The following is a 72,089-nucleotide window of genomic DNA, read 5'->3' on the forward strand; positions in this document are numbered from 1 at the left end:
AGCTTCCATCTCTCATTTTATCCTTCCATCCCTCCCTGTTTCTCTCTCTTTCGCTCTCTATCTCTGTGTGTCTCTCTCTCTCTCTCTCTCTCTCTCTCTCCTTCCATCCCTCCCTGTTTCTCCCTCGCACACACACACACACACACACTCTCTCTCTTCTTCCATCCCTCCCTGTTTCTAACTCTCTCTCTCTCACACACACACACATACACACACACACACACACACACACTCTCCCCCTCTCTCACCATCCCTTGCTGTCCCTTCCTCTCCTTTCTTTCCTTTTGCTGTTTTAACAATGTTCAGCCCAGCGTCTGACAGAGAGAAAGAGCCATCTGACAAAGTGTTTATGTTCCCTAAGAGTGGAGATGAATGGATGGGCATTAGCAAGGCCCGCCACTGTGCCAGGCTGCCTTTGGAGAGGCGCTGGAGGAGCATCTGCCTTCATATTAGGGAGGCTGGCACCAGCCCTGCAGAGAGAACACAGAGCAGGGGAGGGAAAAAAGAGAAAAGGTAGTCAAGGGAGTGAATGCCAGCTCCAAAACCCACGTCCTTGTGCTAGGGGAAAAAAACAAAAAAAAAAACGTCACCCTTGAAAATACCCTCACCACACACGTTCACACACACACACACACACACACACACACACACACACACACACGCACGCACGCGCCATGCTCACACGCACTCGCACACGTACACACACACACACACACACACACACACGCACACACACACACACACACACACACACACACACACACACACACGCACACGCACACGCACACACACACACATCCCTATCCCAATTTAACCCGTATTTAGAGAATGACACCCACTGGTTGCACACGGAAACTGTCGTCATGGAATCACGTGTGGATGTCGAGTATCTTTTTCTCCACCCCCTCACCAGCACCAGCACCACCAGCACCATCAGCAGCACCAGCACCACCTCCCCCTGTGTCTTCCCTTACGCCTTTAATCCAGCTGATGAAATGGAGCCTTCCTCTGCAAATCCACTCCAATTAATTTCAGAGAAATCGCGAACACTTAGTTTAAAGCTGGAGATGAAGCTCCCGGTCTGAAAGGAATTAATGAATCTTGGCTCCCCGAGGTACTTTCATGGTGAAAATAACAACTCATACGTCCAGGCTCTCGGCTTTGCTACCGCCTGAAAATGGAGAGGTTTTCTGGGAGGCTGGGGAGTTGGGTAGTGTCTCAAGGAAGTGACATCATCCAACTAGTGGTCTCACATTTTTTAAATTTATGAGACAACCATGCCATGTATTTCATTCCAAATGAGCATTATGCATCAAAGTGTAGTATACAGTTAATACCTCACTGATAAGCAGAGTGTACTTGTATGCTATGGATATTTTTGGATGCACTTTGATGAAAATGCAGAGCTAGTTGTTGGAATTGAAGACAATGGCCGGGTTTAAGTGCTAAGAACTTATTAGGAGCGTTGTAAGAATGTTCTAAGAACGCTCCTAAGTTCTTAGCTCTTCAGAGATTCTTAACGATTCTGGGAAACCCGGCCAAACGTACAGAGCTTAGACGGAATGTCCACATCTTTTAAGTTTATATGAAAAACTCTTTACATTAATTAAGCCTACATGTCCTGGAAACACTCAATAACATTACAGTACAACTACACCTCATTTTGAAATGTTTATATGTATTTGTAAATATGCAATACAATAGGCTACTGCATTTTGACTGATAGATGTACCGTAAATGCTTTCTGTATATTTTATATGCCTACAGTAGCTATGAATAACAATACATGATGCTAAAGAAATAAACGTCCATGCTGGATGTGGGATTGTTTTCGCCGCCCACGTTTCAGGGATATTGGAAATGGGCTTCAATGGCCTCTTGGCCAGACCGATCTGCAGAGCGAGGTTCTTATGGGTATTCCCCCTGGCTACAAAGTACTAGTAACAAAGTAACTGGAGCAACATTAACACAGGCACACACGATTCACAAACATGGAAACGTGTTAGTGTCTCAGTAGCAGTCACTGCAGCGTGGTGTGTGAGAGGGTCGGTGAAAGCTTTTGTCATTTTGGTGGCAACACCTCGATAAACAATGACTGGGGCCCTGCAAGCACGCTCTGCACAGCTAGAGCCGGTGCAGTTTTGGGGCATGAAATTACATTAGGTTTACACATGCATTCCTGCAGTGGAGGTGTTAAACAATGAAAATTACATTAAATATTCAGCGACGGATTTACTGTTAATCTTTTAAACAATAATGTTAGTCTGCTGAGGCTCACAGAGAGAGAGAGAGAGAGATAGAGAGAGAGGCTGGAAAATAACTGCTAACTTGTGCATTTAAATGGATGATTAATGCAGGAATATGTTGAATGCCTCAAGCACGTATTTAAGCATCAGGTAGAACTTCACCAGTGGTGACTATTATTGGTGTGCTATAGCTACTGTAGGCCTCAGGATAATGGACACGGCTTATTTGTCGTGGTTATTTTTGTGCCTCTTCAGTGATTGATGTTCGTTAGCTGCTAATGCACTTTGTAATAGGTCAGACACGAGGGAACGGAAAATGAGAGAGGAAATGCGTTATGTCTGGTCTTTGAACATTCTCTGTAACTCTCTGTGAGACGTCATCCTTGTGTGAGTGATTTTTTCTTATAAATGAAGAATTAGAAAATACCTGGTCCCCAGTCATGCGAAGAAACAAATGACGTGCATGTGTGGGATGTTTTAAATCCCACAACTTGTTACCAAATGATATTATATGGATTAATGTTTTAGAGTCGTGTATTGGTATTTATACATTTCTACAGTAAGTCCGAACCATTTTATGATTTACCTTAAGGGACTCTTATATAAAAGATTTGAAGTAGTCCCTGTCAGCAATGAGGTTTATGAAAAGGTTGCATGCTTGGACCATAATTATTCTCCGTGTACCTTACCTTACAGATGCGCACTTTCCCTCAGACAGGAATCCAATCTGAAACTCCAGCAGGGAGCCTTCTCTGTTTTACACATGCAATGTTGACTCCATCAAAATGAAGAGTCTACTGGTACACCAAAACCAAATCTCAATAGGCCACTCATTCAGCATGCCACAGATCTATGAGAGGCTCACTGCAGTCTAGAATATAACATCAAGCCATGAAGAAATCTGTCATCAACACGTGCGTGGTCGTCGAAAAAAACTTTTTTTTTTTCTTGTTTTTCTCTTTTTTTTCCTGAAATACAAATCTACTGAGAATGCAAATAAGCCATGTCGGCGATGTGGAGGAGGCTGCAAATAGTCTTCTTTCTCACTATTATTATTTAAACACCAACACGCTCTTATTTTACCCGCGGCGAGAGAGCAGAGGTAAGCTATTTAGGATATAGCCGGACTAAATTGAGACAACTGGGTAGGATCAATAAAAATGGAGAGTGGGGAGAAGACAGAGAGCCACACAAATTACAGACATTGCAAAGCCGTTGTGTACGTGAGACAAACACGAGGAGGGGTGTTCTTTCACAAGGTGGAAGACAGCCATAATGAATTTTGGCAGAGACACGGTTTCACATTTCGGATTCACACATTTCATTCATTTTTTTGTAAGCATCAAGAATGTTTTGGTGAATCCTTTCCTCATTTAGCACTATACCGAGCATTTGTAGCGCACAAAAATGTCACATCCTACATCATTATATCTGCTTTTGAATGTTTCGTGACAGGAAAAGGAGAGAGTTACCTTGGGTAACAATCCCGCAAGGGAGTATCACTTAAACTGAGAATTCAGATATGAAAATGGTAATGCTTTCATATTAATCGTGACCTTTATGGACAAACCTAGCCTTAATAGGCATGTCTGCAGCACCGCAGAGGGTGGGTAATTGGTTTTGCAGAGAACATAAGCACACTGAGAAGCCAGATACACTGTCTACAAGTGTGGTTGCTATGGATGCTCCACAGAGAAGTGAGCTGGTAAAGATCGTAGGTGATCAGGAGGTGTAGCGACCTTAAGAAATCCTTGAGAGGTAAAAAAGGAGAGGCAACATTTGGAAGCAATCAACACAATGAATGAGTGACTGACCAGAATGGATTTCATTTGTTTCAATTCATCAGCTCAGTGGCTCTCAGGAGGGGGAAAAAATTAATCACAAACAACACCCAGGGTTTCTGCCGAGGGGTTTGTCAAAGTTCAAGCATCTCATCCGGCGAATTGCTGCGGTTGTCAGGTTCGAACGGCTCCGACTATTAATACAGCGGTGGCTCAGGGGGTGTTGCACTGAAAGATGCTGGCTTCAACACAATCACTTACAGCCGAGCGTTAAAAGACAACACGGCGCCAAAACACTCTTACAGTAGGCAGCCTGTCCTGGCACTGACACAGAAGCTAAGTGTCATGTTCATCACTATATGCAAGGCACCGGTTTCGATCAGTTGTTTGCTTGTTTTGGCTTTTTTATATATACATATCCCTGAGCTGTGGACGCCTGTCAGGATCTGGCGCTTATGTTGCTGGAATGCATCAAAGTGTACTCTCGAGCTGCAAACAACGCACAAATCCAACATCACTGGATTTGTGCCACCATGGTGATTGCATGTCTCTGAGACAGCATTTGAAATCTAGGACAGTCACACACACACACACACACGGCTTCAAGAAGGGGAAAAGGAACAGAGCTGAAGAAAAATACTTGTCATTCTTCCATCTCCTCACATGTTAGTTCTGAAACCTGGGAAAGATAAGACAGAGAAGGAAGGGCAAGAGGAGAGCCATGGAAACCAAGCAACCAAGCAACCAAGCAACCGCCTTTTCCTGATTTTTCCTGGTTTCCTGATACCTTGAGGATTAGCAGATACTGAGACAATGCTGTCTTAAGTACCACAAATACAGGCGAATATGAAGCTTAGAATGGCTAAGAGGAAAGCAGCAAAGCATGACATGTCAATCTCCCCACAACTGTAGAACATTAGATAAGACAAAGAGCAAAGCTATTTTTGATTCAGTGAGCACAAACAGGTGATAAGAAAAGAAAAAAACCTCCTCGCCAACCTCACTTCTCTGCTAAGGGGTGGACGGCCGCCACAGTGCTTGTTTACCGGTTGGCTTACTCACTTTAATAAATGCTACAGACAGACACCATCTTTTTTTCTGTGACTTCAATGACTTGTCTGTGGCGAGGCAAGCAGGCGAGACACAGAGCAGACACAAGCAGAGAAGCGGGTGCAAAAACATGGACAGCAATGGAGCGAGGAGCCTAGTAATCAACGTCCCATGAAATAGGGTGGCTTTGCTAACTAACTGTCTTCAGCATATTTATGGGGGAGGTTTGCTAGCTGTTATTTTTTTGCAAGTCAGCTCAGCAAAACTGCCTACCAGAGCTAGATACTATAGCCAAAAAAAACCCTATGGAGTACTGCCCCAGTGTCCAAGTATAGCAGATGAGGCAGGTGTGTGTGTGTGTGTGTGTGTGTGTGTGTGTGTGTGTTGGAAGGGTGGGGGGGTGTGCTCTGAAAATCAACACAGAACCTGTGAGAGCACTCTCTGGATTTGGTGCTTGGGAATAAAACCCAGAGTATATTTTATTTATGCTAAGACTCCGCGGGGGGGTCGGGCCAAAGAGATGAGCACTTCTTTCTACCTTTTCAGGCATGCGAAAGCACATTGCATAATGGGAATATGGATTACTATCATAAACAAACCTGTTATGGTTATAGATGCAGAAACTAGAACAGGAACTATAAATAAACAACCTTTCAAAATGACATACTAGGGCTAACTACTTATGAGGCTTCTCATATGGATGAGTGAGGGGGCAGTATCCAGATAAACGTGAATTTGTCAGTGTGTGTGTATGTGTGTGTGTGTGTGTGTGTGTGTTTGTATGTATATGTGTTTGTGTGTGTACAGTATGAGGTTATCCATGGCATCTAACAAATGCAAGTAATGACTAATTGCACGTCGTCATAATTACACAGCTTAAGATTAGTTGTACCAACCATTCCCTAATTATTCTGCTGACGCAGAACCAATCAACTGTGGAAAATGCAGCAGTAATTACAGTGCACGTATGGCGTGGAGTATTAAAAACGCAACGCTTACGGCGTGTTAACGTTCAGGTGCACTGAGCAACAAACACGGAGCAGAGTGGAGCAAGAGCACTCGACACATCGCGTGTGAACACGTTCTGATTAAGGTCAAGGCTGTGTGGTGCATACACTAAGGTCAAGGCCCTCTCGATACGCCACGCCACGCCACCCCACCCCACCTTGTTGAGTGGAGAGAGAGAGAGGGGTGGAGATTCCGCAGCTCCGTCAATTCTAAATATGAAAATTGATGAGGAGAGGGGGCACGCCACTGCATCTCTATAATGGAGTGGAGATGGTTTGATTAACAGTGGCCGGCAATATCCCAGGGGGCCATTAAGCGTGCTGTACATCTGGACTTTATCTAAGGGTCCGCCGGCATTGATAGGGATAAATGATTACATAACGGGGTGTGTGTGGGTGGCGCAGTGGGAGGTGTGGGTGTGTGTGTGTGTGTGTGTGTGTGTGCGGGGGGTGGGGGGGCCGGGGTGGGGCTGTGGGGGGTGGCTGGAAGATGGGAAGGAGCAATTAGAGGTAGAGGTGGGTGGAATGGCTCGTTGCCACATCCTCCATCGCCTTTCAAGCCTTAACGCAAGGTCAGCGCCACCGGGAGTGTCTTTAGAACAATCCCCACAAATTGTTGGAGCCCAGTCTTGATAATCTCCCCGGTCCCCTCTAATGGATCTAAGATATGTTTACCAAGTGCTTGCACCCTCGCAAAGTCATTTTGCAATCTTTCCCCCCCTCCCCCTCCCCCTAACACAATAATAGAACTGGAATTGGCTTTTTGATCAATGACATCAGTGGTTAACTTGATATATTTAATAAGCACAACAACCTTGAGCCATGGTTGCATCTGCATTCTATGGTGTTTGCCAAAGGTAGAAGGCCTAGTGGTGTGTGTGGGTGTGTGGGTGTGTGTGTGTGTGTGTGTGTGTGTGTGAGAGAGAGTGAGAGAGAGTGAGAGAGAGAGAGAGAGAGAGAGAGAGAGAGAGAGAGAGAGTGTGTGTGTGTGTGTGTGTATGTGTGTGTCTGAGCACATGTATATATGTATGTATTGAGCACATGGGTGATTTGCAACAGTTCCTCCGACGCTCCCAAGTCTGGAGATTTCTGTGGCCTCAGCACTCTGCATCATATTCTTGTCAGCGCGCACATATTTAGCTCCTCGCCCGCTCTTGTCGTGCCTAAGCCGCTTGCTGTCGCAGTTATAACTATCCCTCCAAAAATACTCATCTGCCATTACAGCCATCTTCTGCAGCAGCATCAACAGTAATGGCAACAGCATTTGTAACACGCTTTAGTCCAGTGCTAATATATATATATATATATATACTGTATACCGGTCCCTCTAGATGTGATGCCTGCCACATCAGTGCAGATGCTAAAAGCTAATTTGGATTGTTACCGAATTTCATATCCAAAGAAATGTCTGTATGTCTCTAGCTGGTGTGTGTGTGTGTGTGTGTGTGTGTGTGTGTGTGTGTGTGTGTGTGTGTGTGTGTGTGTGTGTGGTGTGTGTGCTGTCCACATGGCAAGAATGTGTGTGAGAGAAAGAAATACATCAAGGCAAAAGAGTTGGAACCAAGAGGACACAAAGACCCTCCTAACCCCACATCCCATCCCACCCCACCCCACCACCATGAAGCCCAGAACAAAGTTGCTGTGAGGGCTATTCTATTTCCCCCCACGGTCCATTCCACAGCATTAATGGTTGAATAGATGGGAGTGGACAAGGCTGGGCCTTCAACAAGGATATGGAGTGGCTGGCAGCAAATGACTGCTGTCTGTTTCCCCGGCCTGTAACAAACGCAGTGTCTGCCGCTGATGCATCCTTCCAATGGACTCATTACCGCCGCGCGTGACAACCCCCCCCCCCCCACCCCCCATGCCCCCCCCCCCACCTCTCTCTCTCTTTCCGAACGGATTGGTCAGAGTCCTCTGCTGCATGTCAAGCAGGGAGTCAAGGAGAAGGACAGGCACTCTAGCGTCCCTCTTCTTTAACAATGATTACACGATACAGGCAGTTACATAAACATAAACATAAACACACACATACATACACACTTTTACATACGATAGAATACACACAGAGAGACATACGCATACAGCAAACACACATATGGAATATATTTACACATGCATACAGCATTTACACCCACACACACATGTATGTTTGTGCGCATTTATAGTACAAACACACGCACACACTCGTGCACAGAAATACACACACGCACACACACACACAGGCTGATGTATAAACGTTTCATTTAGCTGAAAGAAAGCAATCAATACGGCACGTCTGCCCGTGGGAACATACTGTCTGCACAGATTTGCCCAGATTTGCTCCGCCTCAACAGTACCATGTCCAACTCTGATGATAACGCCCTGTGTGGATATGGGTACAAACCACCAGTAGGTGTGGGGTAATTGTCAAAAGGCGGAGGGAGACACATACTAAAGCGCAGGGCTCACTATGGTCAGACAGTTCTCTTGCTTAACACAGCCAGTAACAGAAAGAGCGGGGTGGGGTGTGGGTGTGGGTTGTAGGTTGTGGGTGCGGTGGGAAATTGAACAATATGTTCTATCTAAGTGCTTCTAGAGAAATAACTCTCTGACTTGTTACTCTTTCTGGGCTCCGGCCGTGCCATTTTCTAATTGCATCCCTTTGGAGCGTTTTGAGACAGGATTTTTTTTCATGCCCGTGTCTTTGTCATCTTAATTCCTCATAATCGCAGCAAGCGCCCCGTAATTCACTCAAGTTTTTTCCGTGGCCTCATTGTCTTTCCCACGTGAAAAATGTGTGTCGCTGGAGTTCCCGAGTTCCTAGAGAAAGAGAGGCAAGAGGGTGGTGGTGGTGGTGGTGGTGGTGGTGGGGGGGGGGGGGTACGGGTGATTTTGCGTGTTACAATGAGAAAGCCATTACAATAGTTGGCACAGTGAACCCTCAAAGGCCTTGGCACAAAAAGACTGAGCAAACCAGAGCGAGATAGAAGTGCAAACTCATTAGTGCGGCGGCTCCCTATCGAGTCGTGTTATAGAGCGAGTGTTTCGCTGCGCACTGTACATCAGATAAGTGTTATTTGTAGCACATCAAAGCTGCCATTTTATTCACAGGCACGGCGGCTAAATGTCCTTTTTTTGTACAGTCTTTGTTTGCAGGCCCAGATGGACAGTCGCTACATTCTGGCATACTGTACATCTTCCTTTTTTTTCCTCCAAAATGTGAACTTATACTGAACTTGCATCGTGAGAGCACGACACGCTTGCTTACTTTTCTATTTCAGTAAGTGCATGAAATTACACATTATTATGCATGACTTCACCGGATGTTTACGGACCATTCTGTGCTGTTGGCAAACCGGGCTATCTCTGTCTCTCCTCTCTAGCTGCAATCTACCTGTCCAAAAAAAAAAAAAAAAGAGCAGCTCAGATGCCGGCGTTCTTCTGAAATAGAGTTCCATCACAGTCCCAGCATACAGAGAGAATAAAAAGCTATTTTGAAGCGAGTGTCGTGTCGTGTCGTGCAGACATGTAGCATGCTTGAAAGAGCCTTGGCCCCTTCATCTCTAGGTGGCCTCTTTACACACTGATTTGATTGCTTTAAAGAGCTCACCACCGGCAGTAATGCTGACAGTGTTTTGATAACATAAGAAATATAAACTTGAGGAGCTGTACACATAGAACGACTGGGTACCACAAAGTAAGCCATGCTCCTTTGGCTTCAACATTTCTCTTTTTTTTGACATTCTTTGTAGTGCAAATTATGCCCCTTGTACACAAATTTTCCTTTGACTTATCGCTGTGGAACAGATTGTTCATTGACTCTCACCCACTGTGCTTTTCAAGTCCAAGTTTACCACTCCATTCGAACCATGCCGAGGCTGTCTAATCGACTGGTGACAAATTACTTGCGTGGTGAGTCCGTTTGCCTATCTTCATAGGTTGGATTCACAATTATTGGTCCTGTTCTCAAATTCAGACTGAATGTTATGTTTTTTAAATCCTCTCACACCTCCTCTCCTTCTCTCCATCTCTCTCTCTCTCTCTCTCTCTCTTTCTCTCTCTCTCTCTTTCTCTCACTCTCTCTCTCTCTCTATCCTTCTCTCTTGTATGTTAATCCTCCTTGCAAAAGCTGGCTCTGGCTGTTTGTTGAGTTGACATGTTTAAAAAGAAAGAAAGAAAGAAAGAAAGGAAGGAAGAAAAGAAAAAAACGGGTTACTGTTGTGAGCAAGATGTCACCCTTTAAACACTGTGTGCCACAGACTCCGCAGTGCTCTGGGCAGATCATCTCTTGCATCATCCCAGCCTATCTGTGAGAGATGACGCTAGATTGAAGCTCTGTTGCCATCTGGTGGTCCTCCTCGCCACGCCGGGCGTGAAGCACGGAAAGGTAATTTCACAAGCCGATGCAGAGAGGTGTTTTTGCACGGGTAATTTTTCTCCACAGGAAAGTGAGTTTGTGATTAGCATGGTAATGACATTCACAAAAGGCCCATCTTGCACTCTTGAGCATGCATACATTAAACATGCAGTGCCTCTCTCATCTCTCCTTCCTTCCAACACACTCTGTCTCTCTATCTCTCCCTCCTTCTCTCTTCCTCTTCCTCTCCCCCCCTCCCTCTCTTTCTCTCTCTCTCTCTCTTTTTTTCTCACTTACTCTCTCTCTCCCCTTCTTCTTATTCATGACTGACAGCTCGTGTCTCATGATATAGACTACCGCACGGGCTCCAAGCACAACAAACAAGCGAGTAGGGCCGCGCCGGCGTGATGAATGCCGTCTGCGCTCAAATACCCACGATGCACATCTCCAAGGTGCCGGTGCTGCGTCGTACCATGCGGCGGCAGCGGCGACGGCATCGCCGCGAGCCCGGGGCTCCTCGTCCCCCCCCCAGCCATGACACACACCACATGCTCAGGGCTCCGAGCCCAACCGCGTGCGTGAGAGACGCTGGCTCCGACTCAGGGCCAGGAGGATGGGAGTCATTCATCGTCCCCTTAATGTACACCCTTCGCCGAGGCACACTCGTCAGATGTATGATATACATGCATACATGATATACGCTGACAACCGCTCGAAGCTATGGAGGTAATTGAAGAAAGGCCATTAATTTTGCCAGGGGTGCATCGCCGGGTATCTTTGAGTGACAATTTATAGTGCCACACGGGGGCCGCCCTGCCTGGAAATTTTTCAATACTCGGTAAATGGTAAACAAAATTATCATAATTGAATGCCATATTGTATTGTCGCATCATACTTATGGGTTTAACTGCACCTTGTGTGTGTGTGTGTGTGTGTGTGTGTGTGTGTGTGTGTGTGTGTGTGTGTGTGTGTGTGTGAGAGAGATTGGAGCCAGTGCTTGTCATCCCACCCAGTTGTCTTTAGAAAAAGCACAGCAGAGATTACGTAACACAATTATGTACAAACATTAATAGCAGTCAATTGTTTTGGCAACTAGCCAATAGTAATGAGTTTACATAACCAGGGAATTTCAGAAAAAAAATGAAGCGAAAGGAAAATCAATTTGGCCCCAGTACCTATAAGTATTATAGGTTGTGTATGGCTTATCAGATAGGCAATGACTCTGCTGAGGAAGGATGGGTATTGTGCATCTTTTTACCACGGGCATTGCCAGTATCTATCATCATCGTGAAGACAAATGTTTTCGAAGGGAAACTGAAGGGAAATTGGTTTCTCAACATTGTTGTGCTTGTGAATGGCCCTTACAGTAATGCAGTGTGTATTGCGGTTTCAAACCAAACTGACTGACAAATGTTATAGAGGAAAAGCATCAGGCAGCCTGCCACAGATGGTGCACCACACACACACCACAGGAGTGGTCTGTGTCGCCACCAAGTGGTAGATGTGGTGAACAGCAGGCACGCTCATTATTACACAGAAGTGTCTGGTGAAGGTGTCCAGCTGGAAAGAGCCAGAAAAATAGACATACGGGATGTGCACGAGCTTGCAAATACAGAAGGAGAACATTTGGGCATGCAATCTGTGTTTACAATCTGTGTTTACAGAAATGTGGACACACACACACACACACACACACACACACACACACACACACACAAGCACGGCAGGTGTGTGGCGAGAGCCATGCATGCATGATGCACAATGCTGAAAATTACATCCACAATCTCGACTTCGCCATGGGCTGTAAATTTCAAATGGAATCAAGTCTCCTGTGTCAAGGTTTTATAACTCAGATTAATGGGAATAAAATAATGCGCCCTATGCCTGATTGATTCCCGTGAGTGGATTTGACGTAAAAATGTCATGCGGATGCAGTGATTGTAAAAGATCCAATGATAATAATAGACGGGTTGGGCCACACCAAAGATGATGACTGCTGGTCATTTCATCAGGGCAAAAGCTCAATGCAGAGAGACAAAGGGTGCAAGAAAGAAAGAAAGAAAGAAAGAGTAAGACAGTAAAGACAGGAAACAGAAAGATGGAAAAGAGGGGGTTCATGAACTATAACGCAAGTGGCTACAGCATTCATATCACATGAAGTGCCCATAGGGGCTCAGGTTCGAGTTCAACTCCCACCCCATTTCTCTCCCACTAGCTTCCTGTCACTCTTCAATGTCTCGTCTGATGAAAGGCATAAAAGCTGCCCACACACAGTCACACACAAAACACACATACAGTATATGTATTCATATTTCTGTACACAAAAAAAGAAGGGCAGAGAAGCAGACAGAAACGTTGTGAGGACGAGGGACTGGAAGTTCCAGAACATTCTAAAACAGAGTGGTAAGCAGGCTGTTCTAGCACTGTGCCGAGTCTGTTAACAAGCATTCAGAACATGAAAGCTGACCAACATCAATAGAACATCTCACCATGGTAACCAACAGTGCACAGAACATAATGGTGTTATTTTTTTTTCTGTCTCACCATCGGGGGCCAGGTACTGGCCTTGCAGCCCACACAGACAGATAATGTTCAAATTATGTCTGTGCAATGAATCCCCAATGAATCATCTCCAGGTTACATGACTTGAATCACAGGGCAACTGAAGAAAATTTGATGGCACTTCATAACAATCGATGCTCGCTATTGATTTAGGCACACATGATAAGAGTTGTTTGTTTATTTTATTATTTTCTAGGCTTTTGTAAGCAGCCTAGAAAGCACCGGCTTCTTTCAAACATTGCATAAACAGAAATCCACTGAATATTTCATAAATGGCCTACACCATGGAATACAGTACATGTGCAAGTACAAGACAGGAATTCACTGAACATGGTATAGCAGCAATAATCAAAGAAAACAGTAGCATTTTCAGATGAAAGGGGGGGAAAAACCGCAAAATGAGGCAATATTCCCTGAAAAAAGCTCACTGCCACATGCAAGGAACAGAGCATCAGAGATGAGCAACAGTATGTGAAACAATGACACAGGAGTGGGAGTCAAATGCGAAAGATGAAAACCCAGTGTAAGCTCACAGGGGTTAGTGTTGGATCATGGCAGAGAGACACAGCCTCATTCGACGCAAGTTTGATCTTTCTCCTGAGCGAGCCACAAGTAATTCCCAGAAAGGTCATGTGACGTGGAGGGTTACATGTGGATGTCCAATCAGGACACCGAATTGCACGCCGGTTGCGCGCTTACACAACGGTGTAGTCGTACGAGACACGTGGAGCAAGAACAATGTTTTGCCTCATTAAAACGGGCCTATTGCTTTGCCATCACCCGACATGGTTGGTGTCAGTTAAGATCTGGGAATATAGGATCACTTAGGACAGCTCCAGCATGACATTTATGTGAGAGGGCACGATATGCTATGGTGTGGTGTAGGGAGTGAGTGGTGTGAGAGCCCGAATCAATGCATGTTAAGTGCCATCCTGTCTACTTGTCACTTGGCTGTGACAAAATGCTATATGGTCAATATAAAGCTCATCATAGCTTTTGTTCGGGGGGGAAAAAAAAAAAAACCTCCCGAGGAGAGGAGAAGAGAGGAGAGAAGAGGAGAGGAGAGGAGAGGAGAAGAGAGGAGAGAAGAGGAGGGAAGAAGAGAGGAGAGGAGAGGAGAGGAGAGAGCCCTGGATGAACCGCTGCGAAAGGGCCTTGCCTAATGCGATTCTCCACGGCCTGAGAGTCTTTCACAGACTATGCGCACCGATACAATTACGCTCTGGAGCAGCACCGGCAGAGGTGTTGATGGCTCAATCCCCAGAAGGAGACAGAGGGGAGACGGGCGAGCGTTACCGCGGAAACCTCCTCCTGAGCTCCTCCTGGCAGGTCTCAGAGGAGCCGGAGAACAAAACGCGCTGATGGGCTTTCAATAGAGGTGACCGGAAAAGAGATGGCGGCCGGTCCCCAATGGCTTCACAGGGAAATGGCAGCACAAGGAAGATATTATTACCAAGATAAACTAGCCTGCTAAAATGGCTCGTTTTATATATATATATATTTCCAACTGTTATGCTTTACGTCTTCATAATATGGTTTTGCAGCATGAATGTTAAGCGAAATCTGGGCACCATTGCCGGTTTAAGAAGGAGTTTTATTAATCCTTCCCTCGAGATAAAGATAAATTGTGGCACAAGTGTTATGTCTTGTAGGCTTTGTATGGGCATCAAATTACAGCAGTATCGCACTAAGTGTTTCATTTGCATCGGTATACTTAATTACTTCAGAGTACATAAACTGCACACCACGACAGATTAATGACTTTGTTGGAGACATTTAAAACATCATCACCTTCCAAAAATCTTTTGGTAGTGGTTCAACAGGCTAAGCGATATACATTAGTTCCAATCAAACAGAAGCACTGGGGAGGTTCCAGTAACTACATTTGGATGAGTGATTCAGCATCTAATGGGTCTCCGTACAAAACTTTAGGATACCATGAGGAAGTAGCCTGAATCCTTTTGGGCAAGTCAGACTTAAAAACAAACTCTTGACAAATTGAAGATATCCATGCTCCAGGATTTATGGTCACATATATGTAATCAGGCCTCTGGCTCGGCTTGAGGAGAGGAATCTCACTGCTTGCCTGTCCGTTGATTACATATGGAGGCAAGGCTGTCAATGCAGATATAGGACTGTGTATGGCTAGAGACTTGAGCGGACAACTATAAATTCACATTGATTTCAATTGCACTGATTTCAACAGCGGTTGCCCAAGGGCTGCCTGGTGGACTGAGAAGTGTGTGCTAAATTGAGGTTAATATATCTCGTACGTGAGAAATGAAATTTATCTTTTCACAGTTGACAGACATTTTTTTTAGCCTGTCATTATGTCTACAGAGATCAAAATAGGATATATTGCACTGCCAGGCTATCCTGCAAGGAATGTACTGTATCTCTGTCACAGAAAACCCCAGAGACCTCCATTTTAATTGCTGTATATATTTCCATATACTGTAGAGCTCCGAGAACATACACTTATAACATTCCCAGAAATAAAATGTCTCCCACATATCGTGATGTTTGTCTGAAGATTAAATTGGAATCCAAGAGAACAAGAATGTCAAGAATCGCATTTCCATAGCGACAGCATGTGGTGGTAGATTCATGCCCTCTGATTGAGTAGTGAGGTTAAAGGGTTCTTGAGCCAAAGTGGCCTGAGCAGGTGAAGTGCCAACGGAATTCCTCTTATTATAAACCTAAATAAATAACACTCCAAATGATTGCTGCGGTAACAATTCCTCAAAATGATACGTGTAGGCTACAAAAAAGACATGAAACGTGGAGACAATTAAGTTTAAATGGATTATATAAAATCCACCTCTAATAGTCACTTGAACTGAAATCTACACAGCATTTTTTTTTCACGGTAGAATTTGAGGACCTCATCGACCTCTCTGCTTGGACATGTTTCTTTGGATAAAATAAATAACATTTGCTTTTGCCTTGGTTCAGGAAATTGATCATTAGACGATTCTCTATGGATTATTTAATTGATAATCCCAACATCTACAGTAGCTAGATGTTGAGTACAATGTATTCCATTATGTGGAAAATCAGATATAGTGGGTAAACATTGCCAAAACACAACTACTGCTGCTTTGGTCGACTTACCTCACCCATCCTGATTATGTTGGCTCATGTGATGGCTGGATCCAGATTTCTCCTGCGGTCAACAGCTGCTCCTCCTCCATCTATCTGGTAACCCAACCAGCAGTCTAGAATGGGCCAATTAAGACAACATTATGCATGGGAAAGAAATGATTAATTCTTAATATATCTATTGTGCACAGTAATATTTGTAATATTTTATATAATCCACTCTTTTTTTCACCAAATACGATATATAATTCATCATTCATAGAACCAAACATGGAGCTCAACATTGAACCTGACTCCCAAATGACATCAAATATGCTCCAACTATGAACCTATGTGAAGACTGTTAATGATGTGTTTTATGACAGTTGATATACTGTATGTATTTGAATTTCTCTTCTCTTTGAATTTCTCTCTCTTGCGTTTTTGGAATAGTAAGCATTCTGAATGCTTGTTAAATGTTTCCAATCTTGCTAGAGGTGACAACTCCATACATTAAACATTTCTGGTAAGCATTATCTACCTCTATTAAACGTGGCACCTTGTTGGCAGGTGTCTGGCAGATTACACAGTACTTGAATAGACACATAGGATGGGACTGATTTAATTAGATATTATCTGTGATGCTATTTTCTGCGCATCCTTTCCCTGTATAATTTCAGCCTCGAGCTATCAGTTGTCAACACTTGGCAACACCTCAATCCATTGCTACCCCAGCTATGAGAAACGGAGTGTCTGAAAACTGTCTGCCTCTGCACTGATATTATATTATTGCCATAGCATGCCACAGCAGCTGTGGATGCAGCCCAAGTTCAGGTCATGTACTGTAACAGACATGTTGTGCCCGGAGGACACAGGCTTGCACCCTGTTTGCCCTGCATTCATGTTGACATGTCCTTGAGCTGGACATTAGAAGCCAGCTGCTTTCAACATTCTGGTTGGAGTTTCACAAAGCTGCCTGCAGTGCAGTGCTCCAGTGTGTGGAAGCTGAGATATGAAACATTAGTTACAGAGCATTCATGGGAGAAGCAAAGGTGATTCAGACACATGGGGTGCCTCTCATTTGGTATTTTACACATCCTCCCTTCCTTCCTCGATCCTCGTCCTAACTGATCTAGATAAAGAATGATGGGGCGGCAACAATGGGATACCCCTCGAGGATCTAGGAGAGATGTTGGGAGGCACCCAAGCTGTCACTATGGACGAACAATATTATGAGTTATCCATACACATTATGTATGCATGAACAGTTATTTCATTCAATGTATCATAAGAATGCTTGTGTGGGGGGAAGTTGTAACACTAACTTAATAGAGCATCACTAATTTTAAACTTTTGTGTTATACAATAAGAAATTCTGATGAGTGCATATATTTGATTTGTTTTAGATGAATGCAACACAAAATATTAAATTGTATTAAATCAGACTCCAACAATTAAGCTTCATGTCTTTAAATACATTGTTTATGACCATAAAAATACGTTTGCCTAGTTAAAATAAAAAAAAATGTGAAGGTAGGATGCTAAGGTCTATGTGGGGGAGAGTGTCTTCCTCATGCAGACAGTCACCTTTATGATACTCTTTGCTCCAGGCCACAACAGGCCGTTCAAGGACATGGCTTCTCTTTTATGCTTGAACAGTCCTTAAAGGGGACAGACAGTACAAGCCATTGAGATATTACATAGAACTAGGGAAAGGGAGGGAGTTCCGGCTCCATTCAGCTCAAGGCTCAAGCTATGCTTGCTAATTCAGCCAAATGTATACTCAGTGGGCAGCTGCCATCTTAAAAAAAATGCATCCACATGTGGTCACTTCCACTCTTGTTTTCACAAACAAACCAATTGCCAAGTATGCCAAGTAGGCTCTTTAGCCAGCTCATATATTTCTGGAGGAACGTCAGCAGTGTTGTATAGTGGCTTTTGTTTTAGTGCTTGTTTACATGGACCTGGCTGGGTTTGGCACCTGGTGATTGAGCATATTAAGATGCTGAAGGATTTATGCGCGTGTCAAAGTTGAATAAAGAGTTGCACTGTTTGGGCATAAACAAGACATTCAGTGTCCAAGTGAACACAAAAGGAACAGAATTTAACAGAAGGTGCCATTTACAGTAATACACAACTGATGCTCCAACGGAAATATATGAGCTGGCTGAAAAACCTTTCTGGCATACTGGCAATCAGACACCGGTGAGGTGCCACATCACCCATGGCCAATGGTGTTGTCCAGTCCATGACGATTGGCTGATCCTGGAAGTTGTCAGATGATCCACCAATCCACACAAGGTGGGTTTCCATGGAGAATTTGTTTTAGCATTCCGATTAAATTATTCAATTGAAAAATGTGTGGCATCTGTTTACATGGAGTATGTTCTATTCCGATTGATCGGAATAGCTGTTGTTGCCTACTTTCCTTTCAGAAGATACAGCGAACGGTTAGATTGTCTGTGTACATGGCTGTTCAATCGGAACACGAGCAGAATACACCACCTCTTTCATTACAGTGCATGAAAATGCACTGTACTGTTCTTCCTAGGCTTCTTCTTATTATTATGACCGCCGCTAGCGTAGCTAGCGAAGCGGTCATATAGTTGTTGTCAAAGTTTTTTTTTTTTTTTTTTTTTTTTCTTTTTTCCCGTCATTTTTCGTCAACGATTCCCGGGACACCGCAACACCGGAGCGCATGAAACTTGGTGGGCATGTAGCCCCAGTAGAGTTCTATGGAAAATTTTCGTTTCGTCCCCGGGGGTCACTCCACCCCCGCGCTGCCCCCGCCCGAAGCCCAAAAATGACAGTTTTTCCTACATAACTACCTGAACCGTGGCACCGAGGATGACAAAATGTTTATGGTATGTTGTTCTCTAGAGCTTGCATCAACTTAGCTTATAACCAGTCATTTGTGATTTGCCCCCCCATCGTAAAAATTGAAAATGCAATGTAATATTGCTTTAATTGCCCCTATCTTCAGATGAGATGTTATGAACTGCACCAAATTTCATGTGTATGATTAACCTGACACCCTCTGGGAGTATGCCAAGTTTTGTGGAATTTCATCCATGGGGGGCTATAAAATAAATGGATTTATGTGTACATTCAGGACTGTATACCCATCGGCCAGTAGATGGTGGTATTATCTGGAGTCTAAATCCCCCCCTGGGGATTTCAAAAACTGTTCCAAACATCTCAATCTCTGCTAGTTTTTGTCCTAGAAACATATAAGTGACACCATTAGAAACCTTTAATCAACTAGTTTCCAAATATGTTTTAAAAGAGAATGGTTGCTCTGGGTGCAACAAACATGCAGGAACACACACACACACACACACACATAAATACACACACACACACACGCATACCTACACACACACGCACCACTACATACACACATGTACATAAAACATTATACAAACACATGCACAAACACGCCCACACGCATGCACACATACACCCTTACACACACACACACACACACCTACACACACACACACACACACATGCACACACACATCTTTGAGTACATTTTGTGAGACCACCGGAGCTGAGAAGTGAGTGTGTGTGTGATGTACTATAGTGTGTGGGTGCGTTTCTGTGTGCCCATCTGTGTGTTTGCATGTGTGTATATGTGTGTATGTGCATGTTCTGTGTGTGTTCTCTTTCTTTCTCTCTCTCTCTCTCTCTCTCTCTCTCTCTCTCTCTCTCTCTCTCTCTCTCTCTCTCTCTCTCTGTGTCTGTGTTATCTGTGTGTATTCTGTGTGTGTTCTCTCTTTCTCTCTGGGTGTGCCTGTGTGTGTGTGTTTGTGTGTGTGTGTGTGTGTGTGTGTGTGTGTGTGTGTGTGTGTGTGTGTGTGTGTGTGTGTGTGTGTGTGTGCGAGTGTGTGTGTGTGTGTGTGTGTGTGTGTGTGTGCGAGTGTGTGTGTGTGAGTGTGTGCCTGTGTATGTGTGTTTGTGTGTGTGTGTGTGTGTGTGTGTGTGTGTGTGCGAGTGTGTGTGTGTGAGTGTGTGCCTGTGTATGTGTGTTTGTGTGTGTGTGTGTGTGTGTGTGTGTGTGTGTGTGTGTGCACACGCGCGCATGTGAGTGTGTGTGTGTGTGTGTGTGTGTGTTATCTGATATTGGAGTGACAGTGACGGCAGAGAACACAGTGAACATATACTCAGAGACACATTAAACACACACACAAGCAGACACACACTCACACTAGACAGAGAAGCACTCATACACAAAAGCAAGCGCACACATGCACACACTCATTTACATACATAAAAGTTGCAGTAGGGATGGAGTAGGCGATGGAAACACAAGCGTGATTGATATTTGCGGAGAGAATGTGCAGGACTGAGCGGCGGTCATATTGTGTATCGCTTTGCGGTACATCTAGTTATTCTTCTTCTAACGCACGCAAATCAGCTAGAACCGTTTAACGTAGAAACTTCATTCAAACTGCGTTACGTAGGTCTTACTTATGACTAGGGCTGGGACTCGATTAAAAAAATTAATCTAATTAATTAGAGGCTTTGTAATTAATTAATCGAAATTAATCGCATTTTAATTGTATATAAATATATGACCTGAGAACAGTGAGAAGTATTTTTTTTCACATGGATTTTTAGTATAGCCTACTATTGGATAATGACTGAATACATAGGCCTAAGCTTAAGCAACAAAAATATTGTTTATTAATAAGTCCAACAGACCAGTGCAATTTTTGCCATAAAGTGTAGCAATACCATATTTAGTAATAGTACATTTTCAGAAATTCATGTAGCCTATAGATAGGTAGACCTTCTGTAAACTATAATACTGTGATATCCTGTTAATTGTGTCACCTGTTACCTTGAGTTGAGTTCATGAAATTGTTGTGTTCCTTTAAGGGGAACTGGGGGGCGGAGTTTACGTGTGTGCGTGTGTGCTTGTATGCGGTTCTGAGTGTGAAGTTTCTTTTAGGTCTATGAAAGTTGGACACGGAATTAGGTGCGGTGGATTACTGTTATAAGCGTGAGTTGTGGCTGTAACAGCAACTCGGTTGCTATTTGTTTAATAAAGAAAGCGAGGTTTCCCTCAAGTGTCTGGAGTATCACAATACTTTGTCCACGCTAGCAGCTAGCTGCTTTATGTTTTGCACTGAGGTGATACCTGCAGTGATACGTCCTTGTTGCATAGGTTGCACACAACCATGCTCTTATCTACGCTTCCATCCATTCGTTTTTTGTAACAACATTTCCCATCCACGGGGCCAACCAACGCGGTCACATCATGTTCTTTGTTCATGTTCACTGTGCCACTGTGGTTTGTTTTGGTCTGAACCGAACTCATGCGCGTTAATTGGTGCTCCAGTATAATCGGTCCGTCTGAAACTCATCCAGTGAGAAACGTTCCGCGGTGCAAAAATAAATAGGCATACGATTAAAATGCGTCAATTTTTTTAATGCATTAATGTTTGTGTAATTAATTAATCGTAATTAACGCGCTAAAGTCCCGGCCCTACTTATGACATGTGTGCTATGACTTTTCAACTTTGTAACTTTTATACTTTTTAAACTATTAGTTAAAAACTATTACAATTTCCCCCATAGACTTAACATTGCTCATTATGACATCACGGCAGCAATTAGAATCTTACGCCAGGTGGCCGGCCACCTGGGCACCAACTGTCAGTTTCTCTGGCTAAAAGCATACAGTCTCTCAGAAGACTACATATCCTGTTCACTGTTTCCTCTGTCCACAACTGTTTCAAAATAAAAGTTCTCAGTGCAATAATACACCATTAAATCATTTAACCATTGAAACTACTCAACTATTGAACTGTTCAACCATTCCAACTGTCAGTATCATCCACTATGCCTCCAGTCAACTACATGAAACCTCCATCAACTGTATCAACATAAGTCTTCCTAATTCCATCCAACTTTCTATCCATTCATCTTCTTCAAACCATTCACTCATCCACCCATTCTAAACAGTCTGCCTATCAACATCAATTAGACGATCTACATTCAACTTTTAAACAATCTCCTCTGTCTCAGGCTCAGGTATCTCTACACTCTGGCTCTCTTAAGACTAGCCAGTTAAATTGATTACACCTGTATCTGTATCCACTACTCTCAGTAGAGAGCTGTGTCTCTCCATTCTACAAGAATATAAGGCACATTCCATCCAACTTTCTATCCATTCATCTTCTTCAAACCATTCACTCATCCACCCATTCTAAACAGTCTGCCTATCAACATCAATTAGACGATCTACATTCAACTTTTAAACAATCTCCTCTGTCTCAGGCTCAGGTATCTCTACACTCTGGCTCTCTTAAGACTAGCCAGTTAAATTGATTACACCTGTATCTGTATCCACTACTCTCAGTAGAGAGCTGTGTCTCCATTCGACAAGAATATAAGGCACATTCCATCCAACTTTCTATCCATTCATCTTCTTCAGACCATTGACTCATCCACCCATTAAACTGTCTATCAACATCCATTAAACTCTCTATCTATCAACATTAATTAGACTATCTACATTCAACTTTTAAATTATTTACTCTGTCTCAGGCTTTAAGGATACACTCTGGCTCTCCTAAGACTAGCCAGTTAAATTGATTACACCTGTATCAACTGTCAGTTTCTCTGGCTTTAAGCATACAATCTCTCTGAAGACTACATATCCTGTTAACTGTTTCCTCTGTCCACAACTGTTTCAAAATAAAAGTCCTCACTGCAATAATACACTATTAAATCATTTAACCATTGAAACTACTCAACTATTTAACTGTTCAACCATTCCAACTGTCAGTTATCATCAACTATGCCTCCAGTCAACTACATGAAACCTCCATGTACCTAGCAACCAACATAGCAACCATTAAAATTAAGTGTTTATGACCGTTTCCATAGCAACCAACATGATTATACTGCAGTAACTTCTTGGTTCCTGATAGTGGCCACCATGGATACCCTAGCAACAAATGTTTCAAAATAAAAGTCCTCACTAGCAAGTTAGCTAGTTAGCATGGTTAGCATAGTTAGCATTGTTAACATAGTTAGCATTTTTAGCATAACTGCAAAAAATCATCAACTAAGTTAGCTAATCAACCTGGTTAGCATTGTTAGCAAATTTAGCATTGTTAGCATAGTTAGCATTTTTAGCATTACTGCTAGAAATCATCGGTTAAGTTAGCTAATCAACCTGGTTAGCATTGTTAGTAAAGTTAGCATTGCTAGCATAATTAGCATTTTTAGCATATATGCTAGAATTCATTAGCTAAGTTAGCTAATCAACATTTTAACATGAATAGAAATCATTAGTTAAGTTAGAACTGGAATGTTTCATCTTTAAACTGTCTACCTTCACACTATCAACTCTCTGTAAACTATGCAACCACCATGTTTACCCTAGCTACACCTTAGTAACCATATCTACATTATCTATCTATTTTTGCATTTTCATGCACTGGTAATTCCTTGGAATTGCATTTCTAGTTCCAATTCAAACTTTTGTATTCTGAAAGAATTTTTATTCCAATTCCAGCATTATTCCATTTCTAATCAGATTAAAAGTGTCCATGTAAACACGATATAAACAATGAGCATTTCTGTCATCTAGCGATTGTAAAAATCTGGGCAGAAGTGAGCACTTTACAATTTTCTGCATTCACCCATATGAGCGTATATTGGATTCAGAACTTACGATTCTTCTATTCATTAGTTTATGTCCTGATTTTTCTATGTGTTCTTCCACATATGAGATGACTGTTGTTAGTCTCATTCTTTTCCTGTACTGTCCTTTTTGTTTATCTGTGTGTGACTGTGTTTACAGAGAAGAGGGAATATTATGACTTTGCATAGTTTCACTGTTCTGCATGGTTGCGTCAGTAGCTGTATCTGCTCCGGATTGCCAGGTTGCCACCAATCAGTCTGATTCAGTGTAGTCCATGTAAGATGGGATGACCAACGCCATCTCCTTTGATGTGCATCATTGTAAATTAAACTCATTGCAAATAAAACTGTTCCTGATTTCGCCTACCCTTGGTCTGACTGGTATCAAAATTGCCATCACCTGCCACTTGACTAATGCTCCCACAGCACTGTCCCCTGCCACCCACTTGCTGACTGGCCCACGGCACTGTCCCATGCTACTTGCCTGCTGCTCCGTGCCAAACTTAATGAGTTGGTAGAGCTGGCAAGTGGCAAGGGAACAGTAGGCAAGTGGCACAAGACAGTAGTGTGGGACAGTAGGCAATTGCTGCTCCACCAACAACAGAACAGTACAGGTTTGCTCCAATACTGCCTCTCACTCCAAAATGACATAGGGACACTGCTCGTATACTGATCTTGACAGAAAAGTAATGAGTTGTAGGCTATACAAAATTGTACAGCAGAATGCATTTTGGGAAAAAAGCACATTTTAAAGATCATGGAGACTGTACCTTAACAGTGCCCCCTGTATGTAACAGTGCACTTTGGGCTACTGTAGGCTTTACACAAAATAACTGTAAACTTTAGAATTCATACGTAGGAAATGCAAACTTTTGAACATGAACTCATCACTGCGTGCAAAGCACGCATATTATTTCGGACACATGGGCATATTCTTGTACTGCACTGTATCTGTAACCGCTGTATCTCTGTCCGCTAACTCTCATAACTGCATGTAATTTCCTTCAGTGGTTGTGCAGTCAGTCATTTTCTATTTTCTAGTATGTGTGACAGCTGACATGGCTGACATTTGGCACATTTGAAGGAACGATGTCCTACTTCTGTTTCTTCAAGAATTTATAGTAACTTTGCTAGACATGGTGGCAAGTGAGAGTTTTGCATTCTCAGCACAACTTTGGCTAACCTGTGAAGTTGAGATAGCCTTTGGTTCAAGAGTAGACTATTCACCTTTAAGAACCACAAATTGTTCACGTGAAGCCTACTATTTAAAACAAGCTATGTTGGAATACATCGGAATTTAAGAAGTAGCAATTAGTGTCATTATACTGAGTGACCTATGATTCAAATCATAATTAGGTAAAGCTGCATTAATAATACGGAACATGAATATAGACAGGCGTATTATGGTTGTGGCATTAAAAAGCGATTTACAAATAAAACAATACTTAAATTACGCCATTATGTCTTAGGAATTACGCACAGCCTAATTTCGTGTTATTCGGCTGTGTTATTCCATGTCCCTCTGATAACCTGCCAGTTAAATTCCACTACCCACATCGTAATTAACAACAGGTGCATTCTATCAAAGTGAACCTATGTTGGTCAGCTGACCTGTCACTTCAGTAGTATTCATCCCCACGATTCTTCCGCCTTCAGTCATTCCTCCACATGTCCCACCGCCAATATTTCGACGTCCTTTATAAAAACGCGGTGGACCCTATAAATGTTGACTTGAAACACGACTTGAAACGTAACATTACGTTGTTGTAATAATGTTTCCTTCTACTTCACTCCTTTCTGAATTTGAATGTCCTCTTTATCAACGCGGTCGTTGTAATCGACCCTTTTGCAAGTACCAACATGGAGACCATTCAGATAATGGGAATGTTTCTCCCATAATCACGCGAGGTAAGTCGCTCAATACAGTGTGTCAACAGGTTGAGTGTTGAACCGCCCTTCAGTCAGACCGAAGATTTAGATTTGGATTTCACTACAGTTTGCATCTGTTGGAAATGTTGTGATCGTAATGCTTTATTTTATGTGTCTAGGAGTTGAGAGGCACCATGAGACTTCTTGTGAAACCTTAAGCACCCAAGAAGATAATGGCGCTTGCTTACTGGAACTTGAAAAGATAAAAAAACAAATTGAATCAGTCAAATGTGAGGTTGAGCAACAACAGAGAAAGCTGTCTCATTACAAGACTAGAAAAAATGACCAATACAGAATGTGCACATCTGTGTCCAAAAGTAAAAATAAAATTGCAGCAAATGACTCAAGTGCCAAAAAATATGTATTGGAGAAATCTAGGCCACTTACTGATTTGGAATATGACCCTTGTTCAAATTTTTCATCTGGCTTGTTGTCAAGCACTTTATCAGATTGTAGTGGCAAACCGTGTAAAGACAAAGAGATTTCACTGGAGCAATGCAAGACAAAGGATAATCAAAGTAAGAACCAAGAGACAAAAATATCTCATCATTCTGATGACTCAGATGATGGAACACTTGTGATTGATGTCCCATGTTTGGAGGAGGATCCACAAGGTATCAACGGAGTTGCACAAACTGTGTCCACTGAAACTAAACCCACAGAATCTCTCTCAAAGGAAACCCATGAGGCCAAACAATGTATAGCTCTCTCTAGTGGACTGTCCACACATAAAAACCTGCAGACAAATGAACAATGTGTGAAAGAACTACTAAAATCACCCGCGGAAATTTCAGAAGATGCAAAGACCAGAAATGGAACTGCAATGCATTGCTTTGACAGAAGCAGAGAGAGTGCGTCTTCAATTTGGCAAGAATCGGATGCTGATCTGCCTGCCACTAGAGAGAGAACAGAAATGAACCACGTTAATTCACGTTCTCATCACGAAGAAAGTGAAAAAAGTCCTAATATTGAGAATGTTCTAGATGACCTTTCTGCTTGTCTTGACGATCTGAGGAATCAGAGTGAAACAATTGGCTGTACAAGTGACCTGGAACTAGTTCCGAAAATGATTGGAAATGGCTTTGATGTCACTAATCAAAATGAACACCTGGGATTCTGTAGTCTCCAGCAAGAGATACAGGTACAAATTGACAGCCTAGAAAGGGAACTGAGGAGGCCCAACAAAATTCCCCATTTTCCTCTTCACCCCACTGCACCCCAAAGTCATATCCAACACACTGTGGTACCTAAAGAAAGCCTGCTACTTTCTGACCACCAAACCACCACTTCCGTATTTGCTCCAACAAAAAACACCAGGAGTAGCGGTCAGGATGTTGACTGTTTCACAGGTTCGTACTGGACCTCAGTGCGAAATGTTAAAAATGAGACATGTACTTCTAAACTCCCTGCACCTTCATTCATGACTGCACAGCACTTGGATGGGGGGCAGAGTACTGTACAGTCTATGAGATGTCAAGATGCATTGATGACCGCATCAAACCTCAATCGGTTTCAGATGCTAAAGAAGCCAATCAGTGAACCAAGTGTCGGGTATGTCCATCAAGCCCCTGCTGTCCTTCATACACCAGCATCAACCACAGTGCCCCGAATAAGGGAAAAAGAGGAGACCTTTGAAATCGTGCCAAGTTCTGAGGAGGAGGAGCTCAATTACTCCGACCTGGATTTGTCTGAAAGTGACCCGATGGAAGAGTGCTACAAGATTTTTATGGAGGCAAATAAAGATGGTGATTCCGGCATCCAGGATGCTTCCCCTGTAAGTTGAAAGATATTTTGTTTTTTTCCAATAGCTTTCCATGAAGGGGGAGGGCTGAAAGCAGATTCCGTACTACTCATTACTTGTTGTTTCAGGTGCAAGCAGGTAAACCTGCAGAGGCTGACCTGAAACTGAAAATGGATAATGGACAGAAGAAAAGAATGGCCCATACTCCAAGATTTGAGGAAAGTGAAACTCTTGCTGTTCTGTATTGTTCTCTAGCTTGAAATGCCATTTGTAGTTGTAGTTGCACATTCACATAATGTTTGTATTCTATATTAATTTGTATTTTATATAATGAGCTTATATGACTGTTCATTATATGTTTTCTTGGTATATTTTTTAACCACTCAGGCGGCCACTACTAAACCCAAACCACAGGTGCTCATCCCCCTCCGAGGTGAAACCTCTCTGATGACCTCAGCACCTGTGAGAAGGCCTCAGCCGCCGCAGCAGCAGCAGTTTGTCCATCGGCAGCCGTCTGTGGTAACCACGGCGATCAGGAGCATCCAGGGACCGGGCCCCTCCAGCGGGCATATCAGCAAATACGCCCAGTTCACTTCACACCCCAGCCTTCCACAAAATGGTATCATTCATAGATGTTCTGAGGAACTCTTTTTTTTTTAAGTGTGAAAAGATGGCTTTGGTTTCAGGTTTCCTGGACATGTACAGTAGTGAGCCTCTCAACATCTCTCCTCGATCCTCGATGCTCGATCCTCGAGGGGCGTTCCCACTGATCTATAACTAACACTGGATAGACTATCCCATTGTTGCCGCCGCATCATTTTTTATCTAGATCAGTGAGGACGAGGATCGAGGACGGAAGGGAGGGTGTAGAAAGGAGAGGCACTTCTGTCTGCTCTGAAATCAAGTCTTGTAGTCTAGGACTAGCGTTACTCCAGGTCCAGTAAAACCAAACCCCTACTGTATGTGGATGCATGCAGAACTAACAGTCTTTTTTTTTCAAATCTCCTCAGCATGTGTTAACATCATACCAGTCGGAACCACCGTCCAGCTGCCTCCCAGCATGCACTTCATCCTCCCCCAGGGGCACTATATGCCTGTAACTGTGCCTATGCCTGTGACTGTGTTGTCCCCCCCCGTAGTGATGCCACGGGCTGTACACCTCACACCCGCTAAAGTAAGCCTGATGCCCACTACTGTCTGATCTATTCATTTTGACGATATAACTCTGATGTTTGCCTAGAAAAAGGACCCAAATTTGCCATCTTTGCCCATATAAGCAGATTCAGATCTCCTCCTATGGGCAAAGATGGTAGTGTTTGGAGCCTTTTTCAAGGCTAACTTCAGAGGCCTATGAAAACTAAATAGACAGTTGACAGTTTGTTTTTGTTGATGTGTGTTTATTTGTATCTCGCCTCTGTAGTCGGTGCCAGTCAAACGCAAAGCAAAAGAGAAAAGTGAAGTCGGGGTTAAGGTCCCACACAATATAAGGCAGCGGTATGTCAACCTGTTTGTTGAAGAGTTCCTGAAAACCTCCGCCACTGTGCCTGAAGCTTTTGAAAAGGTATGATCTAAGCTGAGTGCATATTTTCCCTGTAAAAAATATGCACTCACTGCACACACAACACTAGCAATGCTTCTCTTGCCACATATTCGTATGTGATCTACTCACATTCATCAAGATAAGCACAGTGAAATGTTCACTAAATGAAATACCTGCTGAACTGTACTTTACAGGCTTTAGTTGAGGAGAAGTCGGTGTATGAACGCAGCATCAACCGACTGAAGTATCTGAGTGTAGCTGTGAATGCCCTCAAGAGACTGAGGAGCCAAAACAGTCTTCCCTCCAAAGGTTGGTCTCTGCATAAACTACATCAGCCAAAACAGCAGTTTTATCTCTTTTACCTTTAATACAAAATTGTTCAATTACATTTAATCTGTTGAGATGTCTACTCATGAGGCTCATTTGACTCAAATAACACAAAACTGCTTTGTTGTACTCTGTGAATGGTCTAAAGTTTAAATTGTTTTTGTTGTCTTTTGCTTGGCAGGTGGAACAGAGAATGTGGCAAAAGAATCCAAGGGCAACATAGCACTCAAAGCTTGTGCGCTTCATGGAGCAGGTGTTCAATCAGATGCCATATCCAGACAGTTTCAGGGGCTGGGTTGCATTGTCCTGACTGCTAAATGACCGCTCTGGCTTTACCGTACTATTATTGTCTTTTGTTATGTATAAGTTCTATGATCTTACTTACCAGTCCATACCACTCCTTATCAGTAGAATGTGCCTGGTTTGGTTTTGTTTTGTTATGTAATTGTTTAATCCTTTCTCACAATGAGTACAAAACGTTTTTGTGTCTGTTTTATGTGTTTCATAACCCATTTGATGTACAGCACTGTACTGCATTTATGCAGTATTATTGGATTTCTGGATAAAAAAAAAAAAAGTTAATTGGTTCTGGCTGGAGTGACCTTGGTGTTTTATTTCCCTCTTGTAAAGGAGATTGTGCTCTTCATGAGAGTCTGAAGGAGCACATCCTGTCTGATGACACGCTAAGGAAAAACAGCTACCCTTCTCAACACCCTGGCCGCCCTGGCTATGCTATGCAGTATGGCGAGAGGAAGAAGACCATGGCTGACGGTAGGTAACTGCAACATCCACTTAAACCTTTAAGGAATAAAGAAATACTAAAATGGCCGAATTATGGGCCACAACATGGGCCGATGCTTATGATGCAATGCAAAGACCCATAGTTAAAAAATGATAGCATTTGTGTGTGTAAAGGAAAGCTATGTTCTGTTGTCGTAACAGCGTTGAAAAGAATCTGCTGCCGTTGTGGATCAACCTTTTCCGTCAGCCAAACAGGAAAGCACACTCGGACAGAGGAGTGCACCTACCACTATGGAAAAGTTGTTGAAAACAGGGGTGTGTGTCCGTGTGTGTCCTATTCTCTTTTACTAAGAGCATTTGTGTGTTGATTTGCCAATGCTAAACTCTTTTGAGAGGAGGCCTCTTGTCTGATGCTGGTTTCTCTTGTTGCCATGGCAGTGCCGGGCGGCGTGGAGTCCCGATACAGCTGCTGTGAGGCCACGGCGGGGACCTCCGGGTGCCAAGTGTTCAAGGTTCAACAGCAGCTTCTCTCACACTGCATACACTCAGACATAACATGTGTACAGTACTTTAGAAGCACATATGTGAAGCATATACAGTGCCCTCCAGAATGATTGGCACCCTTGGTAAAAGTTGACTAAAAATAGGTATATATATAAAAAAAATCTTTTGGTGATTTATTGTACTCCCACAATGAAAACAATGAGGAAAAATATTGTGAGTAGTGCAACTATATGTAAGGTAAGGTAAGGTAATGTAGTGTTTATTTACATAGCGCATTTCACGTGCACTCAAAGTGCAACCCAGAGTGCAACCCAAAGCGCTTTAAATGTATGTAGAGCATGCAAAGTATATGTTAACTATATGAAGTGAACTATATGTTTATGTGTACGAGATCTGCTTGTGATTGACAGCTTCATGTCCACGACGCCTGCAGCCTGTCTGGCTTCGTTAGCACCATGCCGGCAAGCTCGTCTGGCCGGTGCTGTCCAGGGGTCTATGCAATAGACTGCGAGATGGTGAGGAGCTCAGTCAGTGGTCACTTTCGGCTGCTTACTGGTGGTTAGGGACACGTATGACTGCATCTTGCTGGTTATTAGGGTGCATAGTGACACATTTTTTTATATTGTTGGGATCAATTAACACAATTAAGTATTGTTTTAACAAGGAACATTTGTAACTTCATTACCATGTATGTCTAGAAGTACGTCAGTCACAAAGTATTTGGTCATATTTTAGGAAACAAGTATAGAAACACTTCTATATGAGTTTTTGTAATGTTTTATGTTTTGCGAACTGCATGTTTATATAATCCTATAAAGAATTTGTTTCACCAGACCATTTAGTATTACCATTTAAGCACATGTTTAGTATTACCAGAGAATGTCTAATAAGGGGAGAAGGACCACTGGCTAAATACTTCCGCATGGTACTGCAACTAGAGGGCGATCGCGAGCAAGTGATGAATGAATGGGTAGCAATGGAGCTGAAGCCCCCAATACCACATTTGTCGTTATATAATTTTTTCTCCTAAAATTGCATTAATGCATGCGATGCAGGATAACTTGACTTGACAATTAGCTGACCAATGCGTTGTTATTCCTAAAAACCCTTTCAAAGTTTTCATGTCACGTGACACAAAAGCGAACCACTTTACGGCCATAGACCTAAAAGAAGGTTCAGCTTCACGACGGTCGTCGTAATCGGTCGCGAGTTCTCGCTGACCAATCAGCATCCATGAGCTAAATGCTAGCATGTTACGCGGAAAGCGGCCCATCCTATGAAAAGCAGAAAGGACATGAGTGACTTTTTTTTTTTATTGCTTTATTTTTTTTATATATTTTGTTTGGCTTTTTTGCATTTTATTTGTAGAGGACAGTGAAGGGTGAGAAAGGAAGTAAGTGGGAGAGAGAGATGGGGTGGGACTGGGAAATGACCGCAGGCCGGACTCGAACCTGGGTCCCCGTGGGCACTCGGACCCGTATGTGGTATGAGCGCTGTAGCCTGCTGCGCCACAGCGCTCCCCATGAGTGACTTTTTATTTCATTTCCAGTGGAAAACATATACTCAGGTAGCTACTACGACAATGTACATTAAGAAATGAAGTTGTCAACTGTGAAAAAAACGAGTTTTAGCCGCTTAGCTCCATAGACCACAATTCATTTATCACTTGCTCGGCAGCGCCCGTAGCGGAATTTCAACAGATTGCAGGAACAATCCGGTACAATGGAGTTAATAGGAAGTGGACCGGCTCTCCCTAAAGGGGCTCTGGTATTACCATTTAAGCACATGCAGGCACACATACTGTACAAGCTGACACACTGTTTTTATATTTTGGTTCATTATCATCATGAAGTTGAAGTGCATTCAAATACATTTTTTGTATTTTATTTTTATTTTATTTTATTTTTTTGTATTTCCATCAATTCTTTGCTTGTTCGCATGCTCTTCTCAGTGTTACACAACGCAGGGTCTGGAGCTGGCCAGAGTGACTGTGGTCAATTCCAGCCTGCAGGTCATCTACGACACCTTTGTCCAGCCAGAGAGTGAGGTCATTGATTACAACACCAGGTACATCCATACTCCCAGACAAATCAAGTGAACAGGCTCTCACTTACCTCCTTCTACCACCTCCCATTTTGACTAGCACTTAAAGGGCCTCTATCAACATCCCTCCTCGATCCTTGGTCCTCCAGACTCGGTCCTACTGATCTATAGCTAGCACTGGATAGACTATCCCATTGTTGCCGCCCCATAATTCTTTATCTAGGTCAGTGAGAGTGAGGACCGAGGAAGGAAGGGAGGATATATAAAACACGAATGAAAGGCAGCCATAATGTCGGCACTCTTATCCTCTATTACTAGTATAGATGGATGCAGTAGTCGTTCTGGGCCAAGGTTTCCTCTGTGCTGTAGCTTGAACAACATTTTTCTGTAAGTTGCTTCGGATAAAAGTGTCTGCAAGATTAAGAAATGTAAATGCTTTGTGTGTGTGTGTGTGTGTGTGTGTGGTTTAGATTCTCTGGTGTCACTGAGAAGGATGTGAGGGCCACCAGTGTCCATCTGACGGATGTGCAGAACACACTTCTGAAATTCATCACTTCAGACACCATCCTGATTGGCCACGAGCTGGAGAATGACCTCTGTGCCATCAAAGTGAGTGTTTGATAGTCAGTCGTCTTTCTTTCTTTTTTTTTGGTCATCGCACCTTTTCCAAATGCTTGTTGGGCCACAGGAACTTGAGTGTTAACACTGCCAATTATATAGGCTCAATTCTAGGTATAGTATAAGTATACTGTATATATGTTTTTGATCCCGTGAGGGGAAAGTCGGTCACTGTATTTATCCCAATTCCTGAATTAGTGAACTCACACAGCACACAGTGAATACACAGTGAGGTGAAGCACCTACTAACCCAGAGCAGTGAGCTGCCTGCCCAACAGCGGCGCTCGGGAGTGGGAGGGGTTAGGTACCTTGCTCAAGGGCACTTCAGCCGTGAACTGGTCGGGGATCGAACCGGCAAACCTCCGGTTACAAGCTCGAAGCCCTAACCAGTAGGCCACGGCTGTACAAGCATGATAAAGCAGGAGAACATGTTATCAATAGATGAACATACTGTAGCTGAATTGTATTGTAGAAAAATGCATAATTTAATACCTAGATGAGACCTGTGTCAAGTCAACTGTAATAATTCAAATAGCCCTGCATTTAGTGGCTCTGTCTGTCTGTCACTATAACAACTGTTGCTACCCATTGCAGCTCCTTCATGGTGTCGTCGTGGACACCTCTGTGGTGTTCCCTCACCGGCTGGGGCCTCCACACAAGCTGGAGTTGCACCACCTCACTGCTGACTACCTCAGAAGGATCATCCAGGAAAGTGGTACGTTCTGCTGGATCTGAGCAGGCAGAAACACAGAGGAGTGAAATTGAAGTCTCCCTGTGGATGACTGAAGCCATTTGCCGTTTTTGTGTTCATTTATTTATTTACTTTCTTCACAACCTGACTTGAGCACTGGTATACAGTATGCAGGTTGTTTACGATGAAGTGCGTGAAGTTGTACACAGGAAATGCATGGGGCAAGAATATGGTTGTGGTTGTCATATTGAATAGTACAATGCTGCTATTAGTTACAATAATGCTGCTTGTTATCTTAAGTGTCTCATGTTAATAAGCCAAGACTGGAGTGTGTGGCTGCACAGATAGTTTTATGAAAAGACTCCATCAAACAGTTGACTTCACTATAACTCACTGTAAAAAAGAGCAGGTCTGATAGGTATGATGTCCCATTTAATAACTAACATCAGGTGACCAGAGGTGTGTTCAAATTCCTTAAACAGATGTGAACATTCACTGTGAACATGTTTTCTCTAATCAGATAAATGTGAATGACTTTGTGGTAACGTTCCATCTCAACGGTAACCCTCCAACCCTCCCAAAGTTAGGGATATCTGGCTTTCAGGTGAAATGTAATGTTTCAGTACAGGAAGTACTGAAACATTGAACTGTTGGACATGCGCATTCTAAAAGTTTAGAGGAGGTCACGTTAAGTTCACCTGTAAAGATTTTAGTTGATTTTAGGTTCATCCTGAAATTTCACCTGAAAGCTAAATGACTCTTTATGAGTTAATGGAGTGGTGGGTTGTGGAGAATTATTTCCTCAAACTCTTTATGAGCGTTCACAAACATTGGTTGAAAACCCAAAGGCAAACATATAGTTGTTTGCATATATTTATTTATTTATGCTTGTGAATTTGAATGCACCTCAGGACTTGTCATCCTTTGTCATAGTCGTCAGTGGTGTGTTTAACCGTCCTCTCTTTTGCCCTGCCGTACAGTGGACGGCCATGATACAGGTGAGAATGCGACCGCGTGCATGGAGCTGATGCTCTGGAGGGTCAAGGAAGATGCCAAGGTGAAGAGGTGGTGAAAATGTTGCCCAATGGAAGTGAAGAATCAAAATGTCTGCCAGAGGGGAAATGGTTCCGCACTGGATGTGTATAATGACTGTTCCAGCACTATGACCACATCAATTTGAACACCTCATCATGAACGTATCCGTGCTCTCTCACTGTGTGTGTGTGGTCTCGTCACAGACATATTTCAGTTACACAAAAAGAGTTTTTGAAAGATGGTTTATTTGTGAAAATCAGAGAAAAGAGTTCTTGGTGTGGGTGGGAATAAAGGTTATGGTGTTGTCTTTTGAACAGGCTTTGAACATGGAACACCATGTTATGTGGAAAAAATATTGGCCTGGTTTAGTTGCCTTTGTTAACATAATGTTCTGTTTTATTTTTTGTTTGTGTTTTATTTTGTAATATTTATTTTAGCCTCATGCCAAATTAATTATGTAATCATGAGTGGACATAGGAAATATCACACCTGGAAAAGCACAAATGGAAGTGTATGTTAACACTAAATGGGGGCACAAATAAAATTGAGCTCTGTCTGGCATTTATTTGAAATGTCACATCTACACTTAATAGCCTGTTAATTAGGAAGACGGGAACACCAGCTGTAGCCAATTAATTCATCTAATTGCAGTGTGAAAAGTTTATTAAAAATCACTGCTTGTTTTGATTGAGAATCTGAAGTCACAGCCCTGTTATCAGAGAGATGTTCCGGTATTAAATGCCAACAAATGTCATAAGCTGAACGGTGACATTGTATTGTCCATCAATACAGATTGTGTCTGAACTGTTATAACAAATTATACCATAATTACGCAGGTTATTAAGCACATGTATTCCAATCAGTCTACACTCTGAGGAAAAAGTTTGATTTGATGAAAAAAACTTTCGGAACAGTCTCAAAAAATCGGACTTGGTGTGTACTGGCCTTTAGGCTGGCTGCAGTGACTGAGAGTGGCCAATGAGTGGTGCTTTAAGAGCATAGCCCGGTAAGGTATCTGCGGTAAAATCCCCTCTACCTGTCTTCTTCAAGGGCTAGGTGAATGGCTTGCTTTGCCAATGGTTTGATGCTGATCCCATCTCACAATGGAGGCGTGAGGAGGCACCATGGTGGGTACGATGATTAGAAGCAGAAGGAGGAGAGTGAGTAGACTGTGTGCTGCTGCTCGACACCAAGTTGAGTGCCTACGGGGAGTTTGCCCATGCTTGCCAAGTACTCAGACCAGCAGTGAGCCATTGGGGCGTGTCAGAGAGGGAGCTTCCAGGAGCACTGCGAGCTGCAGGCAAAGGCAAGAGAGTGGCCACAGGTACTACGGTGTACATTTTAGGACATCCTCAGACTCAGGTGTCAGACTCAGGAAAACATCCGTCATCTTCAGACAAAACTGCCTCAGCATCAGAAAAACCTCTGTCATCTTCAGGCAAAACTGTGTCAGCGTCAGAAAAACCTCTCATCGTACTCAGACTCAGGTGTCAGACTCAGGAAAACAACCGTCATCTTCAGACAAAACTGTGTCAGTGTCAGGAAAACCTCTGTCATCCTCAGACAACACTGCGTCAGAAAAACCTCTGTCATCCTCAGACAACACTGCGTCAGAAAAACCCATGTCATCCTCATACAAAACTGTGTCAGCGTCAGAAAAACCTCTCATCCTCAGACTCTTTATTTAGGCCATTCTAAATCTTTCTTTGCCATTTCACTACATGTTTTACAACAGTATCTCTGCGTATATAGCAAATAAAATAAAATTCCTGCCATTCTATTGGTATTTCTTCAATTAGTTACTTATTATCAATGAAAAAAATGCCGGCTTTGATCATTTTGTGACATGCCTGGCTGTACATGACCTTGTACAGATCACAGTTTTCCTCTAGATTTGTCTCTGTTGAAAAGTTCTCTGAGTCACAGACAGTCCTTCATGAATAACATTTATTTGAATGGAAATCCCAGAAAGGACAAGACGAAATGGCTGATGTGAGCAAAAGAGGACAATGTTCGTCTTGGAAAACTGAGAGCACATACAATTTTTTGTTTTCAAGTCTGGAATAGCCAAAGACCTCTTTGTCATGACTAGGCACAGTATGCAAAAAAGGACAGGCAATAGCAACTACACTCTTAAAAACGAATGTGTTAGAAACAACACAAACTGTGTTGTTGTCCCTAAAACAAAACATAAAAAAATATTGGAAAATTGTTAGATTAGAATTATTGTATTGTAAGAGTGTACAAATATGTGATAACCTAACTGCGTCTGAGGTGAGAGAAAACAATCTCATGATGGCACACAATAAATTGATTAGATAAGTTGATAATCCACTTTTTGACTAGCAGGTAGTCTTTGCACTCTAATCTAAATTATTCTTTCAAGTGGCCTGTAGATGAGGATTTTGGGAGATAAGGATACTAGGATAATGTGCCCTAATTTAAATGATGGGTAAAGAACAAAGCTAAAAGTATGCTAAAATAAAGACAGAATAATAATAAAAAAAATAATAAATAAATACTTTAGCTAATCATATGCAACCGCTACCTGCTGTTGATTTTAGCTATTGCAAAATGGACACTTAATTCCACACCCATGTAACTTCAATTACTGACCAGAAGATGGCGTCTGGCATCTGAACGACTGGGTTCTTGGGGTTGCCCTCAGTGAAGCTGGAAGGCGATGAACAAACAGCTAACAAATAAACAGAAGAAAAACTTTTTGTTTTTAAGTGTCATTGGATAGGAATCCAACTGGGGAATCCTTATTATCTTGAGATCAGTGGGGCATACAGGCTTATGCAGAAAATATCTAACTATTAGGTCTACTATCCATGATATGGAATAAAACTTTCTGTTAGCAATCAATAGACATTCAAAACACACAAGAGTTAACTCTTTCAACTGATAGATGCTTATTGTATGTTATAAAATCAGTTAAAAGGCCTTCTAGGAAAGGTGGAGGTCAGGGTTTAAAGGTCACCCCAGCCAACTGCTCTGTCAGCATTTTCCTTCAGACTGCCGTTGCAGGTTAGTTGATGAAGCATTTCATTCCCCCCCCCAAATCAGTGTAGCCTAAAAACAATACTCATCGTATGTCGTGTAGGCATATTTCTGGAAGTCACTGCCACTCATTTAGATGCATGGTGTGTACACGGACGTGTATACTGCAGCTGTGCAGTATTGACTGACATTAGGCTACTACTGACATATCTCGACACGTCCTTGGCTGAAGAGTAGCCTAGTCTGTGGCCAATTTGACTAGGCCAAAATCAATAACGCATCTCTGAAGAGGTGAGACCATGGCAACGATGCAGGCTATCCCCAGATGGTAGCTTAAAGACAGCGCAAGGACATTGATCAGGGCCCAGTTCCCCGATAACTATGGATACATGCACTTACGAGGGTTTTCCACGATTCATCTGAAGGTCATTCGTTTAGTTTTTCCGACTGTTTTCCAAACATGACCAGAGCGTGAAGTCGACTAGTACATTGCTCTTGAGGGGAGCTGTCCACGTGAATAGTGCTGAAATATCCTCTAATTGCTGTCCACGTGAATAGTGCTGAAATATCCTCTAATTTGGTGATGTTGGTTGACTGCGCCGTCACAACTAGCGTTTAAACTTCTGATCTACACACGACTGTTTAAACAGCGGAGTTACACATTTTATTCACTTCAATACTAACATAGAACAACTTTGACATCTGCAAGCATCTTCATGGGCTATAAACCACACAGAGAATAATAGGATAATTATCTGAGATTAGCCTAAATTGTTGCACCGTTTTCATGTATGTTGACAGATATTTATAGGCTATCTGTCATCCCTATTTTAAGCTAGCTACTTGAGAGAGTAGCTCGTGCTGCTTGCAAAATAGTGTTTTTGAGTGTCACTGAGATGATGACGTTTGACGATAAGGAAGAGGTGAACTTGACGAAATGTGCAGGGTTAAATAGCACAGCCTAGGCTTAGATTTTGGTGCACCATGTTCCTTACTTTGCTCTTACCTTAGAAGCCTGCTCAAAGATAGCCTACACTTAGATAAAGATAATCAGAAACTATTCTGCCAATGTATCGTCAGACTTAATTGCATTTTTATCCGTTTTCAGGTCATTGTTAACAGTGAACATTCAATGCTATTTTACATGTCCTTCTATGTCCTTCAATTTATGGTGTTTGGTGCATGGTTTTACTCATGCATGTGTGCGAATTGAACAACTTGAGTTTCTGTTTAGATGCCACCCTTGAATGAATCAGTGTCCCACTAGGGCCACCCTTGTTAAAAAAAAATCTCTAGAATCGCCACTGCATCATTCTACAAGCCAGACAGACCACTGTCGTATATTTTTCACGCCACGGCAATATTGATGGTTTACATTGCCTGCAGCACCCTCCATCAAATGGATGCAGTCTATCCAATGAATGTGGAGACCTGTTTAACTGACTGTCGCTCTCGGTTTATTGCAGGCTTATTCCTCAGCACAAGTTCCACATGCATACTGGCTTTAGAACAAAACATGGTGACAGACCATGTTAAACATTTAGAATATCGTTATATCCAAAAGGCCGTAAGTTCCTCACCGACGCGTAAATTGTTATAATCAGAGCGCGCTTTGGAAGGAATTGCTATCTGTTGCTGGAACCAAGCATGAACTTCAAAATTGTGACTGACTGTACTGAGTGCTGAAAGGACCAATCGCTTCCCGATTTGCTGCCCAACCTGCTAATCGCCAACAAGTGTCAGGCAGTTTAATGTGCTTATTAGTCAAAACATCTAAATGATCCAAAATCATGTTTTGCATTATAAATGTGTTATGAATGGTGTATGCCATAATGGTTGCTAATGGGAAAACGTGATCATCCCATTATATCAAATTATCTTAATGGAATAACAGTCCCCACAGCACAATGCTGGGTCGCTCTCATTCCACAATGAAAGTGTGCAAAGGGAGTCCATTAACAGTAATGGACGGGTCGCGTTTAACAGCACCTGTCCAAAATGTAATGTAACCAGGCAATTCCTGATAGGTTCGGGATTCCTATTTCTACGATACAGATCCGCTCGGGTGTTTCAAAGCAGAGACTTTCGCCCGTAGTAGGGTAATGCAGATATCACCAGACACAGTGCTAGATAACATTAGCGCACTTTTACATTAATCAGAAATAGCCAGGAACCACCAGCGGCTGGGGTCTGTAGCTGATCAATGGTAGGGGCTACGTGGATTCTCTCTGTTGCGCCTTGAGGAGGTCGGCTGCTATTGGTTGAGCGCATACGGAGGAAGGCCCACCTAGTGATTATATTGTGAGATTTCCCCGTTAGAACATATTTGAGTAGTGTGCAATTGAACCATAAGGAGAAGTGACATTTGGGGAAAAAAAGGTAAGTTTTCTCATTTGTTTCTAATGGTTGGCGATTATTATGGGAAAATCGGATTTGATTAGCACGTATTTGACAAAGCATGTTGAGTGAGAAACGAAAAATAAGGTTATTTAGTATGTATTTCAAGGTTTTAACAGTACACATGTATTGGTGTAAATACAATCAATATAATACCATGAATATATGGCGACAACCTGATGATGGATAATTGCACACCATCATTATGACATGGAATATGCCTGTTGTCCAGCAATTTGTTGTAAGGACGTTGATGACACCTTACTGCTCATGTGAATTGCCTACTATCAAAACCAAATTATTTATTTAGAAAACAGGAACACGGCGAAGGGATAAAGTTATATTTTGAAGAAAATTAGTATCTTTAAACAGAAGTGTCGGTTTAAAATTAGTGAGAGATGAGCGCATATTTGTTGCACATATCTTCCACATCTTCCATTATCTCCACCATGTAATGGTCTTCCATTATGTCATTGAAAACTGCCATTTATGTGATACAGACAGGTCTATTTGAAAGACACTTCTCGGGCATTGGGGGTAACGTTACATTAAGTAATAATTAATGAGCGGGTGCACAATTAACCGTTTCGAGGACATCGTGTTCCACTGCCCGTTTGTGACTGAAATAAATAAATTGTAGATCATACAAATCTGAATTAAACATTAGTATAACCACACACTCACGAGTGAGTGGCATATTCTAGCTGGAGGCAAACGAGGCGTTCCATTTGCTCCTCCATTGTGTTTAAGTGACAGGGTTTGTGAGGATACTTAAGTGATAGTTCGTGGCTTTTGGGTTGGTCACACACACACATCTGAATTTACTCCTGTGTTTTGGCCATGTTTAATTGTTTACGTCTTGACTTAATGCAAGCACAGCAATTTAACATCGATTTGTTCATTCATTCATTTTCTTTTGGGAAGTGACGGGGCCAAGATGGATGTTTTTATGAAGGGGCTTGCTAAAGCTAAAGAAGCTATGGACGTGGCCGCCGAGAAGACCAAGGAAGGAGTGGCGGTGGCCACGGAGAAGACGAAGGAGGGCGTCATGTTTGTGGGTAAGAAAAAAAAAATACACGAGGCGTGTGTCTGAAAAAAATCCTTAAATGTATGCACATCACGGAGATGCCTCGCGCCTGCCTCCGTGGGGGTGATGACGTACAGGCATCCCTACCAGCATCAGCACGGTTGGGGGAAGCTGTTGCCTTCTCCTATATTACCACATAGCGCATCGCTATAGGATGGGGGGACGTTTGTAGGTCCCATTGATTGGCTGGAAGAGGGGTGGGGTGTTCTTTCCCTCTCACGTAGACCGTGCACAGCTACTCTCACATGATATGGTAATATGCCATAATACTATAACAGCTGCAGCCTATGGACAGCTTAATTGAAACACCTGTTCTTGTTTAACGCTAAGACAGATTTATTCAATGAAGATGTCTAACAACAATGGAGCAGTCTTGGTTTGCACTCATATAAGTGACAATTGTTTTTTCTATTGGTTGCAATTCAATAATAGATTGTAGTTTAAATGTTACAGTATATTTCAAGTTAAAGATAAATTGTCAGTCGTGATCCCTGTAATAACAATTTAAAGTACAATTTGAAAGGGTTTGATATGGGTTGAACGTTTATGAAACAGGTTGGTATTGCATTTACAATCAACATGGTTTGTGGTTAGAGACAGTCTTCCAGTCATTGGGATGGAAAGGTATTTATTAGAAGTAATACTGAAAATACTATTTTATGTTACGCATAATGCATTCAGACATGCAGTAGGCTACAGTTTGTGAGCCCGCAGTATGCCTCAGTGGCAATGCTCTGCCTGGATTCACAGTGTTATTTATTTATCTATCCAGAGACCCTCATAGAGTTTGGATAGACATGTATTCTGGAGATCATCCAACATCATTTTGATCCCTCACTGCTGCTGGACGGATGCCTTGCAGGCCACATGTCACCGAATTCCATGATCTCATAGAGTGTCTAATTCACCGTGGTAACAATAATGACGGAAGTCCCTACACATGAGGCCTTTCTAGACGCACAACGTTATCTCCCCTTTGTATTTAGAAACACAATTCTGGTGATGTACTGTAGAGTGTGCTTTTGGTGTTTGATGTCAACTGAAAGAGTGAAATCCTTGTTTTTTCTGTACATCTCCAAGATGCACAGTTAGAGCAATACTATCGTTTTTCATAGACAGAGTTTTGGGTGATTACGTGTCAGAACGATCTCCTCAGCCTGCAAATCTGCAGGCTTTTGACTTTATGCTGGGAGGGATGTTTATTTTGGCAACTAGTGTCTGTCTGTAGGAGGAGGTGTTGTATTTTGCCTCTTTAGAATGGTGATGCAGTAATTTATCTTTTATGGCAAATGTCGGTTAGATGTCTTTTTTCAATGCGAACCTGAATGCATGACTAGTCAAGCACAGCTTACAATTGGCAGTTGGTAAGCAATTTGAGATGCATGCATGATGCATGATACAGCCACATGGCATATGAAATCCATACAACTCATCAATATGATATGTTGAACATCCTTCATATTGGACATAGATTAGTCTTTATTTTTGGCACAGTTTGTATCTTACTTGAACTATTACATGCGTCTTGAAATTGTGAAGGACTTACTGACAGATTATTGTCCTGTTAAATGAAAGCAGAGGAACTAATCAATCTGCCTTCAGACCTGTCGACCTTTCTCCCTGTCTATTCAAAGAGCCTCAAGGTCTGCGCTGTGGCTGAGTACGCCAGCCATTCTCTGTTCAGAGACAACTAAGGCAATATCTCTCAGGCCTGCCTCTCTCCTCAGTGCACTGCTAGGGCCATACACTCACTGCCAGGTTGCATTGCTTTCGTGTGGCTCTTTTTCATGTGAGCGCCATGCATGTCCTTTCTGGTGTTCCCAAAGGCCAACTGAGGGAGATAGAGAGAGAGAGGGAGGGAGGGAGGGGGAGAGAGAGAGAGAGGGAGGGAGAGAAAGAGAGAGAGGGAGGGAGAGAGAGATCTTTATATGCGTTTGCATGAGAAAATGAACGGTGGCGGTGGTGGTGGTGGTGGTGGTGCCCTAGAAAGCTCCGCTTGACTCGCCCTGTGGGCTTGTGTGTGGAGGAGGGGTGAGAGTCAGCTGAGCTCATAGGCCTCCTCTCCTCCTCCCCCTCCTCCTCTTCCTCCTCCTCTTCCTCCTCCTCCTCTTCCTCACCTTTGACTGTCGCTCTGCAACCCCCCCCCCCCCCAGCTGAGAGCAGAGCAGAGCGCAACTAAGGATATGGGAAGACACCCACTGTGGTAGCTGGTGCATTTTACAGCCCACCCCCTAACACACACATACACACACTTCCCACAATGCCTTTGAGACCTCTCACTGGAATGGCCATGAAAGAGTCATCCCATACAGTGGCTTGAAATGTAGAAAATAAGATCAAGCCACGGTGTGTGAAGCAGAAAGGTCATTGTTAGATCCTGAGTCCTCTGATTTCTTTTAGGCAGATGGAAAAGGTATTGATCCCATGAGGGCCTGCGCTGAAATGTCTCTTTGCATTTAGTGCCATTGCAATTGACAACACATTTTGTATCTATTTTTCAAAACTCCAAAAAACCTAAAATTGCTCACACAAAATGCTAAATGCCACCTAAAACTCCAGCAAAATGACTGGTTCTGAACATTTCAAAGGGATTGAAAGGGTCTATATACCTATAGAGATATATCTATTCATAGGCTTATACTAATGCAATCATTGGCAATGATTGGATGTTGTCCAGTAAATTAATGAGTGTTTACATATGTAGGTAAGTTTCCATTCATGCGTGCTGTGGTTATAGCCAGTCTTGAGCAGGGCAGCCAGTGTTGAGAAGGACACACCGCTAGATTGGCATCAGTTAAGAGGGTAATGCCTCATTCACCAGAAATGGCCCTCTGTCGGCAGTTGAAAGTGGTGTGTGGGTCCTCATCTGAAGCAACAGGGAGCCATCAGAGAGCTGTATTTTTCTAACCTCACTCGAGTAGGATTGTGGGGGCTTGATTTGAACAAACAAACGTGTTTGTGTGTGTGTGTGTGTGTGTGTGTGTGGGTGGGTGTATGTGTGTGTGTGTGTGTGAGTGTGTGTGTGTCTGTGTGTGTGTGTGTGTGTGTGTGTGTGTGTGTGTGTGTGTGTGTGTGTGTGCGTGTGCACATGTGTTGTGTGCATGAATGTGTGTGTGTGTGTGTGTGTGTGTGTGTGTGTGTGTGTGTGTGGCTAGGTATATTTCCCTGGCCTGACAGTCGACAGTCGGCACAATTTTGTCTCTTTTACTGTAAATATTTGTTGCGACTGTTGCCTCTTCCAAAGGAACCATTTTCCCACATACAGTACATGAAACCTAAAGCCAGAGCTCACTTGTGTTAATCCTGAACTGTACACTTAACCTCGTCAGGTCTTCCACATTGGTTGGTGGCTGTATTTTGTGGCAGTGTTGATTTAGTTTAAATGCTTGTATATCACCACACAGAAAGACATTACAATAGAAATGTTCACTAAAAGCTTGAAATAGCCCTCAGATGTGCAATTTAATACAAGCTTTTGTGACATTCTCAAACGCCCTTTTAAAAAAACAAAATGGGCTCCCACTAAAAGAATGTCTGAGGGATATCCTTAGAAATGGGTGTTAGGGCAAGGGTCTGGCAGAATTCCAAATGGGTTGAAATTCTGTTATTCTGAAATGGGTTTGAATCGAATCTCAGTCAGGAACCTAAATACTTTCATAGTTTCTAACATTTAAAATGCTCAAATGCTAAAGTGTTTGTTGTTGTCTATGTTTACAATAACATTTAAAAGTCTCTGATGGTAATTTTTATTTTTATTTCTTACCTTCTAGGGAGCAAGACCGCAACAGGTAAGTTGACCTGAGTATTTCTAAAGCTATAAATATATGTTAGATCTCATTACTTCAGACGATCAACAAATAAGTCACTGGTGCATACTGTGTCTACTTTCCACCTATTCAATAATTTAAGGATCCGTCTGGTAGAGACTGGGTGACTGTTAAACCCAATCCACCAAACCAAATGGGCTATCCCATGCAAAAGTGTCTGTAACGTAATTGTACTTATACTGAATGTATATCAGTGTAAGCGTACAACTAGCTGATTATTTAAAAATGCAATAAGTAATGGTAATATTGCTGAATGTATTGTAGTAGATTATTGAGGGTATGTTGGATGTGTGTCAGCCACTCTATTAGTTGATTTGAGCCTGTAGAAACAAATGGTCGTCCAAGGCAATGTTTTTGTTTAAGTATTTTAATAAAAATACTGATGTGTACTTTAGACACCATTGTTTGGCTGTGGAATGCTTTTTTCACACACACAGTGTTTACTATCTAGACACATTCTACTTTCAACTTCAAATGAATGTGGGAGGAAACTGCTCACATTTTGCATAAAAGTAAAAGAGGCCTTTACGTTTCTGGTCATTATTAGCTTCACTGGCCCAGTTAAAGCTGAGAATAGCTAAATGAAGGCTTTTCTGTACCTAAGATACATCAGAAGTAGGTAGATGCACTCATTTCTGTTCACTCTCGTGCCTGCCCGTTGCAAACACAAACAGGCTCACATCTTGGGTTAGTTCCCAGGGCTAAGGTACTGTGCTTGGGTTAGGCCTGGAGTTACAGTATAGTTTTGTGCTTGTTCAGGTATGAGCTGAGGCTGGGGGTTTGTGTGAAGATTGGGTCGTGATTCGTTGACAGTTACTTGACAAATATTTTGCCCAAATAGCTCAGACAGGGTTTTTTTGATTTATGTTTATTTTGATTTAAAATAAATAAATAAATAAATAAAAACTTAAACACAGGGGTATCAAAATGAGGGTATTTGTTTTCTGTTGGCACCCACTCAGGTTCTCCCTCTCTGATTAAAAAGTCACTTCCTGTTTCACAGTGGCCGAGAAGACCAAGGAGGGGGCATCGCAGCTCGGCGGTGCCGTCATGTCGGGTGCCGGGAACATCGCCGCTGCCACTGGCCTTGTGAAGAAAGACGAATTCCCCTCCGACATGAATGTAGGTTCCGCTCTCATTCCCCACTTCCCTCTCTAAAAACAGACACTGACGTGCCAGGTGTGAGGGGTTATTTTTGTATCTGTACAGGGAATACATCGTTTTTTTTATCTTTTTTTTTCTCACCAGATGTCTGTGCACCTTTTTTTGGACCATTTTTTTGGTCGAATGGGTCAATTTTTATGACGCAATTGTGCAACCATCCAATTACCAGGGAATGAATCTCCGGCAGAAATCATCCCCGGTGTCCGAGCCGAGTGCTGTCTTGCCCTCTGTGCACAGGCCTTGCATCAGTGGCCCAGTGACAAGCAATGGGACAGATTGCTCCAGAGGGAGTATCGCGGCCTCTTGACTTCCCCTTTGTGATGTTCGCCCCTCTCCCCTGCGACCTTGCACAATGTCACTGGGCCTAACATAAGCAATTAAAAAGCACCGAAGCATAGTTGGGGGTGTTCCTGCTGTATTCGGTGTTGTTGATTGTGGCCCTAGAATGTCTCTGCTAAGACTTAAGTTAGGTGTCTCATGAAATGCAGGTTTTTGGTGGCTATATATGTGATTAAATCACACCACATAGCCACTGTTGTTACACATAGTCGTACACACATGTACAGTATAGGCATACAACACACAGGCCCACACAAACACAACACCCTACACACAAAGCCACAAATGGTGCATCGATCACACAAAGAAGCACTCCCGCATTCATACATTGTGTACCTGACCGGATTAGAAGATTGTCACATGACTGATACAACTTCAATAACTGCAGAGATTCATCTGTCCTAGTTTAGTAAATGCATTTGGGTACAGATAGAGTCAAGACAACAGTTCTCTTTGCCTCAACTGAAAAATATAGTTGGAGGTGTGGTGGAAATGGATATCTGTGCAGACTATTTATGATCTTTCCCTTTTTCACTTCTTCTAAAATTACTCCCCAGTGATATTGAAATGGTATTTAGGTGTTTTGGAGACGTTAACAAAATCTCTATGCTTATGACGTGAGCACAAAATGCCCTCAATATATTTCTTCAATATATCTAGTGTAGCATCAGTTTTAGTGCAGTATCCCTTCCTTGTCTCGTTTGAGAAGACTTCTGAGAGGAGGAAGGGATAAAGCTTGATGTCTTAGATGTGTTGCAGCCTTATTGATCTGGTGTTGGGTGATGCAGCTGCCTCAGAATTGAAATAGGAGCATGACCTGAAAAGTCACTTAAAAAAACAACAACAACAAAAAAACCCCCACAAGGTTTGGACTTCTGTTGCAACCACCCGGCAACTCTCCCTCAAACTGCAGGCGCCGATTTATTCAATTTTATGCAATTTGCAGGGTTTATTATACATTTGTGGGGCAGTAAAAATAAATCTTTTATAGCTGAATTATTGCCCTGGGCGTAGATATTGGCACAGCATTACACCTGATCTGGTCATTTGTCAAATTTGGGAAATATTGGGAGAGAATTTTAGATGATATTAATGAAATCATCCGAGTTAAGCTCCAATTAGATGCCAGATTTATCTTATTAGGACATGATTCAATATTAGAGCTCAAACATGATCTGAAACCAGGATTAATGATGGCCGCCCCACCAACCAGACTCTGTTTAACTGCTCTATGGAAATCAGCTGGACCTCTAAAGTTCACTGTGTGGGCCAGAGAAATGTGATCGTCGGTACCACTAGAGAATATACCGGTTAATTCAGAAAAAGAAGCCATCTGGTCACAATTAGCACAGGGGAGGAAATTCACTGAGCTTACGAATGATGTTGGAATCAGGCTGGCACAAGATGATATGTGCATAACTCCACCTAGTCATTGCTTTAGAAGCTATTGATTTGGCTTTGCTCTGTGTTTGGTACGTGTTTTTGTGTGGTGGTATTTTGTAACAGCTGTTCGCAGGTTTTTTTTGTGTGTGGTAAAGATAGCAGTACTTTGATGCTCTGCCTGGGTGGATGGGTGGGTCAGTGGCCGTGGCAACAAGGCTGTAATTGGTAGGGACACTGTGTTCTCGGTAGCAGGGGGGATTTCACGTTTAACATGGCAGTGTTCAGCTGCATTTAGTTTTGTGTTTTTATACGGTTTCATAAGGACCAGAAGGGACACAGCATCATTAAACATACTAAAAATGTGGCAACTCCTTCCTTTAAAACTAATGTTTAAAAAGTATGCTTAACCTGAAGTAAAATAGAATAGAATTATCATTATCACAGGTACAACAAAATAGTGTCTTCCCATCAGTGCATCATTCATGAGTCTATAAAAATATTTAGAAAATAATAAATAGAAACTTATAGAACAGCATTAGCAGCATATATAGACGCACACAGTTACACACACCCAGTCGTTGCATAAAAAATAGTATGAACAACACACAGTCATTGCATTCGAAGTGTGTTATTAGAGATATGAATGCTTAGTACTGATCATGTAGATATGACCACCTTTTAATAACTTGAAGCCTGACCCTGACCCTAACCACAAGAACATCCTGTAACAGCACATACTTACATAAGTATAAGTACACATTTATTAAGCATTAAGTACATACTATCTAAGGCTACTTAAGGAAAGTGTAACAGAAAATGGTGTCAGGGCTGTTAGCCAGAAGTCTCCCCTCCCACTGGGATGTACAGTACGCCCCCCTTGTTGTTGTTGCCTTTTGTTGACTCAGTAATCTCATAAATCGCTTAGACGGAGACTTAAGCTAAGAAGCTTCCACTGGCTGGAGGTTTTGCAGCTTTTACACTCATACTGTAGGTGTTCAGAGTTAAACAGAAAATAATGCATTTGTTGACAGGCTCTGATGGCAGACGAAAGAGGCCATTACCTGCAGAGGAGTAGGCTTTTTAGTCATACATGTCAGCAGCCATGTTGTTGTTGGCTATATCCTCTTTAGAGTGTCACCCCAGCCATCCAACCTCTGGCAGCAAGAAACCCTTCCAACAACTAAAGTCTCAAAGCCAATGTTTTGCAAAAGCCAAGCACTAGCATCATTTAATGATTCAAACGGGGGGGCAAGCTAAACTGTCTGAATGGATTGTGAGGCTGAGTCCGTATACAATGCGCTGGAATTACAACCTGTTCCAGCACGGCCTAATTGACATGATTAGCGGAGTTTAAAAATAAACGCCGCAGCCACGAGCCTTCAGCTCGGCTCATATTCTAGGCAACAGGGCTTCCTCCTCCTCCTCCTCTCCCTCTCATTTGTCTTTGCACCTGTTGGACACAAAAGAGGAAGCTGAAGCCGAGATGAGGTGTCCCCATTGAGGGATGTTGCGGTTTCCGTCAGAATTTCATGAGTTGTCTTTGTAACCGCGAGCTAAGGCAGATGAGTATCTGTGTTTTGCACTGTTCATCATCTCTTCATCATCCCCCTCCCACACACCCCAGTACCCACACACACACATACTCTCCCATGCACACACACACACACACACACACACACACACTTGTTCTTGGCTGGTCTGTACTGGTCTTTACTCACATGTATAGGTGGCAAGTCAGAGCGCTTCTTTTAAAGTGCTTTTGCCCGAAGCACTGGCTTGGAAAAAAAATGCTATGGAGTGTGTAACAGTTGTGCTCCCGTGCACATTATTATACAGAATGTGTGTGTGTGTGTGTGTGTGTGTGTGTGTGTCTGAGTGTGTGTGTGTGTGTGTGTGTGTACATGTTCTGGCCTTGTGGATGTTTGCTCTGTCAGAGTGAGCAAAAGCTTTTGTGTTCTTTTTCTGAGAGAGTCCATAACATTTGTAAGTGGTTGCATGTATGTGTGTGTGTGTGTGTGTGTGTGTGTGTGTGGTGCAGGAGTGTGTGCCTCCCTATGTATGTAAAATAAAAAAGAGAGAATATATGTATACTGCGGCTGTGTTTTGCATCAGTCCGTATCTCTTTCTCGCTCTACTGGCCCATCTCATGTGCGTGCACCGCACTGTATCTCTGTGTGTGTAGTGTATCTATGGGAAGCCCAGTGAGCAGTGTCCTGTGGTGAATGGTGTGGATGAGCGCTGAGCTGTGTCCTCTCTCACTCTCTCCCTCTCTCTCTCTCTCTCTCTCTCTCTCTCTCTCTCTCTCTCTCTCTCTCTCTCTCTCTCTCTCTCTCCCGCAGCCCGAGTTCGGCCAGGAGGCCACCGAGGAGCCGGCGGGGGAGCAGCTCATGGAGCCTGAGGGGCAGACATACGACGAGACTCAACAGGTGAGACGCAACAACACACACACACACACACACAAACACACACACACACACACACACACACACACACACACACACACAGATATGGGTATACCTGAATGCACCCCCCCCCATACACACACACACACACACACACACACACACACACAGATATGGGTATACACAAATGCACACATACACACACGCACACACCCACACACACGTACACATTTCAGTCATCATCACTGGATACTAAACTGGCATAAGTTTTGATGGCTATGGAGCCTTATGCCAGCAGTATTTGCACAAGAGTTCAAGAGAGACAGACCTAGGCCATCATCAGTGAAAATAGATGAGACGATTAGATCATCAAGATAAGTGAGGGTTCTCTACACACAGCGAAAGAAGATTCTTCATTAAAGTCAAACAGATTAGCTGACTGGCACGCTTTGAATGAAGGTGGTTTGTGTTGCAGGAGTAATGAGGGACAAACCAGGCAAAAGTGTATTTTCTGGTAAATAAGGTTTACGGAAATATCTGTGTTGTATGAATGCAGACGTTTTGGAGCATATTTTAAGTTTTTAAATCTTTCTTACCTCCACCAAGGAGGTTGTTTTCTTTTTTTTCGGGGCAGACTGTCAGTGAAGAATTATACCAAAAAATACCGAAATGATTTTCACAAAAAAAATTCTGAAAAGGGTGCTACATGGGCCAAGGACAAACACTTTCAATTCTGGAGCAGATGGCTGTGTGGATTTACAGCATGTGACATTTTGCCTTGGATGAGAACTGCTGTCTCCAGCTGCTCTAGTTTATTGGCCTGTCTAAGCAAGCATATTTCAAATGAATCAATGACCAATCCAGATAAATATATTTGAGGGTAATACTTGGCTATGTTCCTAGTTCCTAGTGATGGCATCCTCTTGATAGGGTCAGGGACTGTTTCACTTTCCTAGTGTTTTGTCACAGAGTAAAAAAGCTGAACACATTTAGGTGGGTGATGCCATCTGGTTCGAACCGTTGAACCAGAGCTGAAACGCACATTTGAGGTCCTACAGAAGATCTTTCTAAATCTGGGTGAGCAAAGACAAGCCGTGACCATCCAAGCCACAGTTTCTCAAAAGCACGGTTCTTTGGTAAACAAGCTTAAAAATGCATGTGTCAGCTAATGTATGCTCTGCACTGAATCTCCTTCTCAGTATTTCAACAGACGACCTTCTCTCTTGAGCCATTGCAAAAATAGGCCTACTGCTGATGTACTGTAGGACATGCAATAACTGATCAGATGACATCAGCTTCTTACAATTCCACAGCTGGCACCTGACGGCCACAAAATAGCCTACGTTGTATCCAGTCATTTACTTATTTAATATTAGGATGTCAAATCAATGATTCAGTTCTATTTTTGTCCTTTATATTGGAATTCTCAATTACAAACAGAACAGCAGGTTGATTGTTGTTTGCTAATTTTTCTTTTCAACAACAAATCATTGAATGTACATGGACCCATATACAGAATCTCACATTTATGGATAAAAAAACAAACAAATCCTAATTAATTGTGGCTTATTGTTTCATTTTCACCCAAAATCAGCAGTACTTGCCCCCTTTCCTCATATGCATCTCACTCTCCAAACAGTGTCTCTGGTCATTACCTCAGCAAGCAAGCTGTGTCTGGGTATTAGGGGTGTGGTGATGATGCTTCTGTTAGGGCACAGATGCATTGTGGGTAGGTGCAGAGTGGCCTCTCCCTGCCTCCCTGCAAACATGGATTCTCCTTGAGCTTGGTGATGGAACAGCGAGCTGGCCTTGTGAGGCATGTGACATGTCTCCTTTTCTCTCTTTCTCTCTCTCTCTCTCTCTCTCTCTCTCTCTCTCTCTCTCTCTCTCCCTCTCTCTCTACCTATCCCTCTCCCTCTCTCTCTTTCCTTTTTTCTCTCTCTTCCCTCTGCCATCGCCCGTCTTATTGCCTTCTCTTTGAGTGTGCCCCGGGGGAGGGAGGCGAGAGGCAGCTGTATTGAAAGGACAGTCGGTGGCTCGGTCGTGATGATCTGGGTGGCTCGCAGGTTGACTGATCTTGGCTGATTGGCTACCGCTGCCCTCTGCTGGTCACAAGAGACACTGACATGATTTGTGTCTTGAGACCAGCAGGGAGAATTAGGGAGAGATGAAATATCACTATGATTAAATATCAGGATGCATATTTACAAAGCTGGCTACTAATGTAAATTACACATTAGGTATGGCAAGATTGATTAAAGAAAGACACCATTTGTTTTTGCATTTGCAGTAACATACTATTATATTATATTATAATATAGATTTTGTTAGTTAATTATGGAATTCCCATATTCTCTTCAAGTCTCCTGGTAATCTTCACAACCTCCAACGAACCATCTTCTCACACATTCAGCCTTAAAGGTCCTTAATGTCCAGCTCTGGACACAGATTACTGGTGGTTTGGCAAAAGAAAGCTTAAAACAAGCTGGTGGTGTTTCTGCATCTTTTTTATTTGAATCAGCGATTTAACTTCATGTATCATTTCATTAATTTCATCTCTGTCTAATTCCTATAACAGTGTCCATATTTCAAATAGGCATTTAAAATGAGATTGATGAATGGAATTGCGCTCTAAAACAAGTTTGTTATACAAGGAAAGTAGATGTTGTCATAAATATGGCAAACTTGTATGGTAATGTACCATTTATTGCCTTATTAGAGTATGTTGAAGTTACAGGTCTACTCCAATGAAGTTATTTTTATTTCATTAAAGAGTCCAACTTGTTGTTGACTGTTGTTGTTGCGTCTTGATCTGGGGTCATCGCAAATATCCGGTGGGAACACGTTGCAGTGAAACATCACCTGTTTACCTGAAATAAAAGAAAATTAAAACCCAATGTGTAGGCTACTGCTTGCATAAAATGTTAATGTACTTCTTACCATTGCTAAGCTCTGTTCTTTTATATATTTTTTTTCAGGAGCAGACCCAGGACTACGAGCCTGAGGCGTAAGCTGACCGTTCCAGTGTCCAGCCAGCAGCACAACAAAGGTTTATATCGATACCAAGGACAAATGCTGACCCCATCATAATAACCCTGGTTGCAAAAACCCCCCCAACAAAATCCAAAATCAAAACACCCACAGATAAAAAAAAAAATCAAAACATTCCTGCCGAGAGAAAAAAAAAATGTTCTTCCTTACAGAAAATACTTTTATTATGATCTATTGTAAATGTCATGGTATTGCTGTAATGCGTTGGGTGTAGTTTTATTATCAACATGGGCGACTCTGTCTCATCTCCTTGATTCCCTCCCAAAGAAATGAGACCCGAGGTCCATTTGTGAATCTTTGTACTTGTGTCTCTGTATTTCTATATTTCTGTGATAGATGTTTCGGATCTTCCAATACAGATATTGGGGGAGAAAAATTCTTCGGGTAAATGTATACAAAAGCAACAATATGCTATAGGTGTGTACAATGCCTGTTTGTGTATTCTCTTTTTTCATTTACTATTGAAGCAATTTGTTGATTTTACTGTTTTTCAAGTAAGAGTTTTATACATTGTACCTTTATAGTTGCTTGTGATATCATTTCAGTGAGGTATCTGTCAGACTTGGGCAACTTGTACATGTTTGTGTGTGCGTTGCGTGTGTGTGTGTGTATGTGTGTGTGTGTGTGTGTGTGTGTATGTGAGGTGTGTTGGTGAAATGACAACAGTCTAAATGTAGTCTTGAGCTCTCAGTGGATGTCAGATCAGTATGTGCTTTACAAAGCTGGAAATGTCGATATCAAGATTTCTGTGTCAAGCAAGACATGCAAATCCTCTGTAAATAAAGAAGAGAAAAAAAGAGATGTGGTAGTCCTTTTGTCTCTCACCCACAACTTTAGTGTGCCCCTCTGATGTTGCGGTTCTGTCCAGCTCTCTTTTGCTTCTAGCTGCATGAATAAACTGTCTGATTGGGAAGGACAGGAGCCTAACAGCTTTCGCCTCACAGTCAACTCTCTATCACAGGGCCTCGCCACCACCGACCCACCCCTCACTCAGGATGTCTGAGCGCTCGATCCTGAATGAAAGGGATGCTCTCCAAACTGCAGATGCTTGCAGAACACAAGCCAGAGCCTCGTCTCGGAGCTGCCGGCCCGGCCCCGGGCCCTATAGCCCTCCATAGCTGGGATGCCAGCCTAATCTCGCCCCCTTTTTACTGGGGGTTTTGTGTGTGTGTGTAATCGGGCTGGAATGCGGAGGGCGCGCGTGCACGAGCGGCCGGGCACTGACCACAGGCCGGCGGAGTATTAAACCGACTCACGCCCGCTTGCACGCTTTATTCGTTTGTCGGCAAGAGAGAGAGAGAGAGAGAGAGAGAGCAACAACGACTGAGAGACATCGAGGAGGTTTGTGTGTTTTTTTCCGGAGACGGGAGAGACCGAGGGTGAGCTCAGGAGAATGGCCTCCATCAAGAAGTCGTTTGAGGGGCTCAAGGGCGCCAGTCAGTCCGCGGCCAAAGGGGTCGCCGACACTGCAGGTAGGGCATCTCAGCTCCTGCACCTTAACCTTCCCAATGAGCACAGCAGAACACAGTTTAAACACCTCAGTCAATTCATCCACGGGTTCTGGAATGAATCATGTTATTGCGCTCTGAATTATGGTTGTTTACATTCCCAAGAGGCATGTATTGTGCTGTCTATTGTTTATTTGTAATATATTGTGTGTGAGATGATTTGTGCTGTGCTGAGTGTTATAATTTTTTTGTTGTGACACAAAAAAAGATAACACTGTAAATACACAGGAAAAATCCAAGTAGGATGGTATAACTGGTATAAATGTAAGTTGTAGGCATCTGTTTTGATAATGGAAAAAAAGTCCAGTTTAGTAGACAATTATGCTACCCTAGAGAAAGAGTTGGCACAATTTATCGGCAAATCACTTTCAGAAATGTCACTGATGCTATAGAAAATCATAGAACAGAAGCTGTTTAAACTGTCATAGCTGGTACCTGTTATACTCTATCTGGATGCCAAAAAATAAACTGCATGTGCTTAAGAAGAATTGAGATATATTCAAAATCAATTCAAATTCATCAGCAGTAGAGTTATTACAAGCCCTGCTCCAGTCTATGTGCCTATATATCTGTGTCAGCCATGCTGAGTGTCCTGGTGTGATTGCAGTGCAGGCAGCTCAGGATGCTGTTCACCAGGTGGCAGAGTCTTCCAAAGAAACCACCACTACAGGTACGGCACACAGCACCAGTTGCACCTCACACTGCTCACTACAGGAATGCTTTACTCATACACATTACATACACACAACAACAGATTTGTTATTATTGTGTAGCATATTATATGGATATACTGGATAATGTACATGTATAACATATTATGCAACATGAACAAAACATGTATCTATTGAGACTTGTGTAAACTTCAGGTTCTTAACATTCAAATAATGAAATATGTCAACATAATTGCTTAGTGTCTAATAAAATGAGTCCACTTTACAGGAAGGAATAGCAACCAGCCAGGTCCACTGATGTTCACTTGTATTATAATGCTCTGTAATAGAAACTCTGAGTTGAGATTGTTCTCGCAGTAAGGATGTCTGTCGATATGGCCCCAGTGTTAAGATTTATTGTTGCTTATAGTGGAGGAGTTTTTATGCCCTTTTATCTAATTAGGTCAGATAGCTAGTATGTCTCATCACATAGTTCCAGAGAAATGATTCTTGATGACTTTCTATTACGTGCTGAGCTGTTTTGGCCCCTCCCACTCTCGTCCCCTCCACAGCTGCTGAGGAGGTCTCCCGGCAAACACAGGCCACCATCGGCAGCGCCGCCGACAAAGCCTCCGACACCATCAAGGGGTTTGGGCAGAAACTGGGGACCAAATGAACTGTCTCTCTCTGGCACGCAGGCAGACAGACAGACAGACAGACAGACACACACACACACACACACACACAGACACACAGTGATTTGATGATTCACTTTGAGCGATTCCAAAAGAAAAAAAGAAATGTAGAGCTCACTGTGCAATTTTTTTTTGTTTCTCAGTCATTGATAAACTGTATGGTAATTGAAGAGGAACTCGAGTGCACTTCTCTTCTCATGTCAACGTCGGAGAGGAGAGATATAACTCACTGGTCAATTGGCTACAGTATTCCAGTCAAAACTCACCCCTTCCTGACACCTAGTGCTCATAACCTTTGTCCTTTTTATTATTTAGAGCATTTTTTTATGACATTCATAAAGGCATTACATGTAGGTGTTCTCACAGAGAGATTCGTCAGTGGAAAATGAATAAAGGCATTCCTTTCCATGTAGTAATGTACTGTATCTTTTATCTTTCATAAAGATAAACTTGCAGTCTGTTGTTATGTGAAAGCACCTTTCCCCACCACCATAAGCAAACATCAACAAACATCAACAAATAATCTGGAAATATGGGGAAAACATGCCAGAAAATGGGATCTTTGTATAATAATTCTATGCCCAGGCTCTCAGGCCGGTTTGAATAATACAAAAAGTCTATATTTCATTGGGCTAGGAGGATTTTAAAAGGACACTCGTTAGTGTGTATCTGCTTTTGCCTTCTTCAGGGATCAACACATCTCCTTATAAGTCTGCAAGCCAATATGAGCCATTTTTTAGGGGAAAAAAAGGGGAATGAAATGAAACGGACAGAGAATCCTTCCCTCATAATACATGTATTACACACATGTCAACACATTGACGTGGTTTATGTGTGGTAAAATGAATAGAAAAAGGCTGCACTTTGCATATAAACGTGTTTTTATTGCACGTTTATATGCAAAGTGCGGCCTTTTTCCTTTTCTGAGTAAGCACTGGCCAAGCACTCTAAAAAGAAACATACTGTATACAGAGACTGAGTGAAACCTGCTCCTACCATACAAATAATCTGGTAGGGAATGAAGCCATGCCACATGCTACGCGGCAATGAGATGCTAGATTACATAGAGCTACTGTACATTATGGTTTGTCTGTTTATTGTATGCTACAACAAAACGAAGAGCTACAGGACCAATATTCATACGCTTACTGGAAAAGTGTGGTTTGGGGCGAAGACGTTATATTTTGAATCCAAGTCATTGAATGGATTGGTGAATTTTGTTTCATGTTCACGAAAGCTGGTAACAATTTGACCCAGCCTTACTCACCGATGTAAAAAAAAATCCTTCAAAAATCCTCACTACTCCACTGTATGTATACAGTACTGTGAAAAAGTCTCATGCACCTTACACGTTTTGTTTCAGCAGAAACATATACTGTAGTGTATTTCTCACTTTCTTAGTTAGAACATGACCAGAGAACACGGGAAATATGTACATAGTAGCCTAGGCCCGTTTAAATGAATACAACATTTATTTTCTGTCCAATTTCAGTCTCAAGCTACCATTGGATTTGTTCTTTTAGCAGTTATATAATGACCAATCACCAAAGGGGGAAGCTATTGATGGAGCTGTCGTTCCCCACCTAGGCCACTGTTGTTAGTTGCTGACTGATGCTGCAGTGTCAAGGGCATTTTGTAATGTAAAAGTGGAAGAGCCACCTTAAAAATACTGTACATTTCCAGTGACCCTCTTCATTGTATTCCCAGGTGGTAATACAGTGTCAGCTTGCTGATCAAGATTCTTAATAGAATAGAAACCTTTGGCCACGCATTTTCCACTTTAGGTGAGAAATGAACTCTTCCAGCTGTAGCTATTCCATGAGATCCTCAATCTGTCAAAATGCTGCCATCTCCTTCCCACATCTGATTTCTGATACCAATGTGCCAGAGCTACTACCAGTGCCAGCTTCAGCTTCCAATGGATGCAAAAGACAAGAACCTGAACCAGAAGTGCAATTGTATATACTGTATATATGTATAGACACATATATACAGTATATACAATATATAAAAAAAATATAGTATAGTCCTTCTATCTTCTGGTTAAATTCTAATAAAGACAATGAAAAAAATAAACATATATAGTCATCATAACATTGGTAAAGCAACAAATCTAATAGGTGCCTAGCACTTTTGCACAGTACTATATATATTATATAGGTATAGATGTGGATGCGGATCGCTGTCCATGGTACCGTAGCTCTGCCGGTAAACTAACAGCAGATCTGGCTTCACACTGTGTACTAATCAAGGCTGCTGGTGCATGGTGGGAAGAGAAGACCATCCTCCCGAGCTGTTTCCAAACCAGCCAGCACTGGTTCCCTGAGAAGCTTGGGGCCACATGCAACACCACTAAAAACGGATGACACATACCCAAACATGACAATCTGACAAGCACAGTTCACAGAAATGATTTACTTTCTCATACTGGAGCATGACGGCTTCATTGCCATTACGCCTATTGACAAAATGTACTTGCATTATTATCTCATGTGTTGCCAGTACATCATGAGCACAGTTGCAATAAAACAAACAAATGTACCTGTGAAGGGGAGACATGTGAAAGGATGTTCTGTGACAGCAATGTACATGTCTGCATCAGACAATCATGGCTTTTCAACCTATCGTTCCTATATCCTCCCACACATTTCCCTCCTCCTCCTCCTCCTCCTCCTCCTCCTCCTCGGTTCTGCTGTTCTCTCAGCCAGTGGCAGGCAGCCCCGGTCTTGTTTGGCATAGCAGTCACAACTGTTTACCAGGCCTTGCGGTAGCAGACCTGCCTCCATCTATGCAACCGAGCGGTTGCTAGGGAACAGCTATCGGTGGGAGATGTGATTGGCAAAAGCCTGGGAGTGGATGGTAAGAAGGGAAGCAATAGAACGCGGAATCCCATGGGGCAGGACATGCCTGGCGCACATTTCACAAGATAAATAAGTAACCAAAACGGCTAATCTGAAGGGGTCCTTCGTCAAATACAAAATAACACAGAGCCATTTAGCTTTTAAAGCCACCTGGGTTTTGTTTGTTATTATCATATGTTTTCCTGGCATGTGTATTTTTCTATTTTTTTTCCCCCTTTGAGCTTTGCGCTCTGGGTGTATGTTATTATTGGACCATCAAAATGATGGACATGTGACAGATGAAATCATTTTTTTGTCAAATCAACATAACCTTCACATTGCAGCATATGACATACAATGGCTATTGATTGCAACAGGGCACAGATTATTCATTTTCAAGCAAGTATTGTAACTTATTGTTATCTGAATTATCGAAACCACGTCATTACCCCCCCCCCCCCCCCCCCCCCCACCCACCTACCTCATGGTAAAGCTCCCCCTCCACAAAGGTACCACTTCATACCCTTTGTGTCTCACAAATAATGTACACATTGTTTGTGATGAATTGTACAGAAGAGGGGGGGGGGGGGGGGGGGTGTATGATATTAATCACCATAATTTGCTACTGATTAAAGAGGGAGTGAGATTTTTTTTCCCATCAACATGCACTTAGAGCCAGGCAGAGGCTGGTTTCCAGGGCAACAGAAAATCAGAAGCTCTCAGTACTCTCAGGCACATCGAAAGCCCAAGGACCTCCATCCAGGAAGATTCTTCTGGAAACTAATCCTTGTTTTCTCAAACACGCGTGGTGGGAGAGAGATGGAGATGGCGCAGTGAGAGAGAGAGAAAAAAAGCATGCTTTTGGGCGCAGAATATGTAACATGTGGATCGTGTTTTTGGTCTACTGAGCTGTTGAGGTATGTGACATTTTAGGTATTGAACGTTGGTCAGATTTCCAGGAGGAGTAGTCCATCTGTGCTCGATTACGGATGAAATGATTGCTCAGATGTGTCAGGAAAACGTGTGATTGTTCTGTTAGTCATGAAGAAATTCCTTTGCATGCAGTTGATGTCTGTGAGAGATAGATTCATGTTTTGTGTGGCTTCATTAGGGGAACTCAATGAAAACTCAGTGCAACTGCGAGGGTTGCAATGTAAGTATCAACAGTTGGGAAAGTGTGTCGGTGTAAATAATTAATAGGCTACTCAGCTAAGCATCCTTAGCCCTTTAGCAAGGGAGTTTTGGACATTCACACTGAAGATTCTGTTCAATTCAATGAACCCAGACATTCTGTAGAACGTTCGATTTCCAACAAGCATCCTTAGTGAAATGAGCAACATGTGGATGAGAGTGACTTGTTATTGCAGGTGTTAAATCTCTGTTTAGGGTAAAATGCTGTCTTTTCTACCAGTCACTCCTTCAAGTGGCTGTTAAATCAGATGCTATTGTCTGTTGGCTATAAACACACGTCTCTACTGTGAATTCTCAGAGCAGTCGTGACAGTAATAATGACCCTCTTCAAATTGTGTGGCTCCATAATAACAGTGCATCATTATAGTGCTTAACAAATCACACAGTTTGAAACGCCTTTCGCTTGAGATGCCTTTCCCTATTAACAAAAAAATGGTGTCCTTTTTTTCATTATTATTCTTGCATTAGATGTAGCTGTATCTAGAAAAGCATTTTATTAGTAAAATAGTTCATTATTTTTACAGGTGGATGACTTCTCTTCCTGGCCAGAGAACAGAAAGCCTCTGCAAAGCATAAACATGGGAAGCCTTAAGACCCTGGCGGAGGACCACCGCTGCCACAACATCTTGCTGGAGAGCCCCATCTTGACCGATCGTGGCCAGTGGCTCGGTGACGCCGACCCCAACTCCAACTCCGACTTCAGCCCTGACCTCGACGGCGACACCGATGCCGCTGCCGCCGCTGCTGCCGCCACTAAAGACTGTCAGACTCCGCAGGGAACTCAGGGCTCGGGCGCGACCATGGCGACTGACCAGCCGGCCTTCCCCTCAGGGAGCTCAAAGGCGAGTGGTGAGGACAGCACCTCCCCCTCCCCCTCCCCGTCCTCCTCCGAGGAGACTGACCTGCCGCGCTCTGAGCTCTTCCACGAGGCTGAGTCCTGCCAGCTTGATCCTGTGCCAGCCTGTCTTAATGCGACGGTTTCAGGGGCAGACAACACGAGCCCGCCACACGTGTCGGTAAACAACGCCAACCGAGACGTTCAGCCAGGTGACGAGGGCGAGGGCGAGGGCCAGGGAGACGTCACAACGGGCCAGCACGACCAGTTGGGGGAGGGTAGCCGTGGCGATGGGGGAGAGAAGAGCTGTCCACCAATAAGACGAGATGTCAGTCAAGAGATTACCATACTGGTGACCAGCCACGACAACTGCATGGAAGACGAACAAGGGGAGCTGCAGGAGGAGGAGGAGGAGGTGGGGGCGAAGGTGGGGGAGGGAGAAATCGAGCAAGGTGGGGAGACTGAGAGGGCAAATTCACCCAATAGCATCAGGGAGAAAGAGCTGAGAGCCAAGAGCCAAGATGTAGTGGACACAGAGGGCAGTGACGGAGCACTGGAGGGCTGCATTGTACTGGCGAGCCTCACATCAACAAGTGAGGTGGAGAGGCCCCACATAGTTGGCTCTAACTCCTTGGAAACGGGCAGAGACAGTGTGTCTGATGCCGAACGTGAAGAGGCAAAGGCGAACAGCGGTAGCCAAGTGTCCTCTGATCCCATTAGCAGCAGGGGTTCAGGTTGTTTACCGAAAGCCCATTCTGAGGCTCAGCAGTCCACAGGAGCAAACAGCCCGCTCGAGTGCGATCTGAGCACGCGTGACAGCTCTCTGGGCACTGAGAAGCTCGTTCACACACAATCTAAGTCCGCGGTCACTGGGAGCGGCGCCGAGCACGAAGAGGTGGGGCGAACGTCTAACACAAACAGGTCCTGCGCTGATGAGTCGAAAGAGCGCCTCCAGAAAGCCAAGACTCTCGATCTCTCCAGTGGCAGGTTCAGTGGCGCGTCCTCCAGTAAGACTGTCCAGGGCCAGTCCAGTTTGGAGGTGGTAGCGAGCCACTCCGTGGCCACCAGTCCCATGACACCACCTGAGGGCTCGGCAGCGTTCCTTTTCCCGTACTCCTCAGCCACAGCGAGCGAGGGCCATGCCAACACAACGGAGATAAAGGAGTTCAGATCGGTAGCAACTGCCCCTATGAGTCCGCAGAATTTAACTGCCCCTGCGGCCATTCCAGAGGCCTGTCTTGTAGGGGTAGAGATGCGATCAGTGGCAACTGCCCCTATGACTCCTCAGAGCTTAACTGCCCCAGTGGCTATCCCAGAGGCACATACTGCTGGGGTGGAGATGCGATCAGTAGCAACTGCCCCTATGACCCCTCAGAATTTAACTGCCCCAATGGCCATCCCAGAGGCCTGTCTTGTAGGGGTAGAGATGCGATCAGTGGCAACTGCCCCTATGACTCCTCAGAGCTTAACTGCCCCAGTGGCCATCCCAGAGGCACATACTGCTGGGGTAGAGATGCGATCAGTGGCAACTGCCCCTATGACTCCTCAGAGCTTAACTGCCCCAGTGGCCATCCCAGAGGCACATACTGCTGGAGTGGAGATGAGATCAGTAGCAACTGCCCCTATGACTCCTCAGAGCTTAACTGCCCCAGTGGCCATCCCAGAGGCACATACTGCTGGGGTGGAGATGCGATCAGTGGCAACTGCCCCTATGACCCCTCAGAACTTAACTGCCCCAATGGCCATCCCAGAGGTACATACTGCTGGGGTGGAGATGCGATCAGTGGCAACTGCCCCTATGACCCCTCAGAACTTAACTGCCCCAATGGCCATCCCAGAGGTACATACTGCTGGGGTGGAGATGCGATCAGTGGCAACTGCCCCTATGACCCCTCAGAATTTAACTGCCCCAATGGCCATCCCAGAGGCACATACTGCTGGAGTGGAGATGAGATCAGTGGCAACTGCCCCAATGAGCCCTCAGAACTTAACTGCCCCAGCGGCCATCCCTGATACACGTAAGATTGGGAGTGTGCAGACACAGATGAGCCTGGAAGTCATGTGTCACTCAGTGGCGACGAGCCCCATGACACCTGCGGGAGGTTCCACAGCCTTCTTTTTCCCACACTCCCAAAAGATCGAGCTGAGATCGGTGGCAACTGCCCCGATGAGTCCTCAAGGCTTAACTGCCCCTGAGGCAATCCCTCAGGCTCTTGTAGCCGGCGAGGACGAAGAACCCACCTCCCCAGAGATCATTCCGGAGCCGCGGGTGTCGGAGCACAGCGCAGGGTCTCCAGAGCCTCCCGAGCCCTTGCAGGACGTGAGCTGGGACGAGAAGGGCATGACGTGGGACGTGTACGGCGCGGTGGTGGAGGTGGCCGTGCTGGGGACGGCCATCCAGAAGCACCTGGAGAAGCAGGTGAGGAAGCACCGCAAGCAGCTGCCCTCCGACACTGTCCCCTCTCCCACCCAGAGCCAGAGCCAGAGCCAGGACCAGAGCCAGAGCCAGGAGCAGTTTCCATCCGAGGCCCAGAGCCCCTCCGATGGGGCATCTTCCCTGCCGACCCCCGACGACGTGGCCCCCGATCCGGCCCCCAGCCCAGCCCCCGATCCGGCCCCCAGCCCAGACCCCGATCCGGCCCCCAGCCCAGCCCCCACCGGCTCCCAGAAGAGACGGAACCCCACAGAGGAGAAGAACAACAGCACCAAGAGGAAGGGGTGGCGCAGGAACCCTCTGAGGGGCCGTTTCCGCCGACTCCATTGGCCGCGGTGCTGTTCCCGCTCACGGCCAGAGGAGGCGCCGTGAATCCGTGAAACAGAGACACTCGTTTTATTTTCTGTCTTTTTTGAACGAAGCTATTATATTTCGATGTTCCACAATTTTTGTCTTTAAATTAGATTGGTTTTAGCAGAAAAAATACTAAAGAGAGGAGACTAATCAAATCAGCGCAGTGGCACAAAAGCAAAAAAAAAAAAAAAATCCTGCTTCAGCTGTGTGGAAAGTAGCACATTTCAATACAATGTAGATATCTTGCTCATGTTGTTAGTTTTATGTGACTCAAGTATGGTGCTTTCCAGCTTCCCGCTCCGTGTTCAACACTATCACATTGTCTGTATCCTTAGAGCTCCACCACAGTTGCACATTAGCAGAGCTCATCGGCTATTTGCAATTTGCTTCCCTAAGCACCATTTTAGATTTTACATTTTAGACATCAAGTGAGATTTTGTGTTGATGTGCTTTGCTTTTTAGCTTTGACGTGTGCGTTTTCAAAGGGCTCCCACACTCAAAGCCCTGTGGATCTCCCAAGCGATTGTATCCAGCCAGGTAGTAGTTGACTTCATAGTTCTTGCTGATATTTGGTGATGCTGCAGATGTTAAGTTTGGTGCAATGTGTTTGTGTGAATACATTTCTGACAAGAAAGAGGAGAGGTTAGTAATGAAAGGCAGTTTATTGGACACGTATCATGTATGTGTTGACATATTTCTGTACCTTTGATTCATATTGCACAGAGAGAGGTGATAACATTGTTTCACTTGTACACAATAGCACACATTCAGTCTGTTAGATCCATTTGATTGGAAAGCAAGTGGAAAGTGTTTCATCAATCTGGCTCAACTTAATGGTTCACTTGCACGCAACTCACAATTCAAAGCCCACATTTGAGGACATGACACAATTTGACCCAACTGCTGTGGCACTGACAACTTATCAGACTTTGAATGTAGATTCCTTCTTCTGTCAAATTTCTTTACTGTTTTAAGTGTTTTGAATTTCAAAATGAGTTCCAGCATTTTTACATCTCTGACATACAGTTTATATATATACACACACAATCTGGGATTTAAATAGGATTGTCAGGAAAGCCTCAAGATTTTTAATATCTTTAAATATGAGAAAATAATTATACAAAAATCATATATCAAAGACACAGTTTGAAAGTTTTTCTTAATTAAAATACTTCTTTAAAAAAATAAAAAAAATGATTTACATGTGCCATAAGAATGACTTTATTTATCTGTGCTTGTCATGTTTTTATGCTACCTAGCAGTTCAGTTTAAAGTGCACTGGGTACTCTTGTAATGCACTAATACTTCTAGGAAAAGAAGCTGTTGGCAATATGACACAAGTCTTTTCCGTGATAAAACCATGACGGGAACAAGCTTGGCATGGCTGCAATTTCCTTAAATGTGCAAAAGGTTCAAAGAGCACAAGTTGCATAAGCGAAGTATTATTAGACACAATGGCTGGATCTCAGCTCCCCAGCCCTTGCACTTTTGGACTTCAAATGGGAAAATTGCTTCAAATTAAAAGTGAATGCCTCAAATCCTAAACTGGTTGCTTTGGTGCATTGTTTGTATTTGGGGGGGAGAGGGGGGCACTATAGGCGGAGTGTGCTTGTGTTGGCATGTGTTCCCCTTGTTGTGTCAGACAGCGAGGGCCTTACAGGTCGGTGGTGCTGGGATTGTGGTCGTTGAAGGATACGGCTGGGCTTACATCTCTTGCTCTCCTCTGGCCACGGTGGGCGAGTGCAGCGCCCAGCGGCTCATTGAAGCCACTGTTGTCGAAGCCATTCTCCTCGTCTTCCTCCTCGATTACCTGTCGAAGGACAAAACACACACACACACACACACACACACACACACACACACATATATACACATAGATGCACAGAGAGAAGCACACAAACAGAAGCGTAGACAATGTGTCCAAGCACACACATGAAATGCAGACCAGAACAAACACATGTTGACAACAAGGCACACAAACACACACAAACACAAACAAACACAAAACCACCCATGAGAAAGTACGCACAATGTAATTTCTTAGGCAATATCTGATGATGATTTCTCATTTGGAAATGTATCACACAGTTGATTGGACTTATTTTCTGAATCCAAATGCGTTACCATCATTGGCATAGTGTCTCTGTCACTCATGTTCATATCAATGTTGTAGTCCAGGGAATTAAGGCTAAAAACGAAACACAGAAGACCAGAGAACATCAGAATCTCACAAAGTAACACCATCTCAATATAATAAGACAGAAAGTATTGAAGAGAAATTACCAGTATAAACAATTGATTTGATGGCTTGAAAGAAAATCAGATGAGGTTTAGTGTATATAGCTAAATACAGTTGAATACTCAGTATGTGAATATACTATACATTTGTGTTTACATTGTGCGATGAAAGCCACAGCACCAAGAGAAGGGTGGGGTTCAGGGGGCTGCTAAAGGATTGTGGGACAGTGGAGGATACAGGGGCTTAACAGGGACGTTTACACAGTCTGATATGTTTTACTTGGACTATGAAGCCCTTCTGTTCACAATCTGATCACAATCACCATCTGTGTTGTCTGTCTTGTCTTAGAAAATCATAAATAACAATATTATTCAACCACTCCAACTGAATAATACAATACTTGCAACCTTTCAAGACAAGAGGACAAGACAGATTAAGCCATCAACACTGTTGCAAACCAGTTTAAAGTACAGGCATCTTTTCAGAGTATCAGCCTTCCTCTCTGAAATTGTTTCCAGTAAGTTCCATATAAGGTTTGTTTTATGGAACATCACTTGATGGTGACTGGACGTGGACTTTTGCACTTGATTTATTGTCATGGAGAGTTTTTGTTTGACTTTTTTTCAGACAAGGTTGACACCCTGTGTGATAGGGTCACATCGGCAAAGCAGTATCTCAAACAAATACAAATAGAAGTCGAAGCCATGATGTATCTATTTAAAGGATTAGTACACATTAGCTTTCGGCTCCTGCTTTACGCTACCTAGCTCTGTCGTCGTTGGAGTCCTCTTCATCAAAGCCCAGGTCCGTGACATTGTCAATGTTGAGGTTGAGCACCGGGTTTGCTCTATGGGGATACAAAACACGCCCATGGCTTGTCAATCACTCACATCTGAACTGTCTGCGACATCTATGTAGCACTTAATGTAGGATGGCAAACACTGGCTTTATTCTTCACAGTTGAGGAATGACTGACTGAGACCGTTATGACTATCTGATGTGATAGAATGCCATTTAAGACGACTGAAGGCCCTGATTTGAGGGAATAGAAACTCATGGCATTCCAGTGATTATTCACAACAGACTAAATGTGTGTCATGGTGGTCATGCACAATGACTCACCCTTCCCTCGTGTATTTGTTGGTGCCAGGGACGACCGGGCCAGACTTCTGGTTCTCTGTTATGGCCATGGTGGCGGAGTTCATGGCCTTGGATGCTTTGAGCTTTCTGGTATAGCTGAAATGACACCACAAGTCAGTCTATATGTGTGACAGGCTCCCGTACACACCTCATAAATATGACAAATGATGTGCAGATGACGTGTGCACACAGACACACACTTCATTCTATATCACACACATATACATACATACACACACACACACACACACACACACACACACACACACACAAACAGACACATATACAGTACACATACACAATAAAGACCCATTCAAACACACTTACATACACATACATACAAGCATACATACAACTTACAAGCATACATCACACTACTTAATCTTTGTTTTGAGCAATCACAGTTCACAGTAGTAGTCCTGTGCTTGTGTGTGTGTGTGTCTGTGTGTGTGTGTGTGTGTGTGTGTGATAGAAAAAGCACACCTATATGTGTCTGTGTGCTTTTGTGTAGGCGGGCACTTCTTCTGTCACGATGTTGTCCACCCATGGGCCAGACGTGAGCTCCTACTGTATCTGATGGCGCCTGAGTGGCATTTGTAATTGACCTCTCGCGCTGGCCAAGCGCCCGGAGCTAAAGAGATCACTCCTGCTGGAGGGTGGCATAAGCCCGCTGGCACGTTCACACGCAACACATTTAAACACCGAGGGATTTAGACAACTTAGAGTTCACACTCGTAGAGACAGACAAGGCCAGGAGGTCTCCACTACGCTTCCATGATTTTAGTGAGCACTATGATTTAGCTCTCCAGAAGTTATTTATCCACACGTTCCAGCAAACAAAACAGTGCAACAAGTTAGTCTAAAGTTAACATGTAGGCTAGGGAATCAAGTTCATCCACACAAACTGATTTCTTTCAAGATTTTAAGTTTAAGAGAGTGAGTTCTTAATTAACGATAGGCCTATGATTTGTGACAGTCAACATACCTAGTCTCTGACCAGATTGCGATTTTCTTGGATGTCTATGCAGCGAATAGGGTTAGCCTACTGTACAGTGGCGCTTCTTAGCGCCATATGGCCTACCGTTGGGGAGTTTTAAAAGGAACAAACGAGTCTCTGCCCAAGATCAGATTTTGTTTTGCGTGAGAAAGTAGATAGTATAGCGTGAGTGCGTGTGTGAACAGGCAAAATCGTGTGTCACACGCCGAAAGCGTGAGAGTTGGCAGCTCTGGCCGCTTCCCTCTACGCTGCTCTCAGGACCTTGGACTGAAAAGAGAGAGACGGCTTTCGTAATGGTGAAGAGGCCTCTTTCTCTTTCTCGCTCTCTCTCTCTGTCTCACACACATAAACTCTCTCTCATGCATATACACTACAGTCTCTTCTTTCTCCGCCTTGGTCTTTCTCTCTTCCTCTCCCACACTCTCTCTCTTTCGGGCGCTCTTTCTCTTTCAGAGACCAAACCGCGGATCCACAGCAAGGTTTTTTTTTTTTTTTACAGCTACATGTTACCATGGCAATGACGAGGGTGCTTCTCACACACAAAGCATGTTATCTGCGCTTGCGACATGCGACCTCTGCGCTGGGCATCGTAAAGAGCCATAAAGTGTCAGGGTGTGCACAAACACCGCCCAGCAGGAGAGAGATAAACCAACCTGGGGCTTGTTAGGAGAGGGAGTGGAGCTGATGTCCTTACATGGCAATAAAACACTCAGAGGTACAAAATATGTATGTGTGTGTGTGTGTGTGTGTGTGTGTGTGTGTTTGTGTTTGTGTGTGTGCATGCATGTGTGTGTGTGTGTGTGTGTTTGTGTGCGTATGTGTCGTGCATGTGTGTTTGTGTATAAAACTGATGCACAAACACACATGCACAAACACACACGCACGGACGCACACACAAACATAATTGTAACTATACATTGCTTGAAAAAGTACAAATAATATTCTTACTTAATAATAGTCTCTTGTTGTGTATTTGCTACTTACTTCCGTCTCATGAAGAACAACGAAGTCACCAAGACGACCACCACAATAAACAGGCCTCCCACCGTGGCCAGCAGGACGTACATCTCTGTGTTGGCCCCTCCTTGGCTCTCATCTTCACCAGCGTTCTGGAGAGGGCAAGAACAAAGGCAAAGTCATCAGACAACAGAATCAGAACCTCTCTCCCTCCCTACACAATCACATTGTAATGATAAGGTGATGGTTGTCATTAAATTTTGTTGTTATACATTTATAAAGTGAAAGTTCTAAATGATTTCATCTTTAAAGTGCTGTTTGTTACGGAGAACTGTGTTGGAGAATATCTCAGGCACTAGCCTCGTGGGGGGCAACTTCAAGCTTACAAGGTTACAAACCAAGATCATCTTCACTAGGCTTGAGCACACTTTTGAAGCTTTCTTCCAGAAAACTCACCACTCCTGCGAGACCGTGTTGGGAGAGTGTGTTGCTGTATTCGGGGTTTGTGTTGCCGTTCACCAAGTTTAAAACGGTGTCGTGTTTCAGGGCAGTGCCATTAGCGAAGATGAAATAGGCCTCCACAATAGTTACAGGGGTAGCTCTGGCATCACTAAAAAGAGACTCAAAATTATTTTTCCATACAAAATATGGATGAACAGTTTAGGCTGTTGTGCAAAACATGACTTATTCATGTATTTAGAAACAAGTTATTCATGGTTGGTCCTTAGGCACAAATAGGAGAATCTTTCAGGAGAAAAAAAACATCATTTTTTTGCTTGGATTATCTTCTTTTTTTTTTTTTTAACTCTAATAAGATTTTACAGAGTTTTTGCCATCTAGTGGTGAATATTCACCATTACAATACCTTGGTGGTGTTCTGTCCAATTCACCAAAATGTACAGTAAATCTTTAATAACAATAACAATAAACATCACCTTCGTGTTACTCTTAGATGGCAGAATGGTGGTTAAATAATGCATTATTAGTGACATTATTTCTGCTACCTTGTTCTTTCCATTCATTTCACACACAATAACAATTTCAGAGACTAACTGTTGAATACTGAGTAGTACCTCAGCTTTGTTCGTCCCTTGGGTTGTCTGTTAATAATATGAACTGTTGTTCCAGTGGCCGCCTCAAGTGCCCTAGAATTCAACAGAATCGATATCAAAATCAGTACGACACGGCAGACTAGAAACCGAAACACAAAATATCACCAGGTATCAAAAGAAGACATACAAATGTCTTCATGATAAAACACTCAGAGATAGGTACATGATGTAGATATAAGCTTATTTCCTCCACCCTAGAGAACTCAGACGTCAGACGTCATCCTACCATTTGATATCTCTCTCGTTCGCCTCGAAATCTGTCACTGAAGTGTGGAATTCGAGGGAGACTCTGAACTCCTTGTCCACTGTGAAAATCTACCACAAAAACACAAACAGTTGTCAATAATAAGAGTTCCTTTTGTTTCCCTGTTGGTCCTGTGTTACACAGATGTGTCTTAAATGGATGTGTCTTAAATAGATGTGTGAAGGAAATAGATACTTACCACAACGTCTGAAGTTGAACGTAGCCCGTTTGTGTTGCTCACCTGAACAGTGACCACATATTTCCCTTTCATATCAGGGGGAAGGCTATAGAGAGATCTGAGGAATGATATATGGAGAAAGATTTAAATCAATTTTGATAATTTTCATGTTTTCCTAATCAAAATGCAGATAAATGAACAAGCTTGAACTAAAAGCTGATAAATGGCTTAACAGGCTTGGTTCACATGTCAAAAATGTATATTACAAATATCAATTTGATGCGCTTAAACCTCTTACTGTATTGTTGCTGAGCGATTTATAGATGTTTGTGGCTCTTCCACCGTCTTGAAAATGTTGTCCTGCTTCTCACTATGATTGTTAGTGTTAACAAAGTGTACTTCAAGTACTTCAAAATTCATGGCTACGTTCCCCTCGATTGTATCACGGTCTGTTGCCTTCAGATAGAAAATAGCATTTCAGGGACCAGAGACGGACAAGAATTCATGGATAGAAAAGATACCATAAACATAATAATCAATGATGAGAAAATCTGAACTCACAGAAACACGGGCCACTGATGTGTCTTTATTTGTATTTTCAGCTACGACAACTATGGGGAAAACAGAATTTTCTCACAGACACGGGAACATTTCATATACAAGAAAACAGGTAGTATTACGGTATACGAATGGAAGGACAAGTAAAAATCATATGTGTTACCAAAGTGGGATTGCACAAAGATGAACTCTGGAGCGTTGTCATTGATATCCTGTACTCTGACGGTAATAGTCCCTGGAAATGCAACATTTATTTTATATTCGATTTTGTCTTAGAAGTGCAAATAAAACGCAAATACATATCAATCTAATTAAGTAAATTGCCTTATGACAACAGAAAAGTAGAATCCATAAGAGATATCACATTTTCATTTATTACATTTAGTCTATGTATTGATCTCATGGAACTGTTCTTATCCACAGCACCTTGAAGCATAGGGTTGTGTACTCCTAGTGTATCACACCAATGATTGCGACATTGAATCAATAACAAAGTAAATAACTAATATACATATTCACTTACCCTCACTGCTGTTCTTGCCGATCTCTGTTAAGACATCAGTCACTCGCACATGCAAGAGGACTTCGTTGCACATTTCATAGTCAA

General features: G+C 43.1%; 3 protein-coding genes across 3 annotated transcripts in view; 2 read left to right on the forward strand and 1 right to left on the reverse strand.

Annotated features, from left to right (window-relative positions):
- The first annotated feature begins 25,389 nt into the window (after positions 1-25,389).
- Positions 25,390-35,482, forward strand: zgc:152968 (uncharacterized protein LOC564848 homolog). Its single transcript, XM_062524758.1, has 16 exons — positions 25,390-25,636; positions 25,777-27,431; positions 27,527-27,614; positions 27,784-28,017; positions 28,409-28,572; positions 28,819-28,959; positions 29,133-29,247; positions 29,447-29,518; positions 29,896-30,036; positions 30,208-30,321; positions 30,445-30,518; positions 30,921-31,025; positions 32,462-32,577; positions 33,024-33,162; positions 33,766-33,886; positions 34,843-35,482. Exons 1-16 carry the CDS (start codon positions 25,501-25,503, stop codon positions 34,932-34,934), a joined length of 3,507 nt encoding a protein of 1,168 aa, XP_062380742.1. The 5' UTR covers positions 25,390-25,500; the 3' UTR covers positions 34,935-35,482.
- A 4,626-nt stretch (positions 35,483-40,108) lies between these two features.
- On the forward strand, positions 40,109-53,613 carry sncb (synuclein, beta). The gene is made up of 6 exons (XM_062524696.1): positions 40,109-40,279; positions 41,222-41,355; positions 45,155-45,172; positions 46,215-46,333; positions 50,437-50,523; positions 53,478-53,613. The coding sequence occupies exons 2-6, from the start codon at positions 41,235-41,237 to the stop codon at positions 53,508-53,510; spliced, it is 378 nt and encodes a 125-aa protein (XP_062380680.1). The 5' UTR covers positions 40,109-40,279; positions 41,222-41,234; the 3' UTR covers positions 53,511-53,613.
- An 11,105-nt stretch (positions 53,614-64,718) lies between these two features.
- cdhr2 (cadherin related family member 2) overlaps positions 64,719-72,089 on the reverse strand; it is an 11,588-nt gene continuing 4,217 nt past the window's right edge. Inside the window, exons 10-23 of the mRNA XM_062524239.1 lie at positions 72,006-72,089; positions 71,646-71,717; positions 71,486-71,535; positions 71,223-71,380; positions 70,946-71,042; positions 70,729-70,817; positions 70,464-70,535; positions 69,847-70,000; positions 69,418-69,542; positions 67,419-67,532; positions 67,060-67,143; positions 66,341-66,364; positions 66,182-66,245; positions 64,719-65,867 (exon numbers count right to left, since the gene is read on the reverse strand). The exon at positions 72,006-72,089 is cut by the window's right edge and continues 504 nt beyond it. Of these exons, the coding sequence (XP_062380223.1) occupies positions 65,712-65,867; positions 66,182-66,245; positions 66,341-66,364; positions 67,060-67,143; positions 67,419-67,532; positions 69,418-69,542; positions 69,847-70,000; positions 70,464-70,535; positions 70,729-70,817; positions 70,946-71,042; positions 71,223-71,380; positions 71,486-71,535; positions 71,646-71,717; positions 72,006-72,089 (1,343 nt within the window). The 3' untranslated portion in view covers positions 64,719-65,711. The remainder of the gene's footprint in view (positions 65,868-66,181; positions 66,246-66,340; positions 66,365-67,059; positions 67,144-67,418; positions 67,533-69,417; positions 69,543-69,846; positions 70,001-70,463; positions 70,536-70,728; positions 70,818-70,945; positions 71,043-71,222; positions 71,381-71,485; positions 71,536-71,645; positions 71,718-72,005) is intronic.

This window comes from Sardina pilchardus, chromosome 21 (assembly GCF_963854185.1).
Source record: "Sardina pilchardus chromosome 21, fSarPil1.1, whole genome shotgun sequence".
Classification (NCBI taxonomy): Eukaryota; Metazoa; Chordata; class Actinopteri; order Clupeiformes; family Clupeidae; genus Sardina; species Sardina pilchardus.

Bases quoted from the DNA above. Each gene is read 5' to 3' on its own strand.
- zgc:152968 (XM_062524758.1), top strand. From the start codon at position 25,501: ATGTTTCCTTCTACTTCACTCCTTTCTGAATTTGAATGTCCTCTTTAT. The intron at 25,637-25,776 runs GTAAGTCGCTCA...TTATGTGTCTAG, and splicing joins TTCTCCCATAATCACGCGAG to GAGTTGAGAGGCACCATGAG. The intron at 28,018-28,408 runs GTATCATTCATA...AAATCTCCTCAG, and splicing joins CCCCAGCCTTCCACAAAATG to CATGTGTTAACATCATACCA.
- sncb (XM_062524696.1), top strand. From the start codon at position 41,235: ATGGATGTTTTTATGAAGGGGCTTGCTAAAGCTAAAGAAGCTATGGAC. The intron at 46,334-50,436 runs GTAGGTTCCGCT...TCTCTCCCGCAG, and splicing joins AATTCCCCTCCGACATGAAT to CCCGAGTTCGGCCAGGAGGC. The intron at 50,524-53,477 runs GTGAGACGCAAC...ATTTTTTTTCAG, and splicing joins CATACGACGAGACTCAACAG to GAGCAGACCCAGGACTACGA.